Below are 72,089 nucleotides of genomic sequence, written 5' to 3'. Positions count from 1 at the left end.
TCTAACGTTATAGTAGTACCTGGATGGTGCGGGGTAACTGGCTACCGTTCCGGCAGCTCACGTTGATACCTGGATGGTGCTAACTAACTAGCTACCGTCCCGGGAGCTCACGGTGATACCTGGATGGTGCTAACTAACTAGCTACCGTCCCGGGAGCTCACGTTGATACCTGGATGGTGCGGGGTAACTAGCTACCGTCCCGGGAGCTAACGTTGATACCTGGATGGTGCTAACTAACTAGCTACCATCCCGGGAGCTCACGTTGATACCTGGATGGTGCTAACTAACTAGCTACCGTCCTGGGAGCTCACGTTGATACCTGGATGGTGCTAACTAACTAGCTACCGTCCCGGGAGCTCACGTTGATACCTGGATGGTTCTAACTAGCTACCGTCCCGGGAGCTCACGTTGATACCTGGATGGTGCTAACTAACTAGCTACCGTCCCGGGAGCTCACGTTGATACCTACTAACTGGCTACCGTTCTGCGATTTGTTTACTTCGAGGTTGAAAGTGCACTTTCAGGTTGAAAGAACGGCCCTAATCTCAATGTGTTTCAATATAAGTGTTATGTATGGTGATAACGAGTATATTGTTAGCTCGTTAGTCAATGGGAGGACGGGGATATTTGCCAACGCTTAAACTATATCTTAAATTATGGTAGGGCTGGGCGATATGGCCTAAAATGATATCGCGATATCGATAACAATAAAAAAAAAACTTGATGCAAAAAAATTCGAAAAAACAACAGATGTATGTTTATTTTGCAGCAATTCTTTGTCGTTGCCGCCATCTTTAGTGTTACAAATTTGTTTTAGAATTTTTGGCTGGTAAAAAATCTGCCTGGCTGGTAGTGTGCAAGGAGCAGTTTGCGTGGAGGTTTTTGTCGGCGGGACGAAGACTGTAAAGAAATACAGCACTTTGCACCACCAGGACAGCCGCAGCCACAAAATGAGGTCATTAATTGAGTTGTATTTTTTAAATGATAAGGATGTTTAATAACCTTTTTCATAATAAAAGTTCAGTGCCCCCGAAATACAAAAAAAGCCCCCCGAAAATCAATTAAGGGGGCCAAAAAAGCCATGAAAAAAGAGGTAATTTCTAACCCTGCCCATAGCCTAGGGCTGGGCGATATAACGATAACTATAATTATCGTGATATATTTTAATAGATATTGGGAAAAAAAATATCAAATTTTCTGACCTGCAACAGGGCAGTTTTAAAACCAGAGACGGTGTACAGACTTGTCTTTCTTGTCTGCAACTTAAAGTAATGGCTTTGCTTGTCCAAATGACAATACTGACCAAATTGAGATTAATTTGTCTGTTGTCCATTTATTTTGTTTTCTAATTTAAAATACAGTTTGAAACCGTCTGTACACAGTATGCTATGTGAGCTAGCAGAGCTAGACTCCAGTCACGAGTCACGGTGCACATGTGCGGTGGTTTGTCCACCAAAAAAGCGCCAAAAGATAGAAAACTAGCAGAGCCAGAACTGTTCAACTCCCCTGGAGCCACAGCCAGCAGAGAAGCCGGTTTACTTTCGCTTTCAAACCAGCTGCAGCCTGAGAACTGGAGTGTGAGGGGCTGTAACACTAAAGATGGCGGCAACGACAAAGAATTGCTGCAAAATAAACATACCGGTACATCTGTTTTAATTTTTTTTTAATACTTATAACAATATCGAGTGATATGATATTGTTATCGATATTGTTATCGTGATATCATTTTTGGCCATATCGCCCAGCCCTAGGGTCATGTGAGGCATCATTTGAAAGACCAGAATCTCCTCTATTATAATACCATAGTTAAATCTGTAACCCTCTTACATGGAAAAATCTTTCTCTCCTTCCTCTGACACTCTTCTCCATCACTATCTCCCTCCAGATAGCTGTCCTGTCAGGCCTGGGAAGAAACCAATAGTTTCCAAGAGTACTATAGGCTACTCTTTTTGACATGGATTGGGCTAATTAGCTCCTCTTAGCCTGCAATGGGACGTTTTTAGGACGATTTGCCCACCGGCACTTTGGCGACCCCTAGTGTCTCGGGTGTGCATATTTTGTAATACAATATATCGAATTGAAGGCTTATTTGTTGCCTGGCGATGGCGACAAAATCCGTTCAGCGGTTCTCGAGTTACGAGGCTTGTGCAAAGTACACTGTATTGCGCAAAATACCACTCCCGACTCTTGGCGCAGTAGTTCCGTCAATCTAGATCCGATCTCGAAAATTATTGTGGAGGGTTGTAGCCAATGGGTGGCGTTCCAATGAAGCTCCACCTGGGGATGTATGATCTTGGTGAAAAACTAACAAGCGCAGGGCTCCAGACCAACTTTTTACATTGGTTGCACCAGTGCACCTAACTTTTTCATTTAGGTGCACCAGCACATAATAAAAAAAAATTCACAGCGCCTTTTGTTGCTGTAATAATACCTTTTAAGCATTACCTTTACCGTTACCTTTTTTGTTAGTTCCCATCAGAGCATGTGAGCGGAGCGAGCAGCGGAGTGGTTGATTTTGAAGTGAGCGTGGAGTGGGTTTTAAAATGGGTCAGAGCGACTCCGGAGCGAGAGCTCTCCTCCGCTCCGAGCCGCTCAGTGCACATGATTTAAACTGATGTAATATACATGTAGTACAATGCCAAAGCAATAGGTGGCGATGTACAAACATGAAGGCCATTTTCAACCAATCAGAAGGGTGAACCGTCACTACACATCCTGCTAAGTCAAAGGTTACATGGCTCTGGTCAAAGCAGAATCCGCCATCTTTAAATCACCTCGGCACCTCGGGTGAACGCAACATTTATTTTCAGTGAGAAACGAGTGCAATTAAAAAAAAAAAGGATACATTCACTGTGTTCTGCCTCATTTATTGATTAAACGAAACCAACATCAACACAATGTACCACCAAGAGCGGAGAGTTTCTCAAAAAGCGCTGTTAGCTTACATGCTAACGTGAATGGGATTGGCCATAGCATTGCGGCTAGGCTAGCTACCTTAGCATAGTAAAGCTAGTTGAATGGATAAACGTTATTTAACATTGCAGAATGGGTACAATACGGCTCAATACAAACAATTGTTAAGGGGCCCAGGGGGTGCAGAGTCATCAACAAAATGTACCACCAAGAGCCGAGAGTTTAGTCTCACAAAAATAGAGCGTGCTAGACCGTGCTAGACCGCGTGACTGTTTTTTAGGGCGTGCTCATCTAATGTAGCTGATCCCTCGGCCGCCGAGGCTGTTGGCCTTGTGATCACCTGTTTTTCTTTGTGCCCAGTGTACCTCAGGCGGGGGAAACATGACCGCTGGCCCGTGCCCTCACCTCTGGGTGTGGGGCCTAGGTCAAATACCGCCCGCGCCCCTGCGGACAGACCAAAAAGTCCCTCTGCGGAGAGGGGAGCCCTGAGGAGGGGAAGCCTTCTCTCTTCCTCAAGGGGAGACTGCTCCAACCAAAGATGTCTGTGAACAAGCGTCGACAGCATCCTAGCTCTCCCTGCGGTTATAGCTTGCGGCTGGGTCCAAAGCTGTATAGCCGCAAAAACACGTGCAATGCGATGTTTTTGACGTCTGCTGGCCCTAAGGCCCCACTACCCGACACCATTGTGGACAGAAAAGCAGCCAAATGAGCAATGTTATTGGTCGCCGCTAAATTCCGTCCTGCAGCGGTATAAGCTTCATCAGCCACCTACCGGGCCGACTCGCCCTCTGGCGTCGGCTTCTGGGTGGGATACCATTCAACCATGCCAGGGCAAAGGACTGATGCTACCTGGCCCTCTAACCACGGCACACCTGCCTTGTGCCCTGTCGTCAGCTCATCCACCCATATAAAGGGTAAATAACAGGGCTGTACACTGCAATGATATCGTCGCGAATTGCCCCTTTAATTGGCCGTTGCGATTGGTAAATATTATCTGGGGGCGGGCTTGCGAGTAGTGCTTTCAAGCTTTGCATTCGCATTTCACTCGTAAATTATCCAAATTAACCGATTGACCTTCAGCAATGAAACGGTTAAGAGGAGTGAAGAGTGGCGACAGCCCACGGCGAGGAACATGGGTACGGTGTCCCAACATTGTAGCTCTAGGATACTTGGAAAAACACCCAAAAAAGAGTCATGACGACCATGTTTAACGAGCAGTATTACTCATGCTATTATCAATGCCTGATAGCGCAGGCCCTACCTGTGTGACTTAGCTCGACCGCTAACCGTCGCGCGACGTCCCTCGGTCCGCTGGCACGAGACGAGGAAAACCCAGGACAGGCCCGTTGCACTGTTGGTATGTGCCGAGAAGGTTCCGGGGGCTGGTGAACTTCTGGCGAATACCCAACATTGTGTAATTTCTCCCTGCGTTTCATAACAACTAGTTCACGGAGTGCACTGCTACTTCCGTGTTGGAAACGAAATGAGGAAGGTGGAGCGTGACCATTTCCGGTGTCATATAGGGAGACGCATGGGAGTGGCTTGGTCACGTGCAAGTGGGTGCATTCGTTTGTTTCGTGTGCACAATATGTGCGTGGAGATGAGAGGATATCTCATTGGCAGAGCGAGACGCGATAGCCAAGTATGCTATATAACTGTAGACCACTCTGGACTACACAGTGTTCTTAAACGATAAAACCCAGCTACATACCATTATAAACCTCTTACATGGAAATTAAAGCTGAATAAAATCACCAAATCTCTCCTTCCTCTGACACTCTTCTCCATCACTATCTCCATCCAGATAGCTGTCCTGTCAGGCCTGGGAAGAAACCAAGAGGCTTGGATGGAAGAAAAGGTCTCTGCTGTGACCAGTGTGGAAAAAGCTTCAGTTCAAAGACGAATCTCAATAAACACCAGCGCATTCACACAGGAGAGAAGCCCTATTCCTGTGACCAGTGTGGAGCACGCTTCAGAACCTCTGCACCCTTAAACATACACCACCAGCGTATTCATACAGGAGAGAAGCCCTATAACTGTGACCAGTGTGGGAAGAGCTTTAGTCAACTGTCTAGTGTGAAATCACACCAGAGAATTCACACAGGAGAGAAGCCCTATAACTGTGACCAGTGTGAGAAGAGCTTCAGTACCTCTGGAGTCTTAAAGAGACACCAGCGTATTCATACAGGAGAGAAGCCCTATAACTGTGACCAGTGTGAGAAGAGCTTCAGTACCTCTGGAGACTTAAAGAGTCACCAGCGCATTCATACAGGAGAGAAGCCCTATATCTGTGACCAGTGTGGAGCACGCTTCAGAACCTCTGGACCCTTAAACAGACACCACCAGCGTATTCATACAGGAGAGAAGCCCTATAACTGTGACCAGTGTGAGAAGAGCTTCAGTACATATTACACCTTAAAGACACACCAGCACATTCACATGGGAGAGAAACTCACCAGTTAATTCATACAGGAGAGAAACCCTACCACTGGGACCAGCATGGGAAGAGCTTCAGACAATCTCAAGATTTAAAGAAGCACCAATATATTCCAGTATATTTAGTCAGGTGTCAACCCCTAAAATTGTGTAGAAATCTGCTTAAAAACTCAACATACTTAAAGGAAAACTCCAACATTTTGGGAAATTAGCTTATTTAACATCTTCCCTGGAGTTAGACAAGAAGATGCATACCTTTTTTGTCTCCGTGCGTGCATTTAGCTTAGGGAACAGTCGCTCCGTTAGCGTAGCTTAGCTTCATCACTGGAAGTGGGGGAGGGGGGGGGGGGTTTAGAGCCTGACGTTCCATACAGTGCCCTACAGTCAACAAATACACTCCAAATACAACTCCAAAACGTTCCTGTAAACATGTTGTGACCCCTCCACCACGTGGAGAAATAAAAAATAATTGAATTAGACAATTACGTTTTCTAAGCAGATATACTCGGAACTATTTTTTGCCGAACGACTCGTCTCTGGGCACAGTCAGTGATTTCTACGTGGAAGCCGTGTTTGTTTACATTCTCATTCATTCAAAGGATCTTAACCGATTGAAGTTTATAGATACCATGACTTAAAATCCTCTTACCTTGACGATTAAAAGCCTCCCCAATTTAGAAAACAGTAATCCAATGGCTGGTATTGATAATATACGACTAACTACTGCACGCTCGGAGCGAACACTAAAGCTAATATAATGACTTCCTTTCTGGGGGGGTTTAAAAATAAATGAGCGACGTCTATAGCAGCGGAATATGTTTATTTTGTACATTATCTAACGTTAACACGAACCTAAACTAACTTTAGGTTAGTTGTAACGTTAGTTTACGTTCGTGTTAACTTTAGATAATGTACAAAATAAACGTATTCCGTATACACAGACTGCTTCAAGTATGGACTTATATTTTGATGTGGACACTAGTGATTTATTTAACTAATGTCACACATATTGTCAACATTCCTAGTAGGACATGTTTTTTTACTTTCACAAGAAGTGTTTATTTTAGAGTAATGTTCCATGTATTGTCTTCATTGGTATTCTATTAAAGTAATGGATGTCCCGTTATGAATTTATCATCTAGTGGTTTTTATACCATCTAACTGCTTGTGGGTTTAGGGGAATTGCAGAGCAACCTGTTGCACAAGTAACTATTTTGTCATCATTGTGTGTATATTGACAGAGTAATGGCTGTAGTATTGATGAAATCAATGTCATTAGGTTGGATAGTAAAACCTTTTCGTGACAACTTGTACAATATTTTAAATAGAATCTACATCTTGAATTAAAAAGTGAATTGATCCCAACTTTGAATTATTCTCATTAGAATGTATGATTAGCTAATAATATGGATGAATTGTAAGCGTCAAGATAAGTGGGAAGGTGTGAATTGATGTCTTAGAAGTAACTCAGAAGGATGAAAATGAAAGATTACATTTGTACCTACTTTGTAGAAAGAATTTCATAGTGCAACAATGATCATTTTCATAAAGTCTTCTTTGATTAGAAACACCTCTTCAAACTATCTGAAATAATAAAGAAATAAAATATTGTATTACTACCCATCTTGATAATGTCTTTACTACTTATACTACTATGCACTCAAGTGTAACACTCAAGCTTGATATTATTTGATGAACAATGCCACTGACCCTTAGCTGCCACAGATGTACCTCCTGGTGACATGCTGTTCACAATCGAAGTCGCTTTGGATACAAAATCAATAAAGAAATAAATCAAATGACTCTTTCTCCCTTTAATAGTTTATAAACAAGCCCTTACAAGATCAAACATGTACATTCAGTTGAAAAGTTTGCTCCAAGTAAAAAGTTAAGACAAAAATACTTTCTAAAATCAGGTCAATTTGAGGACCATTTTGTTAAAACGGTTCAACCTTGAATTCTCGTCCGAAGGGTCATAGAAATGACATTGAATCAACATTTAATAACTGCCACAGTTTAGAAAAAGGTTATTGAACAGTGTATAAGGATTACAGTATGTTTTCAGAACTGAAATGTCAAGATATTTTATTGGAAATGTGTAAAGTATCAACACATTTCCAAAAGGTACAGCTTGTAATTTTTTTTAAACAAACAGTTAAACAATTAAATAAAAAATTTAACAGACAAACGGAAAGATAAACCCACCCATCCTCAGAGAAATGCTTTAGGTTGATTATTTACCAATGATTCCAGGATTCTTGCTAGACGGGACAGTTTGGTCCATAGTTATTTAGGTCACATCTACCTCCACCTTCATGTAATGGAGATGCATGAGCTGTAGATATATGAACTGACTTCATGAACCTTTACTCTGAAACTAGAGATATGGGGTGTTAAGAGAGTTTATGGTGTATCTATGTACATTGATGATAAAGGGGTTTCTGAGACATTCACAAGTAAAAGCTGGGACCAGGTTTTGCAGGATGTCCAGATTGTTTTTTATTATATTGTTTTGTCAATCTGAAAAAGCAATTCAAAAAGTTTAGTCTATTAATAATGCGAGAGTGGTCTGGGACCCCCATGCCAAGCCTAAAGGCCTTCCAGGGGGACACCTAAACATACCATACTTCGTGTGAAAGAAACACCAGCCAGTGTCTCTCCCTCGCTGGCGAGGGGCTGCCACCGCAGCAGCAACGGTATAATCCCCATGGTGAGAGGCAGAGGGTTGGTCCTGGTAGAACACAGCCGCACAGTCTTGTTGGCTGGCCAAAAATAACTTATCAGCCTCCGCGGCTAACATACAGCAGTCATTTATTGTTGTGTTGGCCAAAGCAGCCCTTACCTGAGCCGGTAACTGGCGTAACAGCTGTCTGAAGAGAAAGTGGTGCTCATGCTCTACCATCAACGCCAGCATCTTATCCATAAGCTCGGACGGTTTACTGTCGCCCAGACCTTGTAATGAAAACAGCCGGTTAGCTTGTTCCACCTCAGACAGTTCAAAACACTTTAACAAATGTGACTTCAGCGTGCCATATTTGCCCTGCGCCTGAGGGTTTGTGAGTAGACTCACCACTCTGGCTGCCGTGTTAGTCCCCAGCACAGTGACAACGTGATAGTACTTGGTATCATCTTCCGTTATTTTCTTTATTGCAAACTGTGCCTCCGCCTGCACAAACCATGCAGTAGCTTGCATTTCCCAGAACTCTGGCAATTTCAGCGCGACTGCCTGTTCCATTGTTCAATCGTTCTTGAAAGCGTCCAAGAACATCAGGTTCACCAATGTAGGAAGTGGGAAATCACGACCAGAGAGAGTTGAGTTTCTTTGACCGCACATCAGTGTGCATCATTTATTAGCATAGCGTGCATACCACAACAAACCAAGCAAAGAGTAAATGTAGGCTCAATTTGCCTATCTAAGCCAGGATACGTCTTCAACGCGCTCACACCACATTGACTTGGGCTGTTTTGTTACTCACTGTTTGATGTTTGTTGATAGTTGCATCTGATGGGTTCGAACCGGTTGAGTTTTATGGAAGGAGTTGTGTAAAAGTTCCAAATAATAACGGGGAAAACAATGAAACAAAACAGGCTCCAGACTTGTACTAAAAGGGTTTCAAAACAAACAGGCGCAGCAAAAGGGTTTCAAATAAACTCAAAATGATTCTAAACAAAGTCTTTCTTTCAGTCTTTCATTCATTCAATCTGCGCTGTGTGTGTGTGTAGCAAGCGAGCGGTTGAAAATCTGTTTCTCGTCTGGCGTGTGCGTTTACACACAGCTGGGCCATAATTAATAGGAGGACCATGGTGCCATTTTACGAGGCGACCAGTGGCGGCGCTATTTAGTCAAAACTATTAAATCAAATGAAATGGCTCCTACAGTAAATATGGCCGCTCTAGCTACCCACAATGCCCCGTGTCCTTAAAGTGACAGTGTAGGTGGATTATGTCCAGTCCATGTGTCCACTACAATATAATATAATTATAAATATATAATTCAGTATAATTCATCTTTTTGCAAAACTGCTTTGAGAAGCTAGTGAATGGCTACATCTGTTCCTCCCTCCCCAACACTCTGGACCCCCTGCAATTTGCATACCGCCCCAACAGGTCCATGGATGACGCCATAGCCCATGTGCTGCACACTGCAGCATCACACCTGGACAAGAGGCAGGGGAACTATGTGAGAATGCTATTTATTGACTACAGCTCAGTATTCAACACCATAGTCCCCTCCAAGCTCAGATACCTGGGATTGAACTACGACCTCTGCCAGTGGGTCTTGGACTTCCTGACAGGAAGACCCCAAGTTGTGAGAGCAAGTAACTGCACCTCCTCATCCATCACTTTCAACACAGGTGCCCCCCAGGGCTGTGTTCTGAGCCCCCTCCTTTAATCGCTTTACACGCATGACTGTGTGGCAAAACACAACAGCAACACAATCGTCAAGTTTGCTGACGACACAGCTGTGGTGGGCCTGATCTCTGCCTACCTAGGAGAGGTGGAGAACCTGGCACTGTGGTCCCAGGAGAACAGCCTCTCCCTGAACGTCAGCAAAAACAATGAACTGATTGTGGATTTCAGGAGGTCAAGGACAAAGGACTACAGCCCCCTCAGCATCTATGGGGCACCGGTCAAGAGAGTGAACCATTTCAAGTACCTCGGAGTCCACATATCCGAGGACTTGGCGTGGACCACACACATAGACAGTGTAGTGAAGAAGGCACGGCAGCGCCTCTACTTCCTTTTAGGCGCCTAAGGAAGTTCAAAGTGAGTCAGAAGATCAGAACTTCTAGTCATGCACAATAGAGAGCATCCTGACTGGTAATATCCCCTCCTGGTTTGGGAATAGCACCGCACACGACCGCAGCAGACTGCAGAGAGTGGCTTGTTCAGCCAAACACACAATTGGAGGTGGGCTTCCCACTCTCCAGGACATTTATTTTACACCAGGCGTTGCAGGGCCAAGGCTAAGAGAATAGTCAAAGACTCTAGCCACCCAAACAACTGCCTCTTTGCACTGCTGCGGTCAGGCAAGCGCTACCGGAGTCTCATGGTCATAGAGAGACTCAAAAGGAGATTCTATCCCCAGGCCATTGGATGCACAATGAATCTAAGCAACACTAACCCATCCGTCTACATTCATTGCACACATCCACATGCACACACTCACTTTAAACAAACACTCACCTTTAACATTAACTTTAGACACTTTTTAACACTACACTATATATTTTTTTTATCTATTTATTACAAAAGGATTTGCACTATTTTTAAAACGATTGCATTTTGTACTTTATTTTGTACTTTAGGTTGTACTTTAAGGCGAGACACCTTAGGCAAATATACTTTTTTTTGTTGATTTCGAGATTGTTATATTTTGCTTCCTAAACATGTCTTCTATGAAACTAGTGACAATAAAACGTCAATAACACACATTTAGTAGTTTATTTTACTTCATTTTGCCTTATTGCATCCATAAATGTGCACATATTTAATGGGGAAGTGCCTCATTTGCATATATAAACATACATTTCAGAAAACTTGCAATATATATTTTCTTAGTTTATATGTACATAACAAACTGGGAAAGTTTTATAGTGATATCTATTCAAATATTTTTTGCCTATTAGGGGGTACTACACTGTACTACACTGTTTGTAGCCTGTGTGTAGTTCTGTTCAGTTCAATAACATCATTATTATTATTATTATTCAGTTATCAGGCATGTGTTTAGGTTGTCTATTACTAATGGTTTGATTAGGTATTGTGTTTGTAAATATCTGTTTAAAAAAAAAAGTATGGCATTTTACAATACAGAACTTTGAAGGCGTTTTCCCAAAAATGAGTTTTAATTAGTTTTTCCCTCATACTCTGAGCCAGAAATCTCCACTTCAGTAGCACTCACATACACCAAACCTTCCAGTTCTATTCATATCTATGTTCTGAAGGTATTTACAGAAGGGTTTGTTGATATCACATTCATACCCTGATTTATATCACATTTTATTCGTAAAAACATGGCGAAATATGGAATTTTACCATAAAAATGGACTGAATGGAGTATTTTCTGATTTATGGAGTGATAAAAAGAGATATCCAAAATCCCCTCTGTAATAACCTTTGACTCTAATATGTTGACAAAATGAAACTATAATTTTGAAAATGGCTTTATCCAATGTTCAGATTTCTGTGCTGGAATTATATGCAAATTAGTGCATATTTAAGTAGATCATGCCTCATTTGCATATTTAAACATACAATTTCAGAAAACTTCTAATACAAAAAAGTCTTGTCTTAATATAAGTAATCAACTGGGGAAGTTTCATTGTGATACCTATTAGTTAAATTGTTTACCCTATTCACCTGCGTGTCTCGCCTTAATTTGTATATTGTATATTTTGTATAGTGTTTGGACTTTATTCTTTTTACTTTTTTACTGTATGAAGCACATTCTCAGGGGGCTCATACAGAACCAAGCATTTCACAGTAATACGGTGGTGTAGTGGTTAACACTGTCGCCTCACAGCAAGAAGGTCCAGGGTTCGATTCCCGCTTGGGGACCAGGTTTCCATGATGCCAGGTACCCAGGTGGGGTATCTCCCAGGCCTTTCTGTGTGGAGTTTGCATGTTCTCCCCATGCTCGTGTAACCGATCTCATACTGCTCTGCGTTGTGTTTCAAATTCCTATTCGACCCCTGTTAAGGGATCGCCCTGAGTAGGAGTTGAACCCCGGTCTCCCGCACCGGGGCCGACATCACAAACCGCTGCACCAAGAAAGGATATCCCCCCTAAGCGCTCAGTTTGGATGCCTGTGGGGAGTGAGTTTACTTGCAGTACCGCTTACATTACATTTACATTTAGTCATTTAGCTGACGCTTTTATCCAAAGCGACTTACAAGTTCTGTGCGACAAGACAGCAAGAAGGGTATAACTCTATCAGCTGAGTAACAATGTTCATCAAAGTGTTGCGTGTTACAGTGTAGGTTAGTTTATTAGGACAAGTGCATGACATTAAGGTTAGTCGGGGTTAGATTTTTTATTTTTTTTTATCATTTCAGATAATGGTTGAAGAAGTGAGTCTTTAGTCGACGGCGAAAGATTGGACGGGATTCGGCTGTCCTAACTGGGATGGGTAGTTCATTCCACCATTGTGGGGCAAGGACTGAGAATAGGCGGCTTCTCTTTGATGACCCTCCGGGAGCTTGGATAGGAGTAGATCTGAGGCGGCCAGAAGACGCAGAGCGTAGGGGTCTTGAGGGTGTGTAGTTAGAGACCATTGACCGGAGGTAGGCGGGAGCGGTTCCCTTTGCCGCACGGTATGCTAGGTCGAGGGCCTTGAAGCGGATACGTGCAGCAATGGGGAGCCAGTGCAGGTCCCTAAGAAGTGGGGTGACATGGGCTGACTTCGGTAGGTTTGAGATCAGGCGGGCCGCTGCATTTTGAATGAGTTGAAGAGGCTTGGTGGCAGTGGCCGGGAGGCCAGCTAGCAGTGCGTTGCAGTAGTCGAGGCGGGAGATGACTGTTGATTGGACGAGGAGTTGGGTGGCTTCTTTTGTCAGGAAGGGGCGTATCCTTCTGACGTTGCTCAGGAGGAATCTGCAGGTTCTGGTTGTCGCTGCGATGTGAGCAGATAAGTTCAACTGGTCGTCGAGGACAACACCAAGGTTCTTGGCGGTCGGCGACGCGGTCACAGCTGCATTCTCGACTGTGATGGAGAGGTCGGTCAGGGGGGAGGATTTGGCCGGCAGGTGGAGCAATTCTGTTTTGCTTAGGTTCAGTTTGAGGTGGTTGGTCGTCATCCAGGCGGAGATGTCGGACAGACAGGCCGAGATCCGCTCAGAGACGTGGATATCTGAGGGAGGGAAGGAGAGGAAGAGTTGAGTATCATCGGCATAACAATGATATGAGAAGCCATGAGATGTGATAATGTTACCCAGTGATTTAGTGTAGAGGGAGAAGAGAAGGGGTCCTAGGACCGAGCCCTGGGGGACACCCGTCCGGAGGGGGCGGGTGGCCGACAGAGTCCCTCTCCATGACACTTGGTAGGAGCGGTCATTGAGGTATGATGTCAGCCATGTCAGCGCAGATCCAGCCACTCCCATTCCTGCGAGGGCCGCGAGGAGGATCTGATGGTTGACTGTGTCGAAGGCTGCAGATAGATCTAGGAGAATCAGGACAGAGGAGAGGCCTTTCGCTTTTGCTAAGTGAAGTGCCTCTGTGACCGCAATGAGGGCCGTTTCTGTGGAGTGGCCAGTCCGGAAGCCAGACTGATTGGGGTCTAGGAGGTCATTCTGTAAGAGATAAGCAGTAAGTTGGTTGGATACAGCACGTTCAAGTGTTTTAGAAAGGAAGGAGAGAAGAGAGACAGGGCGATAGTTGGCTATGACGGTGGGGTTCAGGGTTGGTTTTTTTATGAGGGGCGTGACTCTGGCTTGTTTTAGGGAGGTGGGGACCACCCCCGAGTTGAGTGAGGAGTTGATGGTTGCAGTTAGGAATGGGAGGATGTCCGGTGCTATGGTCTGGAGGAGTGGGGAGGGTAGCTGGTCCAGCTGGCATGTAGTCGGACGGTTCGACGTTACCAGTGTCAGGGTCTCGGCTTCTGTAATGGGAGAGAAAGATGACAGAGTGAAGGATGAGGTTCTCGATTCAGCGTTTGGAATGGGTGGGGGTTGGGAGAAGGAGCTGCGGATGTTCTCCACTTTTTCCTCAAAGAAGATCGCAAAGTCTTCGGCAGAAAAAGATGAGGGAGGAGGAGGTGGGGGGGGAGTGAGGAGGGAGGACATGGTAGCATGCAGTTTGCGAAGATTCTTGGCAGAGGCCTCGATCCTATGGTGAAAGAAAGAAGCTTTGGCATTAGTAATGGTTTTGGAGAATGTTAACAAGAGGTTGTGATATGTGTCGATGTCAGCAGTGAGGCGTGACTTTCTATACTTCCTCTCAGCCGCTCTCAGGACCTGTCTTTGTTCTCTCACTGCATCCGTCAGCCATGGACTGGGTGGGGAACGGCGGGCAGGTTTCTCAACGAGGGGACAGAGCTTGTCGAAGGAGGTTGCAAGGGCTGAGAGGAGGGTGGAGGTTGCCATCTCTGTGGGGAGAGCAGAGAAGGTGTCACTCAAAGGTAGAGCGGATATTATGTCAGAGGAGAGGGTGGAGGGGGATAGGGAGGGCAGGTTGCGTCTGAGTGAGACGGTTTGAGTTGGGGTGAAGACTTTTCGGTTAAGCATGAGAGTTAGTGAGAAGGATATGAAGGAATGGTCAGATACATGTAGGGGAGTTACCGTGGTGTTAATGCTGGAGTTACGGGAAAATATGAGATCCAAGGAGTTGCCTGCTTTGTGGGTGGGAGGCATGGCAGTGGGAGTCAGGTCAAATTGTTGTAGGAGGGAGACCACTGGGACCGACTGAGATGAGTCAGGCAGGTTGAAGTCGCCCAATAGAAGGAGCGGGGTACCATCTTCCGGTAAGGAGCTTAGAAGCATGTCCAGCTCATCTGTGAAGTGATCGAGGGGACCTGGAGGGCGATAGAGTGTAACAATGGTGAGATTGAAAGGATTAGAGACAGATACTGCATGATATTCGAGGGAGGAGAGTGACAGTTCTGGGAGTTGTGTTAGGTTTGTAGCCCATGAAGGAGATGTCATGAGGCCAGTGCCTCCACCCCGTCTGGAGGGTCGAGGTGTGTGAGTGAAGTTATAGTTTGTAGATAATGCTGCAGGTGTTGACGAGTTATTGGGGGTTATCCAGGTCTCAGTTAGAGCCAGGAGCTGCAGATTTAGACTATGGGCGTAGGCAGTAATGAAGTCAGCTTTCTTGACTGCTGATTGACAATTCCATACGCCTCCCTGTACTGTGACAGGTGTATTAGTGGCTGTAGGAGGGTAGGAGAGATTAGCCGGGTTGCTAGCAAACTGGCGTGGATGGGTTGATTCTGTTCTTGAGGAGCAGATTGTGGATATAGGTATGAGGCACATTGTGGTGTCAAGAGTGGTAGGAGGAGGTTGAAGGGGCTAGGGAGGAAGCGAGATAGTAGGGAAATAGCAGAGTGGGACGGGAATATGGGATTATGGTGTACTTAGCACTGGGTGGATCGGTGGATCCCTCAGCGGTGAACTCCAGGAAAACTCCTCCTCTTTGTCTCTCGACGCTTCGCTGACGCTATGCCAGCAAGTCTTTAAATCACTATCACTAATTACTGATGAGTGACACCTGCAGCAAAAGGCCACACCTCCAGTTTCTGTCAGCTGGGTGAAACTAATTACAAACAATTTCCACAACACAATTTAGTCACACACTTCAAAATGATGTACACAGTATTCAGTTAAAAGATCCTACCCTCTCTGCTGTTGTCCTCAGAATGAATCCAACAGAGAAAAAGCTGGTATTTAAGCAGAAAAACTGTCACAAGTGCCCACTTAACTACATGCACAAAGGCCACACCTCCAGTTTCTGTCAGCTGGGTGAAACTAATTACAAACAATTTCCACAACACAATTTAGTCACACACTTCAAAATGATGTACACAGTATTCAGTTAAAAGAGCCTACCCTCTCTGCTGTTGTCCTCAGAATGAATCCAACAGAGAAAAAGCTGGTATTTAAGCAGAAAAACTGTCACAAGTGCCCACTTAACTACATGCACAAAGGCCACACCTCCAGTTTCTGTCAGCTGGGTGAAACTAATTACAAACAATTTCCACAACACAATTTAGTCACACACTTCAAAATGATGTACACAGTATTCAGTTAAAAGAGCCTACCCTCTCTGCTGTTGTCCTCAGAATGAATCCAACAGAGAAAAAGCTGGTATTTAAGCAGAAAAACTGTCACAAGTGCCCACTTAACTACATGCACAAAGGCCACACCTCCAGTTTCTGTCAGCTGGGTGAAACTAATTACAAACAATTGTAATTAGCTTACCATCCACAGCCACCGAACTACTTGTACCACGTGACTGTGGATATACTGCGGTACCTCCGTTACACTCGCAAGGGTTTCCCCCCGATAAGATAAACCCAATGGAAAAACATGCACAACAACAGATCGCTAACGCTGTGGCGTCCTTGACGAAGACGGACAGGAGCACTTGGATTGGTCCCCTGGCGCGGCTCACGTTGACGCCTGTCTGCTCCCGGCTGCCCTTGGGGGGGAAGGACGACGGGATGGGTTAATCGCAGAGACGAATCGCATCAGGGATTCTAAAGAGACAATGCATGCGTGTGTGTTCCGGTGTGTGTGCTAAAAAACTAACCGCTGTGTGTACCGCTAAAACATTGAGTGTCGTTGCATGCCGAATAAAGACCTCTGCAACAGGTCCTGCATTATTATTATTATTATTATTATAATGTACATGTACTTTATATGTGACAAATAAAACAAAACTTGAACATGAACAAAGGTTTGCGGTGAACACAAATCTAACGTTTGAAATAGTTTGCAAACGTTTGCCTTGGTCGTTACACTTCTACGCACCTCGGAATGGGTTTTAACGTTAAACAAATACAACTTCAAATTCACATTCAAGGTACTCAAACACTCTGATTGTCGGCCATGGTAACGCGGGCCCTTGGCGTGAATATTAAAGGCAACCAACTTGTGTTCAGCTTTTCGTTCAGCGTTTCTCTGATTGGCCACACGGCCAATCAATCAATCCACTAGCACACGCCCTTGCGGCAAGAGAGACGCGGCAGAATCGCTGGTCGAACCAGCGGTGTTCTGTTGTGTGACTGTACTACAGCGGTGTTCTGTTGTGTGACTGTACTAAACTCTTCCACCACATCACCGACATTTGACATACAGTACACCTCCTATCTATGTTGGGATTATGTTTGGTCATGACAAAACAATAAAAATCGCTACTGTTAGTAATGCTGCCACCACCCACTTCAATGACAGAGCTCTCATATTTGCGAATGCATAAACTATATCTTAAATTATGGCGATGTGTCTAATATGGCTGTCGCGAAGTCATTGATAAGCGACAGCCATATTAGACACATAGCCATAATTTAAGATATAGTTTATGCATTCGCAAAATATAAGAGCGCTTGAAGGGCTTCTACAACGGAGGAACGGCCGCTGCTGCTGCTGGAGCTGAACCGAGTCAAGCCGTGGGCGGCGCACGGAAGCCGGGGATACACCACTGCGTCGCCCCGCTGGCGCTTCAGGCTCAGCAGCCTCCACGGGCGAAATAACATATAACGTTACAGTTCCACACTGATGTACAGTGAGTGTCTAATATGGCTGTCGCGAAGTCATGCCTCTCCCTCTGAAAGCCCATCCACGCTGTGTATCATAGAGACATAGAGCACTGGGTTTTATCACTGGAGATATATTTCTCACTCACCATTGTATTTTGCGCCATCTGACAATATCATAATGTGTTTTCTATATTATATCCACAATCATTCATCTAAAAAATTGTATGGGCTTTGATTAAACATGTAACCTACACCTACTGTAACTTACTGTACCTCTGCTTCCTACAGCACAGCAGGTAATGGCGTTAATCAATGGAACGCGAAACATAATAACGTTACGCTTTCTAGTTCAGCGCATTTCATAACTGTATGGGCTTTGTTTATACACGAGTGAATCTGGTAGTTGGTTGTTAAAAACGCGAAACATAATAACGTTACGCTTTCTAGTTCAGCGCATTTCATAATTGTATGGGCTTTGTTTATACACGAGTGAATCTGGTAGTTGGTTGTTAAAAACGCGAAACATAATAACGTTACGCTTTCTAGTTCAGCGCATTTCATAACTGTATGGGCTTTGTTTATACACGAGTGAAACAGCAGCCCAACACAAGTGCGTTGGAACAGCAGCCCATGGTACACAAGTTGGTTGCCCGCGCTGCCGCTCGCTTGCGCTCCTTGGATTTCATTTGGGACGTGGGACGACTGCGCTTGCCTGCGCGTGGGGGCGGGGCGGGCGCGGCCAATCAGAGAAAAGCCGAACACAAGTTGGTTGCCTTTAATATTCACGCGGCCCCTTGGTCTTCCAATCCGGTAGGTGGCGCTGTCGCGAAAAAACGATGGTCTTCGGGGCTGCAGCCACATTCCCTTGGTTTAAAATAACCGCATCGTTCTTGAACCGTTGAACGTCGCATCAGTATCCTCGCTTCCTCCAGTGAGTCTGCTCCTCTGTCCTCCTGCTCGTGTCTCTAGTGGGACTGACATCTGAGCCCCGTCCTCCTGGTGCTGGAGGCTCGTCAGGTAGTGACTGAAATGTGTTTTATAGCTGTATGTCTTCAGTGTTTGAGGGAGTTATCCGCTCTTACTGAGTTGTTAGCAGCGTCCGGCTGCTTCTTATCGCTCGTGGGGGTTGCAATTGTTAGCCTAGTTAGCATAGCCTATTTTCGTTACTGTTATCTGGTATATTTCGGTAGTTTTCCCCTTCGGTAGCAGGAGCTAGTCTTTTCTTAGCTGGTACCGCTGTATCTGGGGCTTGTGTTAGCTTATCTGGGGCTAGTGTTAGCTTAGCTGGTGCTAGTGTTATCTTGGCTCGGGCTAGTATTGGCTTAGTTGGGCTTAGTGTGTTAGCTTAGCTTGTTAGAGTCGACTAGAGACGGCCTCTTGTTTCACCTTTGGTGTCCATGGTATAGGGAGGTGTAGTCTGACGTCACTGGTTGTTCCACCCGTATAGGGAATCATCATTGATTGATTTGATTGAAAACTTTATTAACAGATTGCAGAATGGGTACAATACAGTACAGCTCAATACACACAATTGCTAAGGGGATGCAGACCAGAGAAAGACTTTCGTCTTGTTTACATCAGGGTCCCCCATTTTCAATTCATCAGGACATATGACATACTTGACATACAGATAGTCGGTACTGCTACATCTATACATTTATGACATACCAGATTTGCAAATACAGTACTGTTTGTGATACAGAAGGAGTCAAGAAAAGGGAGTATATACATTTGACGTAGAAAGTAACTGTACATTGGAGGAGGTTGGGTACATTGGGATATTGACAACCATACTGGGTAATTTACATTGGAGCTGGTTGGGGGGGGGGGGGAGAAACACTGTATAAACAAGCAAAACTGTACAATTGAGGGGGGGGGAGACACTGTACAAACAAGCAAAATTGTACATTGGACTATTGACAACCATACTAGGTAAATTACTGTACATTGGAGGGGGTTGGGTTAGGATATTTACAGGGGCCAGTTTTGAATTGCAGTCTCCCGTAGGTGTCCCTTGAGAGAGGTTTTGAAAGTGGGTAGTGATCCACATTCCTTTACAGCTTTGGGTAGGGCGTTCCACATTGATGTGGCATAATTGCGAAACGTGTTTAGTCCCTTATTTGAGCCGAATCTGGGCTTAACATGATTTGTGGAGCTCCCTCTGGTGTTGTGATCGTGGTATTCACTGACCTTTGGGAAGTATTTTGTCATGTACATGGGTACCTTGGTCGTGTAGTGTATCTTGTAGACCAGGCCCATTGCAAGTTGCTGTACTCTGTCGTCTACTCTAAGCCATCCTAGGTTGTCAAAGTGGGCAGGGGTGAGGTGGGTTCTAGGAGTAAGGTCAAGCAGTAGTCTGACCAGTTTGTTTTGAGATGTTTATTTCTTTTTTAGCGCCTTTGAGGTGCTTTGGTACCATGAGGTGCAAGCATAGTCGTAGTACCCCTGAATGAGTGCTCCTGCCAGAGTCTTCAGGGTATTCTTGTTTACCAGAGAGGAGATCCGGTACAAGAATCGAGTTCGTTGGTTGACTTTTTTTATTACATTGGATGCCATTTTGTCACAGGAGAGATTAGCCTCTAGGATGGAACCCAGGTAGGTAATTTCATCTTTCCTTGTGACAATATTGTCACCCACTGTAACTGAGAAGCCATCGGTCTTGCTGAGTTTGTTATTTGAACCGAAGAGAATGGACTCTGTTTTGCCCATGTGTAATGATAGTTTGTTATCAGCGAGCCATATGCAGATTCTGCCTAGTTCCGAGCTGAGGGTTTTTTCAACCTGTAACTTGTTCTTGTCAGAGACCAGCAGGGCTGAGTCGTCCGCAAACAGGAACAAGTTGCAGTCACAAGCTGACGACATGTCATTTGCATAAATTAGGAACAGTAGCGGTCCTAGTATGCTTCCTTGTGGAACACCACAGCTCACTGTGAGGGGGGGGGGTTAGGGTACCGTTTACCTCTACCATCTGTTCCCTCCCCTCAAGGTAGGATTGCATCCAGCTCACTGATAGACTATCAAAACCAATTGCTTTTAGCTTGTCAATCAGAATGGAGTGATTGACTGTGTCAAAGGCCTTTTGTAGGTCCAGCATCATAGTAGTTACTCAGACAGAAGTGACCTATTTTGCACACGTGTCCATACGTTTTAGACTACCAAGTTACCGAATGGCAGTTAGCATCCCTGTAGCAACTGTACAGGAGGCCCACGACCCCATCCACAAACACTCAAAAAAGTACCCCTATTCTCGAAGACACTCTGATGTCACGAGACCGCCGCCATCTTGGTATGGTGGAAAACAAACTGATTTCTACGATCAAATGTATGCGTTGAGCTGTTTTTATTACATATTTTATCACATTCTTGTTCATTTCATAACCTTTTCATATAATTTGTTTTGAAAATATTGAGGCCAACATGGCATTTCACTATTTTGAAGGCGAAAAAAAAGGCATGTAGGCTACTTGAAGAGAATGGACTAACGTTATGGTGAAGTAGCTAGCAGCTAACATTTCTCTGCTGTTTACAGCCTCACAGCCAATAAAACTTAATTTACGATATACATATTTGTTCCTTATTCTCACCTGTTATGAAATGGGTAGAGCAGACATGCGTATTATTTTACTTCGGGACCAGGGTCTGCTTTGATCGACTCTCCCGTCTGAGTCTACATGTGCCCTCTTGATAGCCGCCAGCTATCCGTGATTTCTCAACTGGTATTATATACAACTTTCGATTTGGATTTTCGATTGTTATTATTACTAGTACAAAGCGTAACACAGCAGCTCTTTGGCATTGTGATGTACTGAAGAAAATTACCCTTGATTGTGTTTAATTTGCCGCTTTTCCGATCCGTTTCTGCACTAAATGAAGCGTTCACAATGTACGAGGCGGTGCATGTTTCCCCCATGTAAAGATTGTAGTCTACTAGTAAAAGTAAAAAAGTACTACTTTTAAATGTACTTAAGTACTAAAAAGTAAAAGTAAAATAACATTTTAAGGTAAACTAACATGGACGGACGGCATTCACATCAAAGCATGAATAATATTAAAAACAGAATGGTGTATCCTGAATAATATCACAATATTAACCACAGCATACTGGATTATCCTGAATAATATCACAATATTAAAGACAGAATACTGTAGTACCCTGAATAATATCACAATATTAACCACAGCATAATGCGGATCTGACTGTCTATTCTTCTGATAGCAGGTGTTTAATCAAAGATCCCTGTTTTCTAGTGTTGACGAATCAGCATGGGTATGGGCGGGTTCATTTTCCATTGATGGGGATTTGATTGGCTGTTTACCTGCGGTCACAGGATTAATAACGTTAACGTTAGTTCGGCCAGATAAACAATTAAAATATACTAATTAAATGGTTGGACCTGTGAGATTTGTACTTTGTAGGTCTGCATTTTAAACACCGGTTCCTGACAGGGAGCGAGCGAGCAAACTAGAGACGAAATTGCGCCTCTGTCCTGATATGAGGCGGCGCGTGTCCGAGTGTGTCTGTGTGTGTGTGTGTTACCTGGAAGCACACGTGGGGGGGGGGGGCCTGCGATTCTTGACCAATAAAAATTGTTTAGGGGCGGGACTCGGCCGCGTAATCGCTCAACTAGAGACACAGCGAGCGAATATCTGAGGGGTGGACGACATCGCTGCTCAGTTCGCTGTCGCTCGCGGCAGGTCAGGATAGTCTGATTGAAACGAATACATTTTAATCATTTTCGCAATCACGCTCGCTCGCGTCGCTCCCTGTCAGGAAGGGGTGTTAGGAGTAAAAAGTTTAAGTTAAATTTTTTTTCTCTGAAATGTAATGGAGTAAAAGTACAAAGTATACAAACCTAATAATACTTGAGTAAAGTACAAATCCCTCCAAAACAGTACTTAAGTATTGTAACGAAGTACAATTACTCAAGTACTTTACACCCCTGGATCTAACCAAGTGTGTTTTTAGCCAGATACTTTGACTTTTACTTGAGTCAGATTTTGAGACGGTACCCATACTTTCACTTAAGTATAATTTCTGGGTACTTTTTACACCCCTGTTAGTTCTTTATGCTTGCCTCAGCCAGCTGTTTATTGTCTGCCGGTTGTCTTCTTCTTCTTCAATGGTTTAATGGCAGATCGCGACCACAAAAGGCGCATACCGCCACATACTGTACAATCCATTTCTACCATGTCCTCTTCCTCCTCTTCTTGGGAATTAATGGCGCATACCGCTACCTACTGTACAACCCAGCAACTGGAGCAGATAAAGCGAGAACCCGATAAAGAAAGGAAAACGACAAACAAACTATATATTTTTTTTTAAATACAATTCAAATCCTACCCCCCAAACCAATTGAAAACACAAACCCCAAAACCAAATCCTGCACCACTTTACTGCCCACCTCATCCCTCAACAATCTGCCCAACGTAAAATCTACACCCCCCCCCCCCTCTCCCTCACCTGATCCCGCAAGATACCCCTCTCCCTCTCATACCGAGCACAATGAAGCATCACATGTTCAACTGTTTCCAGCTCCCCACAAGCAGGACAACCCCCAGTCTCATGCCTCCCCACCCTAAATAACGAGGGGTTGAGCCCAGAGTGCCCCAACCTCAATCTGGCCCACACAACCTCTCTCCTCCTATCCAGCCCATGAGCCCCCCCACCGTCGACCTGAACACAGAGGCTTGACTCGCATACCGATGCCGACCCCTCCCCTCCCTATCCCACTGCCTTTGCCACTCCACTGCAGTTGCGGCCCTGATGAGGGCTTTTGCCTCCCCTTTACCAAACGGCACAACTTGCTCCACCCCCACCATCCCAAGCGCCCGTTTCGACAATCCATCAGCCACCTCATTTCCCCTCACCCCCACATGTGCCGGCAGGGACCGAAACTAAAGCCCGCTGCCCGCCAGGGGCGGTCTGTTTTTACCTTTGGCGCATGACACTTAGAGGGCTGCCCGCCGTGTGGCGTGTAGACGTGTAGTTCATAACGATACTCTTGTGCGAGTACAGATTATAGCCGCTCGTCTTTTTTTTCTCCGCCGCGAGATCGTTAAAAAAACTACAAGTCCCACATTGCACTCAAGTCAACGGTCCAATCACAGTAGAGTGACGTGACTGGTTTCATGAGAAAAAAAAGCAAATGACCAATCGGAAGCTCCCATTTGGCTTGTTTACTTCCGTCTGCTCTAGTCTATATCGGACCTCCACGAGCTAACGTTACTGTTTAAACAATGACCCAGTCAACTATTCACTTTTAGTTTAATACATGACGAGGCATTGTCTAACGGTATCTAGCTGGCTAGCTACTGATAGCTGCTGATATCAACAAATGCTCCAGCAATAGTCTACTCGAGTGCATAATACCTCCGTTCCCTCGTTAGCTAGCTTAGCTAGCTCACGTTAGATGATCCATCTGTCCCAGTAAACTAAATTGTCTTAACGTTATCTACCGGGCTAGCAGTAGCTACAGATAGCTCCTGATATCAATGTCTTATAACATTGATTGAATGCGTATTCTAGCTGAGGGCATGTTGAATGTGATTTGACAAAAGAACGGTAACGTTATAAATAGGGTCCAGCTGCATCGCCGGAGAATCCTTGCATGCTGAATGTAGGGTCTAGCTGAATATAGGGTCTAGCTGCAGGGCCGGAGAATCCTTGCTGGAGCTGGAGGCTACTCAAGTATACACACAGACAGTGGAGCTGTTTGCAGATAGCAAGCATTTTGACTTATTGCGTGGTGGCGATGTCTCGCAGATAATACAACTACAAGTATGATTATATAATATATATTTTATTTAAAAATAATTTTTTTATATAAAATATATATATATTTTTTTTTAATCAAAAAAATTTTGGCAGGTAAGAAATATGCTTGGCGGGTAGACTCTTCCCATCTACCCGCCACTGGCCGGTGAGTCAAAAAGTTAATTTCGCTCCCTGTGTGCCGGCACCCAACAGAACCTGACCCTAACACCCATCCTATCCAGCCTATAAACCGCTATATGCACTTCTGTAACCAGGTCCTCCCTACATGACACAGGGGCGGACAAACCCTCCAGAGCAGACGCAGAGTCCGAACACACGACCACCCTATCCGGCCTAACCTCTTCAACCCACTGCAAGGCCATGATTATGGCCACCATCTCTGCAGTATAAATAGACAGGTTATCAGTCAACCTCATGGACAACCTAACCCCAAACACTGGCACATACACGCCCGACCCCACACGACCTGTAACCGGATCCTTGGCACCATCCGTAAACACAGGGAGAAACTCCCAAAACTGCCGTCCCACATAATCATCCACCCACACACCAACATTACCAATCCCTGCCCCCTTCCTATTCTCCATCAGCCCCAAGTCCACATCAGGTGTCAGAAAAACCCCGTCCACCCAAACCTGGCTTCACAGCATATTCCCAACATTCTCTCAGGACAGCTACGGTCAAATGACTATCCAAATGTCCCTTCAGCGTCACCCAATAGGACAACGATAATTTGTCCCTTAACCCTAACGGCAACTCCCCCACCTCAACCAGAAGTGCGCACACCGGCGTAGACCTAAAAGCCCCACAACACAGCCTCAGGGCCCTCGCTTGTACTTAGGGATGTCCCGATCGCCTTTTTTTGCTTCCGATCCGATCCCGATCATGTGATTTTAAATATCTATCGATCCGATCGTTTCCGATCTTTCACATTAGTAATCAATTTTGACGCATTTTTGTCAGAAACTGGCGGAGCGAGACAAGCCCCTCTGTTGCCTATAGTCCGGGGCGCGAGCTCGGAGGCTTTTGTTATTACATTCACCCTGAGAAATGTGCTTCTGCTTCATATGAGAAATATTAAAAGTTTCAATATATGTTTGCACATTAGTATACATTCAGTGTTCGACTTACGTAATGGTCCATTCTGGTCTGAAACGCCGACGATAATCCTCAGTCACGTTATCCTCCAGGTGAAAAGTTAGTCTGAACTTCGCCTCCAGCCTGTCCTCCTTGCAAACATTGCAACTGGCTTGACTTTCTATTTTAAAATGCTTAGTTCCAAACCTCTGACATTAAGTCTAGCTGCTCAAGTCAGTGGATATTAACCGTGTCAGCTCGCGGCATGCTTCACTGAGTCTCCACAACATAGCAGAGAGTAGTGTTAGTGTTAGCTCGCGGCATGCTTCACTGAGTCTCCACAACATAGCAGAGAGTAGCGTTAGCGTTAGCTCGTGGCATGCTTCCCTGAGTCTCCACAACATAGCAGAGAGTAGCGTTAGCGTTACTGTTAGCGTTAGCGTTAGCTCGTGGCATGCTTCCTTGAGTCTGTTGTTGTGATGTGGAGCGTGTAGCCAGTCTAAATTAAAGGGATGTGTTTGTTGCAGCGGTGTAAATTAAAGGGGAATGTGTTTGTTGTGGACAATTATTCTGCTCTGTGTGACAATAAATACATTAATGATGATATATTATATGTAATTTAAAACCAAAACTAAGGCCTCCGTATGAGTTTAAGACGTGGACATGGTCATGTTTGTTGAATTAAAATTTTCTTTTTTTGACTGCCGATTTTTATAATTTTTTCCCGATCCTCTGAAAAGCACGTGATCGACGCCGATCCCGATCACGTGATCGGATCGGGACATCCCTACTTGTACTACGTCCAAGCGTTTCAGTGTGGTCGGTGCCGCTGAGCTATACACCATACATCCGTAATCCAATGCCGACCTAACAAGCGCACAATAGATAGCTAAGCTATCAGTCCCCCATTCAAATCCCGAAAGACACCTCATCACATTAATCACCTGCTTACATTTATCCACCACCTGGTCAAACCATAGCCCCAGATTAGGGATGCACCGATATGAAAATTTGCCACCGATACCGATTGTTCAACTAACACAATCGGCCGATACCGATATTTGTGGCAAAACATATTTTTTTTAATTTTTAATTTTTTTTTGTAATATATATATATTTTATGAAACTACTGTATATTTGTGTTACAAATTGTGCTCACCGATATGAACATAGGCCTCTTTACTTACTTAAAAAAAGGAAACATCAAGAAATAGCACTATCTCTCTCCCAGTATGGTCTGCCGGGCTGCAGCTAGATACTAGTTCTCCCAGTATTCATTCATTCATTCATGGTCTACCGGGCTGCAGCTGGATACTATTGTCTCAACCAGAGCTCTCAACCAATGAAATTTTGATTGACAGTCGATTCTGCCAATTACGTCACACACCGCTTGCACCCGCCTCTGCTGTTACCACCAATCGGCAAGCGCGTATACATTTTTTACTTCCGCTTTTGTCCGCCATTGATTTTGACGAGAGGTTTTATACAACAACAACAAAGCGCGGCAGACGTTTAGCTTTTAGCTCCGCAGGATGACTAAATGAGGCATAATGATTTTACTGCAACAAATGTTATAATAAAACAAAGCCTTTCTATACATGTGTCTGATTGAAAACTTTATTAACAGATTGCAGAATGGGTAAAACTCAGGGCTCTATGAGCAACGGAAGGAACTGAGCTAGTATGAATGCTTGCTACGTTCGGGTAAATAATATGCTGATTAGGGCTGCAACTAATGACTAATTTGGTAGTCGACTAATCTGCCGATTATTTTTTCGATTAGTCGACTAATCGAAAACCATGTAAACAACAACAAAAAAACAAAAAAAAAATGATTTTTTTTTTTTATTATTATTATTATTACCTATCTTTGTGAAAGTGGCTTCTCAGCTCTGGTCCAGCTGAAGACAGAGCAGAGGAACAGATTGGACATTGAGCATGACCTCAGAGTTGCTTGTCTACCATCACCCCAGACTTTGAGACTCTTGTCAGGACCAAACAACAACATCATAACATGATGATCCCATAGCAAATTAAAATAATGACTCATGAAACATTTGAATTTGGATCTTTAAGCCACTTTAAATGAAAATGTATTTGAAGAACAATACAGCAATCACTCATAACAAGATAAATAAATTAAATAATATAAATTAAAGTGGAAGTGTACTTTAAATAACTTGTTTGCTGTGTGTGAGAGGTGTGTGTATGTGTGTGTCTTACTCTGATCGCTGTGTGAGTGAGAGGAGTGTGTGTACTGTGTAATTTGTGTGTGTCTTACTCTGATCGCTGTGTGAGTGAGAGGTGTGTACTGTGTAATTTGTGTGTGTCTTACTCTGATCGCTGTGTGTGAGTGAGAGGAGTGTGAATGTGTGTGTCTTACTCTGATCGCTGTGTGTGAGTGAGAGGAGTGTGAATGTGTGTGTGTCTTACTCTGATCGCTGTGTGTGAGAGAGGAGTGTGAATGTGTGTGTGTCTTACTCTGATCGGCATCGCTGTGTGTGAGTGAGAGGAGTGTGTATGTGTGTGTGTCTTACTCTGATCGCTGTGTGTGAGTGAGAGGAGTGTGTATGTGTGTGTCTTACTCTGATCGCTGTGTGTGAGTGAGAGGACTGCGTGTGTAATGTATTGTGTGTCTAGTCTGATCATCATCTCCTGCAGGGGAACAATGTTTTCAATGTCCAAAATTTGCTATGGGATCATCATGTTATGATGTTGTCTGGAACCCTGAGAAGCCACTCTCACAAAGATAGGTACAGTAGTGCACAAAAAAAAATTAAATAAATTTTTTTTTTTTTGTTTTTAATGACTAATCGACACAACAATTTCTCGTCAACGATTTTTTATAATCGACGTCGTCGATTATGTCGACTAATCGTTGCAGCCCTAATGCTGATGTTATTGAACGTGTAACACTAACTATATAACGTTAATGCCACAAAACGAATGCATTTGTTAATCATAAGTAGTAACTTTGATGCAGTAGCTTGTGTGTGTGTGTGTGGGCCGGGGGCGGCGTTGTGCAGGTCGCGACGCGACTGAACTTTTTTTTGCCTTTTGACGCAACACAAATTGATGGATATTTATCGGCTACTGCCATTGGCACATTCAAGCTTATAGGCCGATTGCAGTCAACAAGGCACTTATCGGCCGATACCCGACCGATACATCGGTGCACCCCTACCCCAGATACTTAAAAAACCCTACCCTTTCCACTGGCTGACCATACAAAAACAGCCCCCCATCCCCACCCACACGCCTCTTTGAAAAATGCACACATTTGGTCTTCGCCACGGAAAACCGGAGACCCCACTCCTTTGATCACTCCTCCACCACCAAGATAGCCCCCTGGACCTTCCTAATGACATGAGACAGGTTCCGCCCCCGCCTCCAGATTGCCCCATCCTCAGCGTAAAGCGCCACTTCCACATCCTTATCCACATTCGCAAAAACATCATTAATCATTACATTAAACAAGAGAGGACTTATGACACTTCCCTGCGGAGTACCATTCTCCACCACATATGCTGCCGACAGCTCCACCCGAACCTGAATCGAACGGCCACTCAAAAAAGACATAATCCAATTATACAACCTCCCCCCCAATCCAATTATACAACCTCCCACCCCAATCTATCCAACTTCAACAATAATCCCTCCCTCCACAACGTATCATATGCCTTCTCAATGTCAAAGAACACTGCCACCAAAACCTCTTTCATCACCTGAGCCTTCTTAATGTCGGTCTCCAGCTGTTTATTGTCTGCCGGTTGTACACAGGTGCCCTAATTATATAGCCCTACCAGTAACCATAGTAACAGGTTGCATGATGTTATACTGCCACTTAGTGGTAGCAGCTATGATAGCACCTATCATTACATCCTCTTTCCAAACAGGTGAGCATAACATAAGTCAAATAAATCACCTTGAAACACAATGTGTCAACTAGGGCTGACCTTCGAAGCTTTTTTTGGCAATCGAAGCTTCGGGGCAGAGCTTCGATTTTAATTCGAAGCTTAAAAAAAAAAAAGGGGAGAAATTTATTAAATTTTTTATCTTATGTTGTGGGACTTGTACAGCACTTTCATAAACTTTGTTGTTTTTAAATGTGCTCTATAAATAAAGTGGGTTGGATTAATTAATTAAGTAGCCCCCTTTCGTGACTGAGCCAACAAGGTTTCACTCGGCTGTGTGATTTAATTCAAGGTGGATCGCTGTTGTCGTTTGAACAACTTCAGATTTCATGGGAACTACCAATCCCCCAAATCAAGAATGTTTAAGATGAATGAAGTAAGATTTTGTTCATTTGAAATATGGCCTGTGTAGACTAAACTATGCACAGAATTATGTCGGTCTACAAGGTCCGGATTCTACATGGTCCGGCAATGTAGACCTTGTAGACTCCACTACAGACCAATTATCAGTGAATGTTCATGCATTTTTAAGAAGGGCAACTTCCACAAAAAAACAAAGAACTCACCAAAACATCTCAGTAGCACCTTATCTAAATTTTATTTCCTATTTTGTTTATTCATCCCTGTAACTGAGGGGTACAATTCCCTGACTGTATTAATAAGTATGGTATCATTAAACCACTACCATCTTATGTACATTACTACTGGCCATACAGTACACCAGGGTTCGAAATTAACGGGGGCTTGGGGCAAAATGCCCTCGAAAATTGACCAAATGCCCTCGAAAATCAGTTAAGGGGGGCAAAAAAAGCCCCCGACAGTTTACTAATTATATATATAATTATATATATGCTCTACAGTGCGAGCATTTCCCTCGTATTGCCCCTAATAATGTGTGTGTGCAAACCGGAAAAATCATTTACTTGCAGTGTGCGAGACAGACGAGTGATTGTGAAGATTACAAAACAGCTCCGCTGTTAATAGTTCAGATTGAAACTGAACTGAAATTCAGTTTTTGGGTGGAATGTTTGTTCCAAGGAGGAGGGAGGCGGGGCCCGCTGCGTGTTACAGGCACTTGAGAGGTGCTGCGAACACAGAGAGAGCGCTCTGCTCTCATCAAGCCACTGCTATCTTAACGTTAGCAAGCTAAGCATCTGCATAGCGCGACCTGTGTTCTGTGTAACGTTAAGTAACTTGTGTTCGGCGGGGAAAGACCATTCCATTTGTAACACAACTCCAAAAGAACAACATCCAAATCCGATCCCGATGCGCATTTCCTTCATTCCACAGCGCTGAGCGCGCAACGTATTTCATTGATCGATCTGGCCAGAGCCTATACTCACAAACGTTGCGTGTGTGGGGTTTTTCATCAATTTGAAACAAGCCTCTTGACTGTTGGAATTAGGGATGTTAAAAATAAAATATCTAATAATATTATTCAATATTAGACATTCATTGATCCAGAGGCAACCGGTTATTATATCAAGACAACAACACAACTTGCCCTCACTCAGGGACAATAATATTTAATCTATTTAGATAGAGTATGTATGTATTATTTACAGATAATTGAAGGTACCTCAAAACATGAAACCAAGCCATGATGTCACACATCGTGTGCGTGTGTGTGTGTGTTACTTGAACAATTGTCACTGTGCTCCTAAATTTCTGTGTGCTCCTAAATTTGTATTTAGATTTTATTTATTAACATTTTATTTAGGAGCACATGTGCTCCTTGGGAAAAAGGTTAGCGTAGAGCCCTATATATGGAGACATTAACATTACGTTATCAAACATAGGGACGAAGACTGTAAAAAAAGTGTCAACAATGTTTTATAATCTTTATGTTAATTTTCATTATAAAAATTTTGTGCCCCCGAAATACAAAAAAAAGCCCCCGAAAAGCAATTAAGGGGGGCAAAAAAAGCCCTTGAATTTTTTTTTTTATTTCTAACCCTGCAGTACACAGGTATATGATGAGAACACCTCCACAATGACACGGTTCACACAAAACTGGGTTTACGAATATTTATTAGCAGCAATGATAGTACATAATATACTGTACTTTGGATGCGCTTATAAGGCAAAGGAATGTGCGTAGGCAAATCAATAACGTATGTCCATTCTCATATTACGCAGGAGATAATAATACAACCTGAATCTTAGGAATTATATCTATGGTACACCGGTAGGCAGCGGGAGATACTAGTAGGGTTTCCACCGGTTGTAAGCCAGCAGGGGGAGGAAATGTTCGAATGCAAAGTCTGGATCAACGGGGACTCAATAAGCTCCTGCTATGGGAGGCGGTATATTACTCCCTGATCGGCAGACGAAAGCAGCAGCTGTAATCCCAGTATGCGTGCAGCATAGGTGAATGCCGGCCAGCCTCTCCAAGAGACGGGCTCGAGTGATGTTCCTCACGGGTAAATCCCACACAGTAGTGGGGTGTAGACGATTCTCCTCCGCTCCAACAGGACCAAAGCAATATAATAATAATCCAGCCGGAAAAGGGCTCTGCATTCACCGGTGTAGATTCTCCGGTGCGCGGTACTTCACATTAACTAGGTCGAACTTGACGTTATTCCACTAAGCTCTGACACTTTACCATCCTATTCGCACGCGGTTATAAGTGCTCTATTTAGATGCACGGTCGCTCACTTCACTTGGTCGTTGACTCGTGATGGAAGGCTTTACTAGTAAGGAGCGAACGATACGTTGAACGAACGTATTAGGATAAGACAAGACTACTGCTGTATCCACCTGCGATGTATTTATACGTACAGTGAATAATCTAGTGCCAACCTTATTTCTGTCTCGTATTCCTGGGCAAAGCCGGGCATGTACAGACATGTCTTCGCGGTGACTTTGAACTCGGCATTGGGGGTATGGCCGTTGGCGCCTAGGGGATCGCTTCCAATAGGAGAACGAAATATTATGGTCTGTACTAGGTTAAAGGGATATTCCGTGTATATGTACAAAGAATACACAAGGGATATCAGACGATATACAAATCCTATGCAATATATATCGATCAATAAATACATATATTCGGTTTAATCTGACCCTTTGTAACAATCCCAGTATCTTTCTTTCTTATGTGTGGAATTCTACAAGGCATGTAGGTGTATATGTATTTGAGGATGATATCCTTCAAACAGGCAATAGTGATGATATAATTTGGGCAGTGCTGAGCTGGCTTACTTTCCTCCAGTGTATTTGTCCCCCGGCCCCACCCAATGGCGTTAGATGATCCATCTGTCCCAGTAAACTAAATTGTCTTAACGTTATCTACCGGGCTAGCAGTAGCTACAGATAGCTCCTGATATCAATGTCTTATAACATTGATTGAATGCGTATTCTAGCTGAGGGCATGTTGAATGTGATTTGACAAAAGAACGGTAACGTTATAAATAGGGTCCAGCTGCATCGCCGGAGAATCCTTGCATGCTGAATGTAGGGTCTAGCTGAATATAGGGTCTAGCTGCAGGGCCGGAGAATCCTTGCTGGAGCTGGAGGCTACTCAAGTATACACACAGACAGTGGAGCTGTTTGCAGATAGCAAGCATTTTGACTTATTGCGTGGTGGCGATGTCTCGCAGATAATACAACTACAAGTATGATTATATAATATATATTTTATTTAAAAATAATTTTTTTATATAAAATATATATATATTTTTTTTTAATCAAAAAAATTTTGGCAGGTAAGAAATATGCTTGGCGGGTAGACTCTTCCCATCTACCCGCCACTGGCCGGTGAGTCAAAAAGTTAATTTCGCTCCCTGTGTGCCGGCACCCAACAGAACCTGACCCTAACACCCATCCTATCCAGCCTATAAACCGCTATATGCACTTCTGTAACCAGGTCCTCCCTACATGACACAGGGGCGGACAAACCCTCCAGAGCAGATGCAGAGTCCGAACACACGACCACCCTATCCGGCCTAACCTCTTCAACCCACTGCAAGGCCATGATTATGGCCACCATCTCTGCAGTATAAATAGACAGGTTATCAGTCAACCTCATGGACAACCTAACCCCAAACACTGGCACATACACGCCCGACCCCACACGACCTGTAACCGGATCCTTGGCACCATCCGTAAACACAGGGAGAAACTCCCAAAACTGCCGTCCCACATAATCATCCACCCACACACCAACATTACCAATCCCTGCCCCCTTCCTATTCTCCATCAGCCCCAAGTCCACATCAGGTGTCAGAAAAACCCCGTCCACCCAAACCTGGCTTCACAGCATATTCCCAACATTCTCTCAGGACAGCTACGGTCAAATGACTATCCAAATGTCCCTTCAGCGTCACCCAATAGGACAACGATAATTTGTCCCTTAACCCTAACGGCAACTCCCCCACCTCAACCAGAAGTGCGCACACCGGCGTAGACCTAAAAGCCCCACAACACAGCCTCAGGGCCCTCGCTTGTACTTAGGGATGTCCCGATCGCCTTTTTTTGCTTCCGATCCGATCCCGATCATGTGATTTTAAATATCTATCGATCCGATCGTTTCCGATCTTTCACATTAGTAATCAATTTTGACGCATTTTTGTCAGAAACTGGCGGAGCGAGACAAGCCCCTCTGTTGCCTATAGTCCGGGGCGCGAGCTCGGAGGCTTTTGTTATTACATTCACCCTGAGAAATGTGCTTCTGCTTCATATGAGAAATATTAAAAGTTTCAATATATGTTTGCACATTAGTATACATTCAGTGTTCGACTTACGTAATGGTCCATTCTGGTCTGAAACGCCGACGATAATCCTCAGTCACGTTATCCTCCAGGTGAAAAGTTAGTCTGAACTTCGCCTCCAGCCTGTCCTCCTTGCAAACATTGCAACTGGCTTGACTTTCTATTTTAAAATGCTTAGTTCCAAACCTCTGACATTAAGTCTAGCTGCTCAAGTCAGTGGATATTAACCGTGTCAGCTCGCGGCATGCTTCACTGAGTCTCCACAACATAGCAGAGAGTAGTGTTAGTGTTAGCTCGCGGCATGCTTCACTGAGTCTCCACAACATAGCAGAGAGTAGCGTTAGCGTTAGCTCGTGGCATGCTTCCCTGAGTCTCCACAACATAGCAGAGAGTAGCGTTAGCGTTACTGTTAGCGTTAGCGTTAGCTCGTGGCATGCTTCCTTGAGTCTGTTGTTGTGATGTGGAGCGTGTAGCCAGTCTAAATTAAAGGGATGTGTTTGTTGCAGCGGTGTAAATTAAAGGGGAATGTGTTTGTTGTGGACAATTATTCTGCTCTGTGTGACAATAAATACATTAATGATGATATATTATATGTAATTTAAAACCAAAACTAAGGCCTCCGTATGAGTTTAAGACGTGGACATGGTCATGTTTGTTGAATTAAAATTTTCTTTTTTTGACTGCCGATTTTTATAATTTTTTCCCGATCCTCTGAAAAGCACGTGATCGACGCCGATCCCGATCACGTGATCGGATCGGGACATCCCTACTTGTACTACGTCCAAGCGTTTCAGTGTGGTCGGTGCCGCTGAGCTATACACCATACATCCGTAATCCAATGCCGACCTAACAAGCGCACAATAGATAGCTAAGCTATCAGTCCCCCATTCAAATCCCGAAAGACACCTCATCACATTAATCACCTGCTTACATTTATCCACCACCTGGTCAAACCATAGCCCCAGATTAGGGATGCACCGATATGAAAATTTGCCACCGATACCGATTGTTCAACTAACACAATCGGCCGATACCGATATTTGTGGCAAAACATATTTTTTTTAATTTTTAATTTTTTTTTGTAATATATATATATTTTATGAAACTACTGTATATTTGTGTTACAAATTGTGCTCACCGATATGAACATAGGCCTCTTTACTTACTTAAAAAAAGGAAACATCAAGAAATAGCACTATCTCTCTCCCAGTATGGTCTGCCGGGCTGCAGCTAGATACTAGTTCTCCCAGTATTCATTCATTCATTCATGGTCTACCGGGCTGCAGCTGGATACTATTGTCTCAACCAGAGCTCTCAACCAATGAAATTTTGATTGACAGTCGATTCTGCCAATTACGTCACACACCGCTTGCACCCGCCTCTGCTGTTACCACCAATCGGCAAGCGCGTATACATTTTTTACTTCCGCTTTTGTCCGCCATTGATTTTGACGAGAGGTTTTATACAACAACAACAAAGCGCGGCAGACGTTTAGCTTTTAGCTCCGCAGGATGACTAAATGAGGCATAATGATTTTACTGCAACAAATGTTATAATAAAACAAAGCCTTTCTATACATGTGTCTGATTGAAAACTTTATTAACAGATTGCAGAATGGGTAAAACTCAGGGCTCTATGAGCAACGGAAGGAACTGAGCTAGTATGAATGCTTGCTACGTTCGGGTAAATAATATGCTGATTAGGGCTGCAACTAATGACTAATTTGGTAGTCGACTAATCTGCCGATTATTTTTTCGATTAGTCGACTAATCGAAAACCATGTAAACAACAACAAAAAAACAAAAAAAAAATGATTTTTTTTTTTTATTATTATTATTATTACCTATCTTTGTGAAAGTGGCTTCTCAGCTCTGGTCCAGCTGAAGACAGAGCAGAGGAACAGATTGGACATTGAGCATGACCTCAGAGTTGCTTGTCTACCATCACCCCAGACTTTGAGACTCTTGTCAGGACCAAACAACAACATCATAACATGATGATCCCATAGCAAATTAAAATAATGACTCATGAAACATTTGAATTTGGATCTTTAAGCCACTTTAAATGAAAATGTATTTGAAGAACAATACAGCAATCACTCATAACAAGATAAATAAATTAAATAATATAAATTAAAGTGGAAGTGTACTTTAAATAACTTGTTTGCTGTGTGTGAGAGGTGTGTGTATGTGTGTGTCTTACTCTGATCGCTGTGTGAGTGAGAGGAGTGTGTGTACTGTGTAATTTGTGTGTGTGTCTTACTCTGATCGCTGTGTGAGTGAGAGGTGTGTACTGTGTAATTTGTGTGTGTCTTACTCTGATCGCTGTGTGTGAGTGAGAGGAGTGTGAATGTGTGTGTCTTACTCTGATCGCTGTGTGTGAGTGAGAGGAGTGTGAATGTGTGTGTGTCTTACTCTGATCGCTGTGTGTGAGAGAGGAGTGTGAATGTGTGTGTGTCTTACTCTGATCGGCATCGCTGTGTGTGAGTGAGAGGAGTGTGTATGTGTGTGTGTCTTACTCTGATCGCTGTGTGTGAGTGAGAGGAGTGTGTATGTGTGTGTCTTACTCTGATCGCTGTGTGTGAGTGAGAGGACTGCGTGTGTAATGTATTGTGTGTCTAGTCTGATCATCATCTCCTGCAGGGGAACAATGTTTTCAATGTCCAAAATTTGCTATGGGATCATCATGTTATGATGTTGTCTGGAACCCTGAGAAGCCACTCTCACAAAGATAGGTACAGTAGTGCACAAAAAAAAAATTAAATAAAGTTTTTTTTTTTTGTTTTTAATGACTAATCGACACAACAATTTCTCGTCAACGATTTTTTATAATCGACGTCGTCGATTATGTCGACTAATCGTTGCAGCCCTAATGCTGATGTTATTGAACGTGTAACACTAACTATATAACGTTAATGCCACAAAACGAATGCATTTGTTAATCATAAGTAGTAACTTTGATGCAGTAGCTTGTGTGTGTGTGTGTGGGCCGGGGGCGGCGTTGTGCAGGTCGCGACGCGACTGAACTTTTTTTTGCCTTTTGACGCAACACAAATTGATGGATATTTATCGGCTACTGCCATTGGCACATTCAAGCTTATAGGCCGATTGCAGTCAACAAGGCACTTATCGGCCGATACCCGACCGATACATCGGTGCACCCCTACCCCAGATACTTAAAAAACCCTACCCTTTCCACTGGCTGACCATACAAAAACAGCCCCCCATCCCCACCCACACGCCTCTTTGAAAAATGCACACATTTGGTCTTCGCCACGGAAAACCGGAGACCCCACTCCTTTGATCACTCCTCCACCACCAAGATAGCCCCCTGGACCTTCCTAATGACATGAGACAGGTTCCGCCCCCGCCTCCAGATTGCCCCATCCTCAGCGTAAAGCGCCACTTCCACATCCTTATCCACATTCGCAAAAACATCATTAATCATTACATTAAACAAGAGAGGACTTATGACACTTCCCTGCGGAGTACCATTCTCCACCACATATGCTGCCGACAGCTCCACCCGAACCTGAATCGAACGGCCACTCAAAAAAGACATAATCCAATTATACAACCTCCCCCCCCAATCCAATTATACAACCTCCCACCCCAATCTATCCAACTTCAACAATAATCCCTCCCTCCACAACGTATCATATGCCTTCTCAATGTCAAAGAACACTGCCACCAAAACCTCTTTCATCACCTGAGCCTTCTTAATGTCGGTCTCCAGCTGTTTATTGTCTGCCGGTTGTACACAGGTGCCCTAATTATATAGCCCTACCAGTAACCATAGTAACAGGTTGCATGATGTTATACTGCCACTTAGTGGTAGCAGCTATGATAGCACCTATCATTACATCCTCTTTCCAAACAGGTGAGCATAACATAAGTCAAATAAATCACCTTGAAACACAATGTGTCAACTAGGGCTGACCTTCGAAGCTTTTTTTGGCAATCGAAGCTTCGGGGCAGAGCTTCGATTTTAATTCGAAGCTTAAAAAAAAAAAAAGGGGAGAAATTTATTAAATTTTTTATCTTATGTTGTGGGACTTGTACAGCACTTTCATAAACTTTGTTGTTTTTAAATGTGCTCTATAAATAAAGTGGGTTGGATTAATTAATTAAGTAGCCCCCTTTCGTGACTGAGCCAACAAGGTTTCACTCGGCTGTGTGATTTAATTCAAGGTGGATCGCTGTTGTCGTTTGAACAACTTCAGATTTCATGGGAACTACCAATCCCCCAAATCAAGAATGTTTAAGATGAATGAAGTAAGATTTTGTTCATTTGAAATATGGCCTGTGTAGACTAAACTATGCACAGAATTATGTCGGTCTACAAGGTCCGGATTCTACATGGTCCGGCAATGTAGACCTTGTAGACTCCACTACAGACCAATTATCAGTGAATGTTCATGCATTTTTAAGAAGGGCAACTTCCACAAAAAAACAAAGAACTCACCAAAACATCTCAGTAGCACCTTATCTAAATTTTATTTCCTATTTTGTTTATTCATCCCTGTAACTGAGGGGTACAATTCCCTGACTGTATTAATAAGTATGGTATCATTAAACCACTACCATCTTATGTACATTACTACTGGCCATACAGTACACCAGGGTTCGAAATTAACGGGGGCTTGGGGCAAAATGCCCTCGAAAATTGACCAAATGCCCTCGAAAATCAGTTAAGGGGGGCAAAAAAAGCCCCCGACAGTTTACTAATTATATATATAATTATATATATGCTCTACAGTGCGAGCATTTCCCTCGTATTGCCCCTAATAATGTGTGTGTGCAAACCGGAAAAATCATTTACTTGCAGTGTGCGAGACAGACGAGTGATTGTGAAGATTACAAAACAGCTCCGCTGTTAATAGTTCAGATTGAAACTGAACTGAAATTCAGTTTTTGGGTGGAATGTTTGTTCCAAGGAGGAGGGAGGCGGGGCCCGCTGCGTGTTACAGGCACTTGAGAGGTGCTGCGAACACAGAGAGAGCGCTCTGCTCTCATCAAGCCACTGCTATCTTAACGTTAGCAAGCTAAGCATCTGCATAGCGCGACCTGTGTTCTGTGTAACGTTAAGTAACTTGTGTTCGGCGGGGAAAGACCATTCCATTTGTAACACAACTCCAAAAGAACAACATCCAAATCCGATCCCGATGCGCATTTCCTTCATTCCACAGCGCTGAGCGCGCAACGTATTTCATTGATCGATCTGGCCAGAGCCTATACTCACAAACGTTGCGTGTGTGGGGTTTTTCATCAATTTGAAACAAGCCTCTTGACTGTTGGAATTAGGGATGTTAAAAATAAAATATCTAATAATATTATTCAATATTAGACATTCATTGATCCAGAGGCAACCGGTTATTATATCAAGACAACAACACAACTTGCCCTCACTCAGGGACAATAATATTTAATCTATTTAGATAGAGTATGTATGTATTATTTACAGATAATTGAAGGTACCTCAAAACATGAAACCAAGCCATGATGTCACACATCGTGTGCGTGTGTGTGTGTGTTACTTGAACAATTGTCACTGTGCTCCTAAATTTCTGTGTGCTCCTAAATTTGTATTTAGATTTTATTTATTAACATTTTATTTAGGAGCACATGTGCTCCTTGGGAAAAAGGTTAGCGTAGAGCCCTATATATGGAGACATTAACATTACGTTATCAAACATAGGGACGAAGACTGTAAAAAAAGTGTCAACAATGTTTTATAATCTTTGTTAATTTTCATTATAAAAATTTTGTGCCCCCGAAATACAAAAAAAAGCCCCCGAAAAGCAATTAAGGGGGGCAAAAAAAGCCCTTGAATTTTTTTTTTTATTTCTAACCCTGCAGTACACAGGTATATGATGAGAACACCTCCACAATGACACGGTTCACACAAAACTGGGTTTACGAATATTTATTAGCAGCAATGATAGTACATAATATACTGTACTTTGGATGCGCTTATAAGGCAAAGGAATGTGCGTAGGCAAATCAATAACGTATGTCCATTCTCATATTACGCAGGAGATAATAATACAACCTGAATCTTAGGAATTATATCTATGGTACACCGGTAGGCAGCGGGAGATACTAGTAGGGTTTCCACCGGTTGTAAGCCAGCAGGGGGAGGAAATGTTCGAATGCAAAGTCTGGATCAACGGGGACTCAATAAGCTCCTGCTATGGGAGGCGGTATATTACTCCCTGATCGGCAGACGAAAGCAGCAGCTGTAATCCCAGTATGCGTGCAGCATAGGTGAATGCCGGCCAGCCTCTCCAAGAGACGGGCTCGAGTGATGTTCCTCACGGGTAAATCCCACACAGTAGTGGGGTGTAGACGATTCTCCTCCGCTCCAACAGGACCAAAGCAATATAATAATAATCCAGCCGGAAAAGGGCTCTGCATTCACCGGTGTAGATTCTCCGGTGCGCGGTACTTCACATTAACTAGGTCGAACTTGACGTTATTCCACTAAGCTCTGACACTTTACCATCCTATTCGCACGCGGTTATAAGTGCTCTATTTAGATGCACGGTCGCTCACTTCACTTGGTCGTTGACTCGTGATGGAAGGCTTTACTAGTAAGGAGCGAACGATACGTTGAACGAACGTATTAGGATAAGACAAGACTACTGCTGTATCCACCTGCGATGTATTTATACGTACAGTGAATAATCTAGTGCCAACCTTATTTCTGTCTCGTATTCCTGGGCAAAGCCGGGCATGTACAGACATGTCTTCGCGGTGACTTTGAACTCGGCATTGGGGGTATGGCCGTTGGCGCCTAGGGGATCGCTTCCAATAGGAGAACGAAATATTATGGTCTGTACTAGGTTAAAGGGATATTCCGTGTATATGTACAAAGAATACACAAGGGATATCAGACGATATACAAATCCTATGCAATATATATCGATCAATAAATACATATATTCGGTTTAATCTGACCCTTTGTAACAATCCCAGTATCTTTCTTTCTTATGTGTGGAATTCTACAAGGCATGTAGGTGTATATGTATTTGAGGATGATATCCTTCAAACAGGCAATAGTGATGATATAATTTGGGCAGTGCTGAGCTGGCTTACTTTCCTCCAGTGTATTTGTCCCCCGGCCCCACCCAATGGCCCCGCACGCACACACACACACACACACACACACACACACACACACACAGTCATTTAGCTGACGCTTTTATCCAAAGCGACTTACAAGTTCTGTATGACAAGACAGCAAGAAGGGTACAACTCTATCAGCTGAGTAACAATGTTTATCAAAGTGTTGCGTGTTACAGTGTAGGTTAGTTTATTAGGAAAAGTGCATGACAGTAAGGTTAGTCACGGTTAGATTTTTTTTTTTTTTTTAATCATTTCAGATAATGGTTGAAGAAGTGAGTCTTTAGTCGACGGCGAAAGATTGGACGGGATTCGGCTGTCCTAACTGGGATGGGTAGTTCTCACACACACACACACACGCGCACACACACACACACACAAATCGAAGTTTTAACTTCGATTTTTTTTTTTATGTTCGAAGCTTGTGCCATCGAACGAAACTTCGAAGTATTTAAGACAGCCCTAGTGTCAACCATACAATAATACATACATAACCTTGTCAACACGTAACCTTCTCCATCACCAATAATTCAACTATCAACACTTCTCTTTCCAAACGGGTGCGCATAACCTTATTATTATATTATTAAAATAAACACCAACCACAATGTGTCCACCATACAAACCTTCTCCTTCAACACTATCAACAATTCAACAATGTTCTATGAGTCTCTCAGGTGGTTTCTTAGGTCTAGAAGACCTTCTCAATGTCTCAGCCATTGTGGAAGGTGAAGGAGGCTCAGTGTGTTGCATGTCTGCTGCATCACCACCGCGTTATGATAGTTCAGATTCAGTGTCACCGCTTGGTTTCTCTGTGTCCTCCTGAGTCTTCAACAGACTCCTCCTATTTCTCAAACACTTGTCCATTCTCAGTCTCTACGGCGAATGACCTGGGACCTACTTCCCTGACGACTGTTGCTTTCCTGGTCCAGAAATCAGGACCCTCGATCCTCACAACATCATTTTTCTGCAGGGGCTCCAGTAGGGCTGGGCGATATGACGATATTATATAAATATCGGGTACAGTTCATTAACGATACACTTTTTTAACGTATTGTGGATATCGTGATGTTTTGCCCAAGAGGATTGTGTCGCGTCAATCTGGTCCACACCCGTTCAAACTTTTGAACAACGCCGCCCCCACACACACTACTGCATCAAAGTTACTAATTATTATTAACAAAGGCATTCGTTTTGTGGCATTAACGTTATATAGTTACACGTTCAATAACATTAGCGTATTTACCCAAACATAGCAATGTCCGATGACGACATAGATAGCAAGCGTTACTGTTCATATCTCAGCCCGTGCGGAGTTGTGCATGCCCATTCTGCTGTCTGTTAATAAAGTTTTCAATCAGACAGATGTATGGAAAGGCTTTTATTATAACATTCGTTGCAATAAAATCATTATGGCTTGTTTAGTCATGCTGCGGTGCGCTGGTAATCACTCGTCTGCCGCAGGGAGCTGTTGTTGTCGTTGAGCTGAGCTCAGCTCTCGTCAAAATCAATTGCGGAAGTAAAAAACGCATAGAGCTTGCCGATTGGTGCTAAGAACAGCAGGGCGGGTTCAATCGGTGTGACGTAATTGGCAGACTCGACTGTCAATCAAAATTATTCTGTTGCCGGCTGAATGATCGAATGAATGAAAACGTTATTAACGATTGCAGAATGGGTACAATACAGTACAGCTCAATACAACAACAGTGGACTGGGGGATGAAGACCAGAAAAAGGCTTTCGGCTTTTTTACATAAGGGTCCTCCATTTTCAATTCATCAAAACATTTAGAGACATACAAATATACAGTAGTTTCATAAAAATGCTAAAATGCTATTTATTTATTGATTGATTGATTGATTTAAAACTTTATTAACATATTGTAGAATGGGTACAGTACAGCTCAATACATACAATTGTTAAGGGGATGCAGACTAGAGAAAGTCTTTCGTCTTGTTTACATCAGGGTCCCCCATTTTCAATTAATCATATTTCATATCTAAATCATATAATATCTCATTGCTAAATATATGCAATATATAATCTAATAATCCAATAATCTAAATCTAATATATAATATAAAAATGCTAAATGCATGGGTATTTTATTTAGTCTTTAATGTTAGCTTGCAAACTCAAATACTGTCTTGGTAAGCCTCATAATGAATTGTTTGGGGAAAAAAAGAAAAACATCGTGATGTGTATCGTGTATCGCCGAAAGGTCAGAAAATATCGTGATATCATATTTAGGCCATATCGCCCAGCCCTAGGCTCCAGTCCCCTTGTTGTTTTGTCATAGTTCAGTTTCTGTCTGTGCTTGAGTCACATCCTCTTGTCGGACAGTTCTTTGGTGTCCCTGCCCATGTCCTTTTCATCTGGAATGTGTAGAAGCGTGGTGCGCAGCTTGCGATGCATGATGAGCTCAGCAGGGGATGCTCCACACTCCAGAGGTGTTGCCCTGTAGCTTAGCAAAGCCAGGCATGGGTCAGTGTTACTGTCTCTTGCCTTTTTAAACAGCCTCTTAACAATCTGGACCCCCTTTTCAGCCTGTCCATTAGCCTGTGGATACAAGGGGCTAGAGGCAGGGAACAAAATAAGCACCCGCCAAACACCAATGGCGTGTAGATTTCCTCTTTGGCTGGTAAATTACCGAGGCTACTCAGCCACTCTGGCGTGTAAAAAAAATGGGAGCCATATGAGAGTATTATATCAGGGCTATACAGTGCAAGCATTTCATTCGCATTTGCCCCTAAAAATAGATTTGTGCGAACCGGGAAAATCATTTAGGAGCAGTGTGCGAGTAATAGTCTTTTGTAGTGGGTGTGTCAACTGCGCAATTGTCATTTCATAATAGAGACGGAGCAGCGCGGATCAGGATGTAACCAGCTCTGTAACAACTCATCTCGAGTGACGCTGCTTCTATGTGCAACGAAAACAGCAGCGGTTCCAATTGTCTAACATGCTTTGCATCCTCGCCAGTCCTGTATATACCCACGTTGCGCTAAAAACCTTAACTACTGTAATAGTATCTGCTAACTGAGTACTCCAACTAAGCTAACCTGCTAACCACTGTAAGCCATGACTGGGAACGCTCACATACTATTGAGGGAAGGGTAGGGTTGGGCACCGAAAACCGGTTCTAATAGGAACCGGTTCCTAACTTCCGTTTTTTTTTTTTTTTTTTTTTTTTTTTTTCACTTTGTTAATTAATACCCTAGTTACAGTACAGCAACCAAATTAAACTGTATCAAGTCAACTGAAAATGTGAATAGTATGATAAGCTCGAAATAAGCTGTGACCTGTTTTGACCTGCACCTCAAAGAATCGGAATCGAGAATCGTTTAGAACAGGAATCGATATGGAGAATCGGAATCGGAACCGGAATCGTTCAAATCCAAACGATGCCCAACCCTAGGGAAGGGGGGGCTCTCTGTGTCTATCTCTGTCTATTTCTCTGTGTGTGTGTGTTGCTCTCTCTCCTGAACCTATTTCATTCAAAAGGAAGATATTGATGGACAGTAGCTATAGTATATAGCTCAGTAGCTAATTGTATTCATTAACTATTATTCAATAGCGTTTAACTTATAATGAATTAAATAATTGTATAAAGTATTTTCCATATTCTGTCATCTAATAATATATTCAATTACCTTTCCTATCTGTATCAAAGTCAAAATGTTGGTATTGTGACAACACTACAAAATACAAAAGCAGCATGACAACCCAAATCCTTTGCGTCTAGTATGCGTGTAACTGTTCCGCAACAGTAAGTGACTTCCGGGGTAGGCCTGATTGGCCCCGACAGGCACGTGACGCGCAACTTTCTCTGCCGCGCGGCAGAGCTTGCGGAATGATGTAACCGTCAAAATCCGCTATGACTCTCATTCAGCGCTTTAGCTCACCTCGCAGAGCAGCGGTCCTGCGATCCTGCGGTCCGTTGTTGACGAGTTCGAATCCCATTGAATTTTTTTTTTAACGTGATTTTTTTTTTAACGTGTATTCTTTCGCCGGTTAAGGTTAGGCATGGTTAAGGTTAAGGTTAGGCATTGTTTCGGAGTTGGTTAAGGTTAGAACGGTTAAGTTTAGGCGCTGTTAAGGAGCTGGTTAAGGTTAGAGTTTGTGTTAGAGAATGGCAATAGACAGCCTATTTCCGCGCGACAGCTCTCAGCAGCCTCGTTGCGCGTCCTGAGTTTGCCGCGTCACGTGCCTGTCGGGGCCAATCAGGCCTACCCGGAAGTCACTTACTGTTGCGGAACCGGTACACGCGTCTAGTATAGGCATGGGCCAATGTGTGATTTTGGTGGTATGTGCTATTTGCACAGATGTTTGTCCCTTAGTATGCACACGCACAGTATAATATGCATGCAATAAATAGTTTGTTAATAAACTCTGTTATTTGAAAAATGTTCACTGTGCTCCTAAATTTCTTTGTGTGCTCCTAATTATTTTTTATTTAGGAGCACATGTGCTCCCTGGGAAAAAGGTTAGTGTAGGCATGGCGATATACTAAAAAGCAATTTATAATTTTTGGCTGGTAAAAAATCTGCCTGGCTGGTAGTTTTTTTAATCTACCAGCCACCTTGGCTGGTAAGCCAAAAAGTAAATGTTGTTCCCTGGCTAGAGGTAATGTGTTTAAACCCATACTGCTCTGCAAAGTCTCTGAACTCCCCACAGTCATATTGTGGACCATTGTCACTGACTACACATTGTGGGATTACATGCCTGGCGAAAAACCCTTTCATGTGTGTGATGACAGACTGTGCTGGAAAGCTGCGCACAGGGAACAAAATAAGCACACGCCATTCGCCAATGGCTTGTAGAATTAATGTTTGGCGGCTAGAAATTAAGATCTGCCCGCCACCTGGCGGATTTTGCGAGAAGCATGCAGCAGCAGCTGCAGAGCCACAGAGCAGCAGTGTTTTCAGCTCCGGTCTGGGGACCGCTCAGCAGCGCCCCCCACCCAACAGCTGAATTGCCAATGGCTGAATTAGAGTACTGCACCGTGCGGGCACCGCTGGTGGGTTCTGTGGCTCTGCAGCTGGATGCTTCTTGCAAAATCCAGCACCAAGCTCCCGCTGACAGCATCGTTGTCATTCCTGCTTGGTGAAGCAACGATGAAACAAATGTAATGATTGTTTCGTTCATCGCATAGGCTATTTAATTTTAGCCTATTTTAATACAATTCAAATAATCAAATTGTGCTTGGAGGGAATTATTTTCACCGGACATTATGACCGGAGAGATTTAAATGTTCGGACTTCAACAGACTTCAACTTTTTTCTCACAACGGGTCAAGTGCATCTAACATGCTTTGCACCGTCGCCATTCCTTTATGCCCACATCGCCCGAAATGAACGTTACGTTATCAGAGGCAGAGCAGAGCCATAGAGAACATTGTGGACTGAGGAAAGGGAAATGGGGGAGGGGGGGGTGCGTGCGTTTGGAAAGACTATGAAGTCAGTCAGGAGTATATTATAGTAAACTGAGGATTACTGAGGATGGACAGATAATGTTGATATTCAAATATAAAAAAGTTTCGAGAGGAGTGGAAGTTTGAAGACAGACTAGACTACAATATGATGCGGGGGTGGTGAGTTGAAACAGTGTGTGATTGATTGATTGAAAAGTTTATTAACAGATTGCAGAATGGGTACAGTACAGCTCAATACATACAATTGTTAAGGGGATGCAGACCAGAGAAAGACTTGTCTTGTTTACATCAGGGCCCCCCATTTTCAATTCATCATAACATAATATGATTTGTCCCGACCCCACTTCTATGTTTCAATAAATTATTTGCATTTAAAACTATTAACACTGACTCATTCCTTCAGTCCACTAAAAATTATGCTAATATTCCTTGTTGTTTATGATATTAATTGAAAATAGCATATGAGAGTATTATAGTAATAATAACACATGGCGATATACTAAAGCTATTTATAATTTTTGGCTGTTAAAAATTCTGCCTGGCTGGTAGTTTTTAAAATCTAGTCAAAAAGTTAAGTTTGTTCCCTGGCTGCGCTACTTCTGGGTAATTCGAAAAATAATCAATCACCAGAATAAAGTCCTTGCCTTGTAGATGAAACAAATCAGTGCCCACCTTTTGCCACGGTACAGTGGGAAGGTCTGCTACCAGCATTGGCTCTTTGGTTTGTTTGTAGTGATGTTTGAGACATGTTCCACACTTCTGTATCCTTTCCTCAATGTCCCTATTGATGCCTGGCCAATACACTGCTTCAGGGGAGGAAACTAACTTTTTGGCTTACCAGCCAACTGGCGAGTATCTGATTTTTTTTACCAGCCAAACAGATTTTTTACCAGACAAAAAAAATCGCTAATTGTGATAATTACTTCTTTGTACGTCTTCGTCTAAATTGATTTTCAATCATAGTAAATTAATCACACTGTCTCTACTCTTCAAAATATTACATAATTAAATCACATATTAACATGAAAGAGGGAACTATTCTGGACTGGGTTGGGCTGAACTGGGCAGTGAAAGATGCTGGGTTGGGCTGGTCTAGGTTATACTGAATGATGAATTGAAAATGTATTGAAAATGGGGGACCCTGATGTAAACAAGACGAAAGTCTTTCTCTGGTCTGCATCCCCTTAACAATTGCATGTATTGAGCCGTACTGTACTGTACCCATTCTGCAATCTGTTAAATAAAGTTTTCATTCATTCATTCATCACAGCTCAACTACTAGGAATGTGTGTCTGACTCTTAAGTGCAGGAAATATTCATCAGAAAGGGGGGACATGATGGAGGGAATGGAAAGAGCAGGTTTGACAGGAGCAGGGTTGAAGGGCATATTGGAGTGTGGAGGAAGTGGACAAGGCATTAAGCAAACAGGACTGAAATGGGGGACCCTGATGTAAACAAGACGAAAGTCCTTCTCTGGTCTGCATCCCCTTAACAATTGTGTGTATTGAGCTGTACTGTATTGTACCCATTCTGCAATCTGTTAATAAAGTTTTCAATCAATCAATCAATACTGGGTTGGGCTGGTTTAGGTTGGACTGAGTTGGGCAGTGAAAGAACCAAGCATTTCACTGTAATGTAATAGCTAAATAAAACAACTTGAACTTGACTTGTTACATTTGCACTCTGGTTGTATGCCAAATGTATTCTGGTTGTACTGTACTTGTGCTGTAAGATGACAATACATTGGAACCGAATCGACAACTCTAGGGGTTCAGCAGGTGTATTCTGAATGCCAAGTATGACAACATCACCGTTGTGAAGGGCATATGGGCGAGTGGTGAATTGATATGGGGGGAAACCCGGTAATAATAAAATGTCACTCGGCTGCATTTAAGCAAAGCCGCTCAGTATAGTCGTCCACTATGTTGAATGCGCGTTATGGTAGCTTGTTACATGCTAGGTAGCTAGCCGGCTAATGCTGGTTGACTTGTCATTCTCATCCGACTCGAAGGAGACGCGTCGCGTGCTGTTGTTCGCCCCCATGTCAGACCGCACTGATATCCGAAAGCGACGACTCTACATGCAATTATTTTCATCCACTGATGTGTTTTTGTAAGTTTGTCTACATTGTCAAGCCGGCTGCCGGTGGCAGGAGTTTGTAGGTCTGCGCGCAGTGGTCTGTCCACTTCCGCTAGATGGGCGGCGTCTTCTAGAAAATGAGTGTTCATTGGAGGAGCTTAGAGCGCATCTGTACAACGATGATGTTAATTGGTTATGGTCTGATTATTATGTGGCGCAAATGGGAGGAATCAAGGGGGGAGTCAGAGTTCGGTTTGTGCCAGTGAGCGAATCAGCAGATTGCAGAATGATTTTTTTGTTTTGTTTTGTAATTACTAGTACTCGCCAGACTGGCGAGTGCTCTTCATGAATTACTCGCCAAACGTAAAAAATACTCGCAATTGGCGAGTAAAGTGGCCTAATTTCCTCCCCTGCACTGCTTCCCTTGCTCTCCTTTTGCATTTTTCCATGCCTAGATGTCCCTCATGAATACGACGAAGCATGTCCTGGCGCATGGACTGAGGAATGACGATTATATTTTGTCTCAGTACCAGTCCATCAGCTACACACAGATCTGTACGCACTGGATAGAACTGTGGACACTCCCTTTGACCAACCATTTTGGATAAGGTGGACCACTTTCTGCAGCAGCGGGTCCTTTGCAGTCTCTTCCACAATGTGCTGTAACATGACATCCGAGGCGGGGAGCAATGCAGTCACCATGTTGACGTGTATTTCAACCTCAGCGGTTATAGCGCTGACTGGTGTATCACCACTTGGAGCCGGTGCCCTTGACAACGCATCCGCTAGCACAATGTATTTCCCTGGTGTGTAAATAAGATCAAAATCATAGCGCTGTAACGCCAACATCATGCGCTGAATTCTGGGGGACATATCATTGAGGTTCTTTTTTCTCATCGATATGAGTCATGGTTTGTGGTCAGTCTCTACTGTAAAGGTTGTCAATCCATACACATAAGTGTGAAACTTCCCACACCCAAACACTAAGCCTAAAGTCTCTTTCTCAATTTGTGCATAGTGTTGCTCCGTCTCTGTCATTGACCTTGACGCATATGCTACAGGTTGCCATTTGCCTCCGTTCAATTGCAACAGCACAGCTCCCAAGCCGTCTTTTGAGGAGAGTGGAGAGTTTTGTTGGTTTTGCAGGATCAAAGAATGTGAGGACTGGCTCAGTAGTCATAGTCTCCTTCATCTTTCTCCATTCTTTGTCATGCCGAGCAGTCCACTCAAACACTGTTGTGCTGCAACAACTCTCTGAGGCATGCTGTCTTGGAGGTAAGATTAGGAATGAACTTACCCAAAAAGTTGATAATTCCCATGGCTCGCAAGACACCTTTTTTGTCCGTGGGAGGTGGCATGTCCAGTATGGCCTGCACTTTTGACTGGTCAGGCCCCACCCCCTCTCCTGAGAGTTTGTCTCCCAAGAAGGTCATCTCTGTAACACCAAAAAGACATTTCTCTCTGTTTAATTTTAGTCCATTCTTACTCTTTATAAGAGACTAGAGTCTTTCATCATGTTGACGGCGCGTACTTCCCCAGACCACCAAATCATCGATGTATACTCTGGTACCTTACTCTATTATTGACTCCATCGCCCTATGGAAGATCTCAGGGGCCGATTTGATGCCAAACGGGAGCCTTAAGAAACAGTAACGTCCAAATGGTGTATTGAAGGTGGTGTACTTGCTGCTTTCTGGGTCCAGCTTCAGCTGCCAAAATCCATGTGAAGCATCTAGTTTGCTAAAGTACTGTGCACCTGTCATCTCGCTCTGTATCTCTTCTCGTTTGGGGATCTGATAATGTTCTCTCTTAATATTCTCATTCAGATCTTTGGGATCAAGGCAGACTCGTAAGGCATTTGTGGTTTTTTTTTCTTAACACATGTTATGGAATTCACCCAGTCTGTGGGCTCCTCCACTCGCTCAATCTCACCCATTTGTGTCATTCTGTCCAGCTCTTTTTTCAAGCCAACTCTGAGAGGTGCTGGCACTCTTCGTGGGGCATGCACTACAGGCTTAGCATCATCTTTGAGCTTAATCTTGTAAGTGAAAGGTAATGTTCCATGACCTTTGAAGACAGACTGATATTTATTGACTGTCTGTACTTCCCTCACACTGTAGTTCTGTTATTTTATCACTATTTATCCGATAGATCCTCTTCACTAGTCCTAGGTCCTCGGACGCTTTGCCTCCTAGGAGAGAATCATGACCATCAGGCACAATGGTAAACAAAAGGTTGTGCTGCTTGTCTTTCGCTGTGACCTTAAGTCTACATCCACCCTTTGTTGTTATTGCCTGCCCAGGGAACAAACTTAACTTTTTGACTTACCAGCCATTTGGCTGGTAGATTTTAAAAACTACCAGCCAGGCAGATTTTTTACCAGCCAAAAATTTAAAATTGCTTTTTAGTATATCGCCATGTGTTATTATTACTATATAATACTCTCATATGCTATTTTCAATTAATATCATAAACAACATAAGGAATATTAGCATAATTTTGAGTGGACTGAAGGAATGAGTCAGCGTTAATAGTTTTAAATGCAAATAATTTATTGAAACATAGAAGTGGGGTCGGGGACACACACACTGTTTCAACTCACCACCCCCACATCATATTGTAGTCTAGTCTGTCTTCAAACTTCCACTCCTCTCGAAACCTTTTTATATTTGAATATCAACATTATCTGTGCATCCTCAGTAATCCTCAGTTTACTACAATATACTCCTCTCCTGAGTCCTGACTAGTGACTTCATCGTCTTTCCAAACGCACGCACACACACAGAGAAAGGGAGAGTGCCCCCCCCCCCCCCATTTCCCTTTCCCCAGTCCACACTGTCTGCTGTTCTCTATGGCTCTGCCGCTGATCAGGATTAGCTTGTTAGCTTACGCTAACATAACGTTCATTTCGGGCGATGTGGGCATAAAGGAATGGCGACGATGCAATGCATGTTAGATGCATTTGACCCGTTGTGAGAAGAAGAAAAAACCACAGACTTATTTCGGCTCGCAAAATAGGCGCACTGCTGTGTAGCTCTGCTCTCAGGGAACAAACTTAACTTTTTGACTTACCAGCCATTTGGCTGGTAGATTTTAAAAACTACCAGCCAGGCAGATTTTTTACCAGCCATTGGCGGTTGGCTGGTACTTATTTTGTTCCCTGTGCCTGCCCATTGTAAGCCTTCAGTTTTGTGACTTTTTCTGTGATTTTTCTAGGCTTCTCACTAAGTGCTTTGAGATCACTTTAATTTATTAAGTTAGCTTCAGCCCCTGTGTCAATTTTAAAGGTCACGATTGACCATCAGTGGCGCAATCCATCTGTCATCACCTACAGCGTTTACAGTATGGGCTGTATCCCGCAAATCTGAGGGCTGTGTGCTGTCAGCATCTGCCTCACATGAAACCATACCAATAAATAATGAATCATCACTGTCAGTGTCATCCGTTTCTTGCACTGTTCTCACACCCGTCCTTTTTTCTTGGATAGACACATTCTTGCATAATGGTTTTGTCCCTTACATTTGGCACACATCTTCCCATAAGCAGGACATTGTCTTGGTTTGTGTTTTTCACCACACCTCTTACAATTGAACATCTCTCGGTCAGTGTCTTTAATGTTAGTTTTGTCATCCTTGTCTCTATATTTGTTCCATCGCCCTTTTCTCGCGCACAGGGCGTTCACTGCCTCGCTCTCCTGGCACTCTGCTCCGTGCGCATGCTCACTGAACGTAATTGAATGTTGACGTGCTAGCTCACTGGCTTGACATATCCGTATAGCGCACGCCAACGTGAGGTCCATTTCCCTCAACAATTTCTCCCTGATTTTCTTCTCATTAGTCCCCAACACTATCTGATCTCTTACCATAGAGTCTCTGAGTGCACCAAAATTGCAGGACTTTGCCTTTATCTTGATTGGTGAGAAAGTTATCAAATGACTCACCCGGGTTCTGAAAACGCCAACGAAAGATGTACCTCTCATACATTTAATTTTTTCTTGACAGGCAGTGCTCGTCAAACTTTTGTATGACTTTGTCAAACTTGTCTCCGTCCTCGGGCTCAGCACACAAAGGTGTTGAAGACCTCTATTGCCTCCATGCCGGCGATGGCGAGTAGCATGGCTATTTTCCTCGCATCTACACTCTTGTCCACTCCAGCAGCGGCGAGATACAGCAGGAATTGCTGTTTGAACGCTCTCCAATTTGCATCCACATTTCCCGTCAGTTTCAATGTGCCGGGCGGTTTAAATTATTCCATCTTCTTGCTTTTACTCCTGGTACCATGTAAAGATTGTAGTCTACTATCAATAAGACACTTGGTTAGTTCTTTATGCTTGCTTCAGCCAGCTGTTTATTGTCTGCCGGTTGTACACAGGTGCCCTAATTATATAGCCCTACCAGTAACCATAGTAACAGGTTGCATGATGTTATACTGCCACTTAGTGGTAGCAGCTATGATAGCACCTATCATTACACCCCATGCCGCAGTTGCCTAGCAACAACAGACAGGAAGTTGACTTCGAGATCATTGTTGTAACAATTCTGCTGCATGTAAATTGACGAGCTTCCATTTTTGCACAAAATGAGTCCCCTTCTACCACTAACATTACTGTTTAAGCATTTTTGGTTGAAATAAAGGTAGTTATAAGGTTTTTAATTGGTCGTGGGGTGGGTGGGAACTGTACATTGGAGGTGGGTGGGTGGGGATGGGTAGGTGCGGGGGGGGGGATAACTGTACATTCGATTATCGACGAAACCTTACTTGGTCCCAAGAAGAGGTTCTTGTGTATTATTGGGTTAGGACATTTATTGTACATTGGAGGGGGTTGGGTTAGGACATTTACAGGGGCCTGTTTCGAATTGCAGTCTCCCTTAGGTGCTCCTTGAGAGTCGTTTTAAAAGTGGGTAGTGATTCACATTCCTTTACAGCTGTGGGTAGGGCGTTCCACATTGATGTGGCATAATTGCGAAACGTGTTTAGTCCCTTGTTTGAGCCGAATCTGGGTTTAACATGATTTGTGGAGCTCCCTCTGGTGTTGTGTTCGTGGTATTCACTGACCTTTGGGAAGTATTTTGACATGTACATGGTAGGGCTGGACGGTATGGTCTAAAATCTATATCACGGTATAATTTGAAGCATAGACGGTAATGGTATATATCTTAAAATGTCTATATAAATGCTTCTGAAGGGGTAAACACTGTTATTCTGTTACAGCTGCTGAGCTATACTATAGCTAATGTCCATCAATATCTTCCTTTTTAATTAAATGGGTTCAAGAATCGAATCAGGATTGTTAGCAGAGAGAGAGAAAGGGAGGGAGGAGCCTGCTAGAGTGGAGCTAACGTTAAGCTTGCTGAGGCTAGTACATCGACAGGCTGCTAGTGGAGCCAGCTAACGTTAGCTTGCTGAGGCTAGTACATCGACAGGCTGCTAGTGGAGCCAGCTAACGTTAGCTTGCTGAGGCTAGTACATCGTCAGTTAACATTACATAAGGTTTTTTTTTTTATAATTTTTTGGACAGACTTGTCTTTCTTGCCTGCAACTTAAAGTAATGGCTTTGCTTGTCCAAATGACAATACTGACCAAATTGAGATTTATTTTTCTCTTGTCCATTTATTTTGTTTGCTTTCTAATTTAAAATACAGTTTGAAACTGTCTGTACACAGTAGGCTATGTGTGCTAGCAGAGCTAGACTCCAGTCATGAGTCACGGTGCACATGTGCGGTGGTTTATCCACCAAAAAAGCGCCAAAAGATCGAAAATAAACGAGCAGAGCCAGAACTGTTCAACTCCCCTGGAGCCACAGCCAGCAGAGAAGCCGGTTTACTTTAGCTTTTAAACCAGCTGCAGCCTGAGAACTGGAGTGTGAGGGGATGTAACACTAAAGATGGCGGCAACGACAAAGAATTGCTGCAAAATAAACATACATCTGTTTAAAAAATAAAAAATAAAGTGTTTTTTTAATTTTTTATTACTTATAAATATTTTGATAATTATCGAGAAATATAACATTATCATATCGTTATCGCGATATGATTTTTTGCCATATCGCCCCAGCCCTACGTTGACACGCCCACTGCGTGAAGCCTCTGTGCTCTTAAAAACGTTTTCCAGTTCGCACATCTATTATGACTTGACTACTTCTATCTATTTTTAGGGGCAAATACGAGTGAAATAGTTGCGCCTTGGCTGTGGTTACATGCCGTCATTGCTATTTTAGAGCTGCTCTACCGGTTACAAGGTATAGTCGAAATCCATACCGTAGCGCAAATTTATACCGTATACGTTTATACCGTCCACCCCTAGTACATGGGTACCTTGGTCGTGTAGTGTATCTTGTAGACCAGGCCCATTGCAAGTTGCTGTACTCTGTCGTCTCGTCTACTCTAAGCCATCCTAGGTTGTCAAAGTGGGCAGGGGTGAGGTGGGTTCTAGGAGTAAGGTCAAGCAGTAGTCTGACCAGTTTGTTTTGTGATGTTTGTAATTTTGTTTTTAGTGCCTTTGAGGTGCTTTGGTACCATGAGGTGCAAGCATAGTCGTAGTACCCTTGAATGAGTGCTCCTGCCAGAGTCTTCAGGCTTATCAAAATAAATGGTTTGGTTCCGGTTGCTGACCGACCCTGCCGATTTAGGTGCGACTAGGGCTGGGCGATTAATCGATATTATTTAGATTAATTCGAATGAATGATTTAGGATTATTTTCATTTTTTCTTTTTTTTATAAATAGGTCGGCTTTTATTTTACAAAAAGTGATGTTTGGTGAAAGTTAGATTTGCACTTTATTAATCCCAATAGGGAAATTCATTCTTGTTTGATGATCAAGAGGCACCTTTTATTTGTTTTAAGTGAAGTTTGGTGAAAAAGCAAGTTATTGCACTATTAATCCCAATAGGGACATTCATCTTTGTTTGATCAAGAGTAACCTTTTATATTATTATAAAAAAAAATGTAAGTGAAGATTGGTGAAAGTTAGGTTTGCACTTCAATCCCAATAGGGACATTCATCTTGGTTTGATAATTTCTTTTGTTAATTTTTAGGCCATATCGCCCAGCCCTAGGTGTGACAACAATAAAGTTTCATAAAAATCTTAGTCAAACCTTTAGTATTATGGATATTAAACATGCTGGCTGAGTACATGCATCCATGTTGTCGTGAACATTTTAATTAAAGAAATTCCCTATCCATAGTCGCAGTGGGAAAAGATTGAATAAATTCCCTACCTACCCATGGCCTTAACTGACAACCAACAGGAACCAAACAATTAATTTTGTTAGGCCTCAGTGTATTCTTGTTTACCAGAGAGGAGATCCGGTACAAGAATCTAGTTCGTTGGTTGACTTTTTTTTATTACATTGGATGCCATTTTGTCACAGGAAAGATTTGCCTCTAGGATGGAACCTAGACCTAGGTATGTAAGTTCTTCTTTCCTTGTGACAATATTGTCACCCACTGTAACTGAGAAGCCGTCGGCCTTGCTGAGTTTGTTATTTGAACCGAAGAGAATGGACTCTGTTACCCGTTAACGTTACCCGCAAAACATACTCGACGTTAGCAATGTCTACTGTCGTGAACCATTTTAAATTGGGGCATGTAGAGGAGTTTCGGGAAAGAGTAAAATGTGCAGTTCCTCTTCTCAGACCTGTGGGGCAAGCACTGCACACGCATCATGCCGGCTAGCAAGCTAGCTAGCTACACATCACAGCCTGCTGATACCACGATAGCTTACTAACGTTACAAGGTTTTGTGATATCGCACCTCCAAGGCCACACAGTCTTTGTCTTGAATATGCAAAAGAAGGCTGGTGTCTTGCTTCACCTGGGCAGCTCTCAGCAACAGGCCTTTAAATAAAATTGGAAAATGACATGAGTGTGTGTTGGGACTGAGAATTTCTTTGATTGTATTTTGATAATGTGAGGGAAATGTTATCTATGTTGTCATATACAAAGGTCTTATGACCTAATACAAAATACCTGGACCAGGCTGTTATGAAGCCAGCCCGTCCAGTAAGTGCTTTAAGCACAGGTCCCAGTAGGTAAGAAATATTACAAATGCGTTTTCCAAAAGTAAAATATTTATTTATAGTGGGGATTAGGGCTGCACGATTTTGGGAAATAATCGAATTGCGATTTTTCGGACAGATATTGCGATTGCGATTAAATTTGCGATTTATAATAAAAGGGAAAATAAGCAGCCCCACAGAGGTTTATTGTAAAATGTGGCTTGCATCTGGCCTACGCGGTGGGTCTTTTCGGGACACCGAGCCTGAAAATGTTTCTTTTTACCTGGGAATCGATACCGGTACCCAACGGTACCTTTTTTTCTGTACTTTTACTCTCCCTCTCTGAAGTCTAAACTTCACAACACACAATCTAAAACCCCTTACCTCCCTCTCCCAAACCGATCTTGTATCACAATGGGACTTCCTGGCTATACAAATAATAATAATTTAAAAAAAATAATTGTTTTTTCCCCCCGATTTGATAATTGCATCATTCGAAATCGCGATTTCGATAAAAAAATCGTGCAGCCCTAGTGGGGATTGAAACCAACAGCAACACAATCAGGGAAAAAAGGTAAGGGGAGAACAAACAAGGCAAATATAATAAGGTAGGCAAATATCAGTGTCCACAGACACCAGCCAGAGGTTGGCACTGGGAACCATAAGACAAGACAGTATATGTTACATACTAACACACTGTTTTACTGTTTGATATGCCTAGATAGATTAGAACATAGTAACACACTGTTTTACCGTTTGATATGCCTAGAACATAGTAGTACAGAGATAATCGATAGATTAATCAATAATGTTACAGCCGTAGATGGAATTATGTATGTGTGTATACTGAAGTATCGAACTTCATCTTATCATGGTTATATACTGTATATGTATATATAGTGTTTTGGAATAAAAGCATTTACTTTCTGCATCTGTCCATGTTTCTGCCCAGTCACATGGAACCCAGTCACATGGAGCCCAGTCAGGGGGAGCCCAGCATGGAGACGCTGGATGTTCTGTTAAGAGCGGCTTCCTTAGTTCGTGTTGACGACGAGAAAAGTAAGTGGTCTTTTCCCACGTATTGCGTCACCGGGGTGAGAGAGAGGGTCTGTGTGGTGGAGAGAGAGAGAGGGAGGACTGAGAGAGGGAGGACTGAAATAGCACTTGTGCTATAAACCCGCAAAACAGCACATCTGGTCTGTCCACTCTGGCTGGTCCAATGTGGCTGTGGTGTCTATTTTAAATAAGCATTTTCATTCATTCAGCTGAAAGAGTCGTACCCTTCCTGCTGACTTGTCATACAGAACCTGTAAGTTGCTTTGGATAAAAGCATCAGCTAAATGTAAAATGTGATCTCTATTTGAGGTTAGGAGTGAGGTCTTCAGCAACGTAAAGGTTAGGGTAAGGGTTTATAAACAACCCCCACCCCGGGGCAGAACGGTGTGAAAATAAAGAGTCCCGTAAATAACAAGGTGAATGGTTCAAAACACATCAGATCTAGCTTTAGACCAACTGCTGTTTAACAAGTCCTTCTTCTTGTACACTATGCAGGGTTCCCACAGACATTGCAAAATGAAATTCAAGTACTTTTCTAAGCACCATTTCTCATTTTAAAAGGGCATTTAAAAGGATACAATTCACTTTTAAATGCAGTTTTTTTATAGAAAGAAAAATCTGATCCAATTAATTTCCGACAATTAGTTACACTTAAAATAAAATAAAAACTATTCTTGATTCGGAACAATTATCATGGATGAATTAAACTTCCAATGTGAATGGTTCATTTGAATTTCAATGACTTTTTAAGCACCTTGTAAAAAAAATTGTCTGTTTTTAAGGAATTCCAGGCTTTTACCTTTTTTTTTTTTTTTTTTAAATCAGCACTTCAAGGACCTTCTGCAAACCCTGACTATGGCGTAGCAACAGTGTGGTATACGGGATATGGACAGCAACATTAGGTCCTGTGTACTCCTGATGGTGTAGGTCCTGATGGTGTAGGTCCTGATGGTGTAGGTCCTGATGGTCTAGGTCAGGGGTGGGCAACTTTGTATATGGTGAGAGCCACTAAATTTCCACACTCAATCTGGGGGGGCCGCATTGTTTATCGCAGTCCCGCCAGTAGTACCCCATCACTCAAATAGCCCATAATAGTCACAGATGTGATAAATAAGGCATATAAACAATTATAATTTGTTGTAACTTTGTTTTTATTCCATTTCAAACACATTTAGTAATGCTTAATTTCAACTTTATGAATTTATAAATATAGCTGAATTTGAAAGTATTGCTGTGTAACCCAAATATATAAAAAAATGACAAATTACAGTTAAGGCTTCTATTAAAATAAATGTATGAACTTAAAGCCCACTGCTCAACAAACACAAAGCAGCATTCCTGCTGCATTTCACTACAACAGTAAATAAAAAGTGCAATAATAAATTATTTTGTTAAATGTATAAACTTTTATCCTGCTACTAAACAAAACATTCCTGAGTGCTTCATATCCATAACATGCATTTCAGTGTTATTAGTGTTATCTGAACACTACAAAAGTAAACAAGTAGCCAAGTGCAATACTCATCAGAATAATGAATTCCTTTTTGGGAAATGAGAGCCAACCCCCCCCCCCCCCCGGGTTTTGTTTCAGGTTTGCGTTTTTGAGCGTGGAAGCTGCCGTAGGCGATGTCACACTCGAACGTCAACACATGAACAGTTGAACACACAGAGATGGAAACTGGACGCCCGATATAAAGAAACGAATAACCAATAAATATGAAGTTATCTTTGAACCTCTGTTGTCAAGCCTTGTCAATATAAATATTTCCTCACGAATGGAACTGGTGTCGTGGAGTCCGCTTTGTGCGTTTCCAGGGTTAGCGGCTAACGCTAGTTAGCTTAGCCTAGTTATGGGATAACTTAGTTAGCAGCTAACGTTAGCCCATTTCTCGCGTAAATTACAATTGCATGTCATTGAAGGTCCGCGCTGGTCTGTGTCTATAATGAAATGAGAGGAAAGCTAAAGCAAGCCTCATCTCAGCCGCGACGTGACAACATATACTTGATGTTATATAAAAAATAATCTCAGTCTACTTGAAATCAGCCCGCGAAAACAATAATTTATCAATATTCGGATATTGGCCTGGGGCCGCATGGAGCGTCGGTGAGGGCCGCCAGTTGCCCCTCCCTGGTCTAGGTCCTCTGATGGTCTAGGTCAGGGGTGGCCAACCAGTCGGAGACTAAGAGTCACAAAAATGACTGTGGTACCACAAAGAGCCACACCATATACCAGCGTTTCTCAACCTTTTTTTCAGTCACGGCACCCTTCCTGTGTTTATAGGTCTCACCCTCTGGCCTCTGAAGTTGCTAATGTCTTTTTTTATTTGGGCCTCACAGGGTTAAAAGTACCCTGTGAGACCCACGGTTGCAAAATTACAAAATCACTTTTAGCCATTAAAAAAAATAAAGAAAATATGTAAATGTTTATTTAAATGTTTTTAAGCACATGTATAGTCAATTGGTCCTGTTGTTCAGCCTCACAATGCTATTTGATAGTAAATGTGTTTATGTCCCACCCTCTGGCCTCTGAAGTTGCTAATGTCTTTTTAATTTGGGCCTCACAGGGTTAACCTCTTAACACATTCCCCGCCATAGGTTATATTAGAGCCATATGAAATCCGCGTTCACGGAATCCTGGACGGAATCGTGGAATTAAACAATAAAAATGGAATCAACTGCAAAACGTGGAATATTGCAGAATTTGGCCTAATCTGGACTGAAATTTTGTTTTTTGGGTGGAACGTTTGGTGCACACGCGACCGGGGAGGCGGGGACGCTACAGCGTGTTACACACAACACAGCGGTGCTCAAGCGTCTGGCTGCTTCAGTGTTAACATCATCTAAAGCTAACAAGCTAAAAAAATCCACAATAAGCCCTCAATTCAGAGCAGAACAGTATCCTAATGACTTTTATGCCTCCGGTGATAAGGTGTTTTGCTAATTCTGTCAACGTTCCGTGGACTGGACCCGCAAAAACACTTGCGACACTATTGTGATTAAATAGCTATAACGTTAGGACATGATAGCTTCTAGCTAAATCTAGTGCACCCATCCATTTGTTTAATGCAAACGATTGTCATTATACACTGCCCTTTATAATCTAAATAAACTTAAATAGCTATGAAAAGTTACAGTACATAGGACTATAGATGGAAATGATAGCTTCTTGCTAAATCTGGTGCACTCATCCATTTGTTTAATGCAAACGATTGTCATTATACACTGCCCTTTATAATCTAAATAAACTTAAATAGCTATGAAACGTTACAGTACATAGGACTATAGATGGAAATGATAGCTTCTTGCTAAATCTGGTGCACTCATCCATTTGTTTAATGCAAACGATTGTCATTATACACTGCCCTTTATAATCTAAATAAACTTAAATAGCTATGAAACGTTACAGTACATAGGACTATAGATGGAAATGATAGCTTCTTGCTAAATCTGGTGCACTCATCCATTTGTTTAATGCAAACGATTGTCATTATACACTGCCCTTTATAATCTAAATAAACTTAAATAGCTATGAAACGTTACAGTACATAGGACTATAGATGGAAATGATAGCTTCTTGCTAAATCTGGTGCACTCATCCATTTGTTTAATGCAAACGATTGTCATTATACACTGCCCTTTATAATCTAAATAAACTTAAATAGCTATGAAACGTTACAGTACATAGGACTATAGATGGAAATGATAGCTTCTTGCTAAATCTAGTGCACCCATCCATTTGTTTAATGCAAACGATTGTCATTATACACTGTCCTTTATAATCGAAATAAACTAAACTAAAGGTGCCTAAATTATGCATTACTATATTTCATCACAATATAATAGATATAGCTAGGTTACTGACATTGTCATTGTGATAATGTCAGTAGTAGCTAGCTGTATCTATTGTTTACACTTGAAATATGTATTTTTATTTTGTCACAATATTAATTGAAAAATATTGTGTAAAATTGAACTGTATTTCTGAGTTGCAGCACTTAAAACAGGGTGTCCGCGGATCCTTAAAAAGTCTTAAAAGGTCTTAAATTTGTTTATCAATAATTAAGGCCTTAGTTTGTCTTAAAATGTCTTAAATCCATTTTCAGAGGTCTTAAAAATGCCATAGAAAGGAAAGATAAAATGCCATGTCATCTTATGTTTTATTATGAAATCTGGGGGAAAACAGTTAACGGGAGATAAAGTTTGACTTTTCATTGACCGTGTTGTAGAATCACGCAGACCGGAATGGGGCGGAACCAACACAACTCCTTGTGTAATGTGTTGGCCGGGGAAGCAAGGCGAAGTTACGTTTAGTTTAGTTTAGCATTTGCACTCGTTAATATGGGAAAGTGCCAATTTAACGAGAACTGGCTTGACAATCCACTGTTTGCGCGATGGTTGGTCCCAGTCAAAGACCATTACAAGCCCCGCTGCAACAAAAAAAAAGAGCAGTCGCGTCGCACATTCTGAGCGCTCTGCAAAAACCGCCTGCAAACTACTATGCCCCTGCCTCCACACCAGCTGCGCCATCTCAGGTAGGACTATAACATCTGCACCAACAGAAGTCCGGATAACATTCGGCTCCACGCCAAAGCTTGAAGCTGAGGTCTTAACTTGAAAATAATCTATTCACGGATGTAAACAAGGACACGTTTGTGTTTATGTTCGATGAGAGCTTCACCCACTATGTATTTTTTCCTCCCACCCACCCCCTCCTAATGACGTACAGTATCCTCCCATGTATGTTAGGATCTATGGGTAACAGTACTGTATATTTGCATATCGTATATGTCACAAATGTAACGGTACAGTACTATATACCTGTATGTCCCTATGCCATAAATGTCATGTATGTTGAGTATGTCATAAATGTCACTATTAATAGAAAATGGGGGACCCTGATGTAAACAAGACAAACGTCTTTCTCTGGTCTGCATCCCCTTAACAATTGTGTGTATTGAGCCGTACTGTATTGTACCCATTCTGCAATCTGTTAAACAAAGTATTCATTAATTCAACCAAAACCACAAAAACAAAACAACTGGATGAATGAATGAAAACTTTATTTAACAGATTGCAGAATGGGTACAATACAGTACGGCTCAATACACACAATTGTTAAGGGGATGCAGACCAGAGAAAGACGTGTGTCTTGTTTACATCAGGGTCCCCCATTTTCAATTATAGTGACATGACATTTATGACATACTCAACATACATGACATCATGACATTTATGGCATAGGGACATACATGACATACAGGTATACTATATAGTACTGTAGTGTTACAATTGTGACATATACGATATGCAAATATACAGTACTGTTACCCAGAGATCCTAACAGAAAATATATACATATGATGGGGAGGAGACTGTACATTAGGATGGGGGGGGTTTGGAAATTTACGGTGCCCAGTTTCTAATTGCAGCCTCCCGTAGGTTCTCTTTAAGAGCGGTTTTGAATGTGGGCAGGGGTAAAGTGGGTTTTAGGAGTGAGGTTAAGCAGTAGTCTGACCAGTTTGTTTTGTGATGTTTGTAATCTTGTTTTTAGGGCCTTTGAGGTGCTTTGGTACCATGAGGTGCAAGCATAGTCGTGGTACCCTTGAATGAGTGCTCCTGTTAGAGTCTTCAGGGTATTCTTGTTTACCAGAGAGGAGATCCGGCACAAGAATCTTGTTTGTTGGTTGACTTTTTTGATACCCTGGGGAGGGTGGTAATAGTTATGTGTTCTGACAGTGGCTGTTGCACTTGCTGCTTGGCCCCTGGTATATTTTGTATAGCTATATTTGCTATTTATGTTTGGTCACCCCTTTGTTGAAATTCATCCAATCCAGTTACTCCTTTAAGTTCAAGATTTTTAAGTTTCCAAGTTATGTTTTAATAAACATCTTTGGACCAATGTGTACCTAAACTTAAACTAATTGGTGTCGTTGCATGATTTTTGTTATTGTGAAATTGGTATTAAATTTAATTCTGAGTGGCATTAAAAAGCATTAAATCTGACTGGGCTAAACCTGCAGATACCCTGTAAAAACATTAAATGGACTGTTATATCTTATTCAATTGTGGACATTTATTCATTCCCACTTATTAGACACTATTTCTGATGGTAAAATGAGCATAAAAAGCAAAATACAGAATTCTGAAATATAAAAACGGAAAAAATGGAATTTGGGAAAAAATTTAATGGAATTTGGAAAATAATAAAACGGATTTCATATGGCTCTAGGTTATATCCATCAATATAGCCAGTCTGCCAGCACTATAACCCTGTGAAGATGTTTACCTTCTTTGCAGGGCTATAACTTTTAAATTGTATTGCTATATTGACATTACTATGGCCCATTCAACATCAAGTATCTATCGTTCAGGATGTGGGAACGTCATATTTTTTCATTCATACATTGTTGTGTTAATACCTTCGAGAATATAAGTGTTTTTAATCTTTTCTGCTGTAATTCCAAAAACAGTAGTTATAGGCCCTGAAGCAAATATAGATTATCGATTGGCGTTTCTTTCCCATACACACTATATAAAAAAATTCAAATGTATATGATCGGTATACATTATGCTTCATCATGCGTGGAGGAAAGGGGGGGGGGGGTCGTTTATAATTCCTTGATCGTCAGTAACGGCTTTATTTACTATGGGTTGATATATTGATCAGACTGTTTGCAGTGAAATGAATAAACAATCGGGTTGAAAATAACGTTACTACCCTCTTACCGTGCGACGATGAGACTGGAGGAGAAAGATCCCAATTATTCAACGCCGATCTCCTAGATCCATTTCCGTTTTGTATGGCGCAATAAACACCGAAATCATATAGATTATTGCGTTTTGGCAGTGATCCATATGCACACCAGTGTTTGTCTGTAGTCCCGTAACGAGATGTGACTGCCGGAGGAATTTCCTCGACGCACCGATGACTAGGGTTGGACACCGAGAACCGGTTCTAATAGGAACCAGTTCCTAACTTCCTGGAACCGGAAGTAACATGTTTGCATTTTGATTCTTAATTGCGATTAAAAAAAGAAAGTGGCGCTGTCGCGAAAAACGATGGTATCTGGGGCTGCAGCCACATGCTACGTTCCCTTGGTTTAAAATAACCGGATCGTTCTTGAACCGTTGAACGTCGCATCAGTATCCTCGCTCCCTCCAGTGAGTCTGCTCCTCTGTCCTCCTGCTCGTGTCTCTAGTGGGACTGACATCTGAGCCCCGTCCTCCTGGTGCTGGAGGCTCGTCAGGTAGTGACTGAAATGTGTTTTATAGCTGTATGTCTTCAGTGTTTGAGGGGAGTTATCCGCTCTTAGGTCGCTTTCACACCGGGGCTCTTTGGTCCGGACTTTCGGACCAGAATTCGATAGTCCGGTTTTTCGGGTTTGTGTGAATGCGTGTCGAACTCGGTTTGCGGACCAAACAGGCGAACTCTGGTCCGCCTGAAAACGTCTGTCTCGGTTCGCTTCATAGGACCAAACGCGAACCAAATATAGGAAGTGATTATTATTACCACTGCTCGCAGCACTCACTGCAAAACAAGCACACTGCATCTATCTATCTATCTATCTATCTATCTATCTATCTATCTATCTATCTATCTATCTATCTATCTATCTATCTATCTATCTATCTATCTAACTGTGCATCTTGGGAAGAAGGAAGAAAAAACGCGGCTTATTATTATTACCTTACCACTGCTCGCAGCATTCATTCGCTGCAAAACAAGCACACTGCATCTATCTATCTATCTATCTATCTATCTTGGGAAGAAGGAAGAAAAAACACTGCTTATTATATTATTAATAAAACAGCTACTTGTGGGCACTCATAAAAACACTGTGGTCTACAAGTTGTTTAGCGAGAGGATGGTGGTAATGTGCTTCAATAGAACAATGGATCAATGCCATGTCAAAACTCGCCTCCGCTGATCTGGAGGGCTCGCAGACAGTCCACACACAGACACACACACACGCGCGCGCACACACACGGGCTCGCAGCCACACACACATTTCCACTGTCCAATAGACGAGCGCCCTTTTCGACCGCGTGACATTGTTCAGAAGGTTCGGTGCGCCTCACAGATTTTTATGTGAACGCAGGCGAACCAAATGAAGAATGCAACAATGTTGCAACGTCACCACCAGAACCGCACAGAGTCCACCAAAACTATATGTGAAAGCGACCTTACTGTGTTGTTAGCAGCGTCCACAGCTGCTATGTTAGCCTAGTTAGCAAAGCCAGCCATTAGCACTCTCTCGTTTCGACTGGTCCTGTTTTGTTGGGAATGCTATTTGCTTTCGGTCTTGCTCCGCGTTCATTCCAATAGTTATTTTCGTTACTGTTATTTTGTATATTTCGGTAGTTTTCATTCTGTAGCTGTATCTCGGGCTAGTGTTAGCTTATATTAGCGTGTTGGAGTCGACTAAACGGCCTCTATTTAGTTGGGTCAAGAACCTCAATTCCGTGACCATTCTGTCTAAGATGTTTTGATGATTGATTTTTACTTCTATGGACCTTTTTATAAAAGATTTAGCCCCTGTGTCCCTCCCAAAAATCCCGGCACTTTTTGTCAGAGGGCCAAATCCACAATACCTGCTGGCACCATCTTGAAAAATTTACTTTTGAACCAGAGCAGTCATAGGCCATGGTTACACTGACCTAAAACAGCAACGTTTTGTTGCTGAATGATTACGTTTGCATGTCCAAGTTAAAAAGAAACGCAGTTTTGGCAGGAAAACGCGTTTCCCTAGCGGGAACACTGAAAAGGTGTTTTCGTTTTGGAAACTTGCCGACAATGGTGCCATGTAATTTGCACGAGCCGGATACGGAGCCGCTCTGCCCCATGCGCAGTAGAGACCGACGCCAAATTCTCCCCCTCCCAGACCCATGTCATGTCAACAAACCCTTACCACGCAAGAGTCGACTGCATGAGCAGCTCAGAGCTCCTCTTTAAACATAACAAGCATTAAACAAAATGGCCCAGTCATCTATTCACTTTTGTTTAATACATGAGGCATTGTCTAATGTTATCTAGCTACTGATATCAACGTCTGATATCATCAGTTTGGCATTCGTTTTCGCAGGTGCTGGATGGCTAGCGTCGCTCGTGAGCTAACGTTAGCTACCTAGCTAACGTTACTTTCAGACCCTATTAGTCAAGTTGAACTATCGCTCTGGGTACGCTGATTAATATAACAAGCTACAACAGTCTGCATTCCCTTAACAATTGTTTGTATTGAGCCGTATTGTATTGTACCCATTCTGCAATCTGTTAAATAACGTTTACATCCATTCATTCTGCTAGCATTAACGTTACTTCGCTGCTAGCCACAATGCTATACTGGCATATCCCTAGCACATAAGCTAACAAAATTGGTGATATTTTTGTGAGACTAAACTCCGCTCTTGGTTGTCAATTGTGTTGATGTTAGTTTTGTTTCATCAACAAATGAGGCAGAACACAGTGAATGTATCCGTTTTAGTTTATTGCACTTTATTTCTTGCTGAAAATAAATATTTCTTGCTGAAAATAAATGCTATGTGGCTAAATGGCTCATGCGAGGTATAAAGATGGTGGCTTTTGAGATTTTGAGCAGGATGTGGAGTGACTCATTCAACCTTTCTGATTGGTTGAAAATGGCCTTCATGTTTGAACTACATCGCCACCTACTGCTTTGGCATTGTACTACATGTATATAGTAGATGAGACAAAACGACGTCTAACTTAACTCTTACTTGCCTGCCAATACGCAGCGTTCTGAAAAGCGAAATGAAATGGCCCTAGTGTAACCGCAGCCATAGAATCATGAATACACTTTTCTGTGTAAGTCGACCATGAGGATTCCGATTCTGACCAAATGTTTACGTTATGACATAATTTTGACCCAGAAATCCAAGATGGCCGTGACACATTAGAGCTAAATTTTTACTTTTAATGTCAAAACCAGTTTTACCATGGCACTGCTGTACTTTAAACAAACTACCTTCATAAAGATCTCAGTAAAATAATTTATGAATGTACAGTATGACAAGAGTATTTTGAAGTATAATTAGTTATCTTCAAGATAACTAATTATACTTCAAAATACACTCTTTAACTCATTCAGAGCCACGCCCATATGACCAAATTAGGTCTAGCGTGCCAGCACTGAAGTCAATGGGAGGACGGGGATATTTGCCAACGTTTAAACTATATCTTAAATTATGGCTATGGTAGGGCTGGGCGATATGACAAAGTGATATCCCGATAACGATATCGATAACAATAAAAAAATATTGAATATATTCTTTATGTTTATTTTGCAGCAATTCTTTGTCGTTGCCACCATCTTTAGTGTTACAAATTAGTTTTAGAATTTTTGGCTTTTTTGTCGGCGGGACGAAGACTGTAAAGAAATACAGCGCTTTGCACCACCAGGACAGCCGCAGCCACAAAATGAGGTCATTAATTGAGTTGTATTTTTTAAATGATAAGGATGTTTAATAACCTTTTTCATAATAAAAGTTCACTGCCCCTGAAATACAAAAAAGCCCCCCGAAAATCAATTAAGGGGGCAAAAAAAGCCCTGAAAAAAGAGGTAATTTCTAACCCTGCCCCTAGCCTAGGGCTGGGCGATATAACGATAACTATAGTTATTGCGATATATTTTAATAATCGATATAGAATTTTCTGACCTGCAACAGGGCAGTTTTAAAACCATAGACAGTGGACAGACTTGTCTTTCTTGTCTGCAACTTAAAGTAATGGCTTTGCTTGTCCAAATGACAATACTGATTGAGATTTATTTTTCTCTTGTCCATTTATTTTGTTTGCTTTCTAATTTAAAATACAGTTTGAAACCGTCTGTACACAGTATGCTATGTGAGCTAGCAGAGCTAGACTCCAGTCACGAGTCACGGTGCACATGTGCAGTGGTTTGTCCACCAAAAAAGCGCCAAAAGATAGAAAAGAAACTAGCAGAGCCAGAACTGTTCAACTCCCCTGGAGCCACAGCCAGCAGAGAAGCCGGTTTACTTTTGCTTTCAAACCAGCTGCAGCCTGAGAACTGGAGTGTGTGAGGGGATGTAACACTAAAGATGGCGGCAATGACAAAGAATTGCTGCAAAATAAACATAAATCTGTTTAAAAAAAAATATATATATATATATATATATACTTATAACAATATCGAGTGATATGATATTGTTATCTCAATATCATTTTTTGCCATATCGCCCAGCCCTAGGGTCATGTGAGGCATCATTTGAAAGACCAGAATATCCTCTATTATAATACCATAGTTAAATCTGTAACCCTCTTACATGGAAAAATCTTTCTCGCCTTCCTCTGACACTCTTCTCCATCACTATCTCCCTCCAGATAGCTGTCCTGTCAGGCCTGGGAAGAAACCAAGAGGCTTGGATGGAAGAAAAGGTCTCTGCTGTGACCAGTGTGGAAAAAGCTTCAGTTCAAAGATGAATCTCAATAAACACCAGCGCATTCACACAGGAGAGAAGCCCTATTCCTGTGACCAGTGTGGGAAGAGCTTTAGTCTGGGATATAATCTGAAATCGCACAAGATAATTCACACAGGAGAAAAGCCCTACTCATGTGACCAGTGTGGGAAGAGCTTTAGTCAACCGTCTAATCTGAAATCACACCAGATAATTCACACAGGAGAAAAACCCTACTCCTGTGACCAGTGTGGGGAGAGCTTTAGTCGTCAACAACATCTGAAATTACACCAGAGAATTCACACAGGAGAGAAGCCCTACTCCTGTGACCAGTGTGAGAAGAGCTTTAGTCGACTGCATTGTCTGAAATCACACCAGAGAATTCACACGGGTGAGAAGCCCTACTCCTGTGACCAGTGTGAGAAGAGCTTTAGTCAACTCTATACTCTAAAAATTCACCAGATAATTCACACAGGATGGAAGCCCTACTTTTGTGACCAGTGTGAGAAGAGCTTTAGTCAACTGTCTAGTCTGAAAACACACCAGAGAATTCACACAGGAGAGAAGCCCTACTCTTGTGACCAGTGTGAGAAGAGCTTTAGTCAACCGTCTAATCTGAAATCGCACCAGATAATTCACACAGGAGAAAAGCCCTACTCCTGTGACCAGTGTGAGAAGAGCTTTAGTCAACGGTCTAGTCTGAAAACACACCAGAGAATTCACACAGGAGAGAAGCCCTATTCCTGTGACCAGTGTGAGAAGAGCTTTAGTCAACCGTCTAATCTGAAATCGCACCAGATAATTCACACAGGAGAAAAGCCCTACTCATGTGACCAGTGTGGGAAGAGCTTTAGTCAACCGTCTAATCTGAAATCACACCAGATAATTCACACAGGAGAAAAACCCTACTCCTGTGACCAGTGTGGGGAGAGCTTTAGTCGTCAACAACATCTGAAATTACACCAGAGAATTCACACAGGAGAGAAGCCCTACTCCTGTGACCAGTGTGAAAAGAGCTTTAGTCGACTGCATTGTCTGAAATCACACCAGAGAATTCACACGGGTGAGAAGCCCTACTCCTGTGACCAGTGTGAGAAGAGCTTTAGTCGACTGTCTCATCTGAAATCACACCAGATATTTCACACAGGAGAGAAGCCACATCATTGTGGTTTGTGTGATAAGAGATTCAGTAGATTAGGATCTTTGATAAAACATGAGAAAATTCACTTGAGAGAGAAGATTCAGGGACATGTCAAACCTGTCAATTTACCTGCACATTTTTAGATGTTAGAAGAGTTCCACTCATAATGAATGTCTGGGCCCAGTGTTAAAAATGCTTCACTACGTCATTACAGCTATCAGTCCAACAATCATAAGAATAATAGTGGTAGTAATATTTGACACTTCTTTTGAAGTGGAAAAACTACTACCAAGAGCTTTTGACCTGCACAGAAGCCTCTGTGAGAGAAGCAGTACTAGGATAGACACAGTTGTCATTGACATCAACAGTTGTGTTTCTGTCGCTCTGAGGAGTGAGACAGACAGTGTGGATGTACCTGGGACAATAGGCGTGTTCGAGATTGGCGAGGCGGACGCAGATCTGCGCAGGTTTTACTACGGCCTCGCCAAACGCGTTGCATGACTGTTAGAATGTTGTCCGACTTGCTTTGAAAATCTGACGAGACGAGGCGCGCAACTCTCGCGGGAGCGAGCCACACACAGCCTTCAGAGCGAGGCGCCACAGTACCTCTCGGCCGGCTGCTCCCGCCTAGGAAACGACTTGCTATGGTCGCGCAAAGCGCCTATTGGCTCAGAAAAGTTTATTATTGGATACAGGAGTTTGGGTACCAAGAGCTTCCTCAAATAACGTTATGCGTTATCATCATATGATCATAATAAACTTCAAGCTGTCAGACACACAAGCTGTCAGACACACACGCATGTGCGTCGTCTGTTTTGTCTCAATACTGTATATATAATTCTGTTTTGCCTCAATATACACAGTATACATATATATATTGATGCAAAACAGAATTATTCAGCTGTGTGTGCGTGCGGCCAGGAGCGCGCAACAAGATGGTATACATTATGGTATATGAATAGTATATTCCACTATAGCAGTATATGGTGTGCTGTACATTTGAATCTGATCTAATTTTGCACACAGCCATCGCATTATAATGAGCTGGACAGGTGTGTAATGTGTGTGTGGTGACGTGAAAGCGTATCTGCCATGCGATAATAGGCGAGAGGCTCTCGTATTTTTTTAACAAATTTTTTTATAATTTTTTTGACGAGACAAACAACAGTAAATATCCCAATAAATCACAGGAATATACATTCCTGTATTTGAATCAATAAATGTAGCTTACGAGATATATACATAATCCCCACAATACAATACAGTACATATTATGCTCTTGCTCGTTCTTCTTCCCCCACCTCAGTATGGGGTGACCAGCCAAAAGCCAAGCTAGTTAACAAACATGTGGTGTACACACTGGAGGGGAAACTGCTTCTAGTATGGACTTATATTTTGATGTGGACACTAGTGATTTATTTAACTAATGTCACATATATTGTCAACATTCCTAGTAGGACATGTTTTTTTACTTTCACAAGTGTTTATTTTAGAGTAATGGTCCATGTATTGTCTTCATTGGTATTCTATTAAAGTAATGGATGTCCCGTTATATGAATTTATCATCTAGTGGTTTTTATACCATCTAACTGCTTGTGGGTTTATGGGAATTGCAGAGCAACCTGTTGCACAAGTAACTAACTATTTTGTCATCTTGTGTGTATATTGACAGAGTAATGGCTGTAGTATTGATGAAATCAATGTCATTAGGTTGGATAGTAAAACCTTTTCGTGACAACTTGTACAATATTTTAAATAGAATCTACATCTTGAATTAAAAAGTGAATTGATCCCAACTTTGAATTATTCTC

General features: G+C 42.6%; 1 protein-coding gene across 1 annotated transcript; it reads left to right on the top strand.

The window, feature by feature from the left end:
- Positions 1-58,659: 58,659 nt before the first annotated feature.
- LOC311224931 (uncharacterized protein) lies at positions 58,660-70,610 on the top strand. Its single transcript, XM_084310090.1, has 2 exons — positions 58,660-58,702; positions 69,064-70,610. The coding sequence occupies exon 2, from the start codon at positions 69,159-69,161 to the stop codon at positions 70,419-70,421; it is 1,263 nt and encodes a 420-aa protein (XP_084166216.1). The 5' UTR covers positions 58,660-58,702; positions 69,064-69,158; the 3' UTR covers positions 70,422-70,610.
- The last annotated feature ends 1,479 nt before the right edge of the window (positions 70,611-72,089 follow it).

Source organism: Notolepis coatsorum (genome assembly GCF_963971535.1).
Source record: "Notolepis coatsorum genome assembly, chromosome: 3".
Classification (NCBI taxonomy): domain Eukaryota; kingdom Metazoa; phylum Chordata; class Actinopteri; order Aulopiformes; family Paralepididae; genus Notolepis; species Notolepis coatsorum.
Note: the sequence above shows the minus strand (reverse complement) of the source record. Positions and strands in the feature narration are given on the sequence as shown.

Coding starts and splice junctions, on each gene's coding strand:
- LOC311224931 (XM_084310090.1), top strand. CDS start 69,159: ATGAATCTCAATAAACACCAGCGCATTCACACAGGAGAGAAGCCCTAT.